This window comes from Xiphophorus couchianus, chromosome 21 (assembly GCF_001444195.1).
Source record: "Xiphophorus couchianus chromosome 21, X_couchianus-1.0, whole genome shotgun sequence".
Classification (NCBI taxonomy): domain Eukaryota; kingdom Metazoa; phylum Chordata; class Actinopteri; order Cyprinodontiformes; family Poeciliidae; genus Xiphophorus; species Xiphophorus couchianus.
Genome location: NC_040248.1, coordinates 10,423,111 through 10,495,199, shown reverse-complemented (window position 1 = coordinate 10,495,199; position 72,089 = coordinate 10,423,111). Strand labels below are relative to the sequence as shown.

At 39.2% G+C, this 72,089-nt stretch overlaps 3 protein-coding genes across 6 annotated transcripts; 2 read left to right on the top strand and 1 right to left on the bottom strand.

The window, feature by feature from the left end:
• The first annotated feature begins 32,193 nt into the window (after positions 1–32,193).
• On the top strand, positions 32,194–46,534 carry csrnp1b (cysteine-serine-rich nuclear protein 1b). 2 transcript variants are annotated; one of them, XM_028005084.1, is made up of 5 exons: positions 32,194–32,455; positions 40,144–40,343; positions 42,252–42,511; positions 42,603–42,899; positions 43,019–44,002. In XM_028005084.1, exons 2-5 carry the CDS (start codon positions 40,163–40,165, stop codon positions 44,000–44,002), a joined length of 1,722 nt encoding a protein of 573 aa, XP_027860885.1. In that variant the 5' UTR covers positions 32,194–32,455; positions 40,144–40,162. The 2 variants fall into 2 exon arrangements, with proteins under 2 accessions (XP_027860885.1, XP_027860886.1); XM_028005085.1 differs by lacking the exon at positions 32,194–32,455 and having other exon boundaries at positions 40,163–40,343; positions 43,019–46,534.
• A 1,270-nt stretch (positions 46,535–47,804) lies between these two features.
• LOC114137160 (chymotrypsin-like elastase family member 2A) lies at positions 47,805–51,193 on the bottom strand (the record flags this gene model as incomplete). Its single annotated transcript, XM_028005746.1, has 8 exons — positions 47,805–47,893; positions 47,989–48,138; positions 49,314–49,459; positions 49,559–49,695; positions 50,499–50,627; positions 50,736–50,842; positions 50,931–51,024; positions 51,117–51,193. Coding segments are annotated over 8 exons (861 nt in total), but the record flags the coding sequence as incomplete, so codon positions are not given.
• A 638-nt stretch (positions 51,194–51,831) lies between these two features.
• On the top strand, positions 51,832–57,306 carry LOC114137159 (Golgi reassembly-stacking protein 1-like). 3 transcript variants are annotated; one of them, XM_028005743.1, is made up of 9 exons: positions 51,832–52,053; positions 52,483–52,563; positions 53,300–53,503; positions 53,630–53,716; positions 53,815–53,945; positions 54,896–55,034; positions 55,113–55,224; positions 56,030–56,152; positions 56,476–57,306. In XM_028005743.1, exons 1-9 carry the CDS (start codon positions 51,988–51,990, stop codon positions 56,718–56,720), a joined length of 1,188 nt encoding a protein of 395 aa, XP_027861544.1. In that variant the 5' UTR covers positions 51,832–51,987; the 3' UTR covers positions 56,721–57,306. The 3 variants fall into 3 exon arrangements, with proteins under 3 accessions (XP_027861544.1, XP_027861545.1, XP_027861546.1); XM_028005744.1 differs by having other exon boundaries at positions 51,832–52,063; XM_028005745.1 differs by lacking the exon at positions 51,832–52,053 and adding an exon at positions 52,086–52,348.
• The last annotated feature ends 14,783 nt before the right edge of the window (positions 57,307–72,089 follow it).

The following is a 72,089-nucleotide window of genomic DNA, read 5'->3' as shown; positions in this document are numbered from 1 at the left end:
AAGTTTCCATGCCATCAGCAGAATTGGGAACAAAATGAACACGGTAGTCTTTGCCGGGAAAACCCCACCTTGTCATGTTGTTGAGTTCTCACTAACGTTGAGGGCTTGGTCTGGCAGTGGATAGTGTTGTCCTTCATTTGCACGCTGACATCATACATTCCATTTAGTAAAAATCAGATCCCGAAGTATACGCTCAAGCTTGTGAGTGTGTCAAGATGATGTAAGCCATGCAATCGTAAGTCAATTACATATACTGTACAATGTCATGCAAATAAGAAACACAACACAAAATCCATATTACATTATTTTGAATTTTGAAGGATTTTTCTTGCCTGTTTTATTTGTAATTTTTGTCATGTTAGTGCCGTTGTTATGCTTCTGTTGTTTGTTTTGTCAAACTTCAACTGTTTCTTCTGGCCAGCGGGCTTAGATAAAAGCTTTATGTAACTCTAGTATCACAGTCAAAACAAAAGCAATAATTTAGAGAAGATTTAAGAGATAGTATTGGAAAAGCCACTAAATGTGTCTTCTTTCTCTCAGGACTATCAAATGCAAACAAATAAAAAGGCTACCAAAACAATTTTGCTAACTACTGCAACAACAATAATTCCTCTCCTTTCAATTAAAAATGAAAGGAGAGGCTTTTTCAAGGACAAAATCTAAAATGTAGAGAGATTATCAATCTAGAAAGGAATTGTGTGGCGTAGTTTTATTATTTACTTTAATCCAAGAGTAATTGGGAAAGAGGAAACGGAAGCCCGGCTTGTGAACCAGCTTGATTCGTTATCTTTCAACACCAGACACAAAGCAACAGCATGGAAAATAGTGACTTATTTCATCTGACGTAATCTGTGTAGTATAAATCTGCATTTTTACTCTGGCAGTTGCCCAACCTTTGTGTCTTGTCTTGAGACAAAATTCGGGGGTCTGGACAAAACCCTGGAAGGTGGGACTGGTCGTTTTGGGTTTCTGGGTTTTGGGTGTCTAGAGATTGATGGGTGTATGATGGAAAACACCTTTAATCTTCAAGAAACTTTACACAAAATAGATGAATATTCCTAAAAAATCATATTTACATGCAATATCTCAACAGGTTGATCAGTCCTCTCTGACCAGCTCAGACAAGTCTGCTTTTTTATTGATAAAAAAGTTAGTTTTTCAGGTTGGATCCTGATTTATTTTGTTGATGGTGAAGTTATACGCCCAAACACATGTTTTCTAGCAAATACATAAAATGTTTTTTTCTGGAAGCTCAGTTGTGAAGATTTGCAACACAAGTTGGATGGCAGCAAGATCTGAAATGCTGAAAGAGCTGTTTAGTTTCATTTCTGAAACACTGACTAGGACAGTAACAGCTGAACCGAAACAAAGTTGATCATTAAGACTGAGGGATTTCCCCTGAGCTTGTTTCTGAAACAAGTTCTGAAAAGAACTCAACTTTAGCATTTCAAAAAAAGTTGTTTTATGTTTCAACACTTGTGAAAATTCAGGTGAAGATGAAGCAAATTAAAACTTCTCTGTGAAGCTGCACAAAGTTTCTAGAAGATACTTTGTGCAGTGCGTACACCTGCCATGTGCTTAAAGAGATTTACTAGCAGTGTAGATTTCCACCAAACAGGTTTTTGCGAAGCTGGGGGAAAATGCTTGCTTAGGAATGTTTCCACTGATGAGACACCAAAGAGGCCGGCTCCATCTCGGCAGTGATGTTTTGCTGGACTAGAAGAAAAACAACTGCTTTTCGTCAAGGGCTGAAGTTAAAATGTTCCAAGCTTCATATTAAAATGCCTGTTCTTAACACAGGAAAATCATAAGTTGCATTGTCCTGCTGACTTTAATTTCTCCAACTGTAGAGAAGCTGCTACTTAGCAAACTCAGCTAAATGTGTAAATGTCAGTTTCAACATTTGAGGAATACCACTTTGATATTGCAAGCTGGCATGTATAGATCTTGCATTTAATGGTTTATGTAAACTATTTCATATTTTACCATAACCAAACCAGCTGTAAAAAGGATAAAACTCCGAAACACCCTCAAAACAGAGGGCAAAATTATTTTGTTATAATACAATTAAATCTGTCCCACTACTCCTAGCATTTTGAATTAGTTATCCTATTGAATAATTTGACATTTTTGGCTCAATAATGTTTTTTCCCCTGATTAAAATGGCAGAGTTTGTCTTATTAAAAGGACACACACTGATGGCATCTTATTCTAAATTCTTTAGTGAATTCCAGAATTTGAAATGAGCCCTCCCATCTGAAACCCTCTGGCTGAGAGCGGCTCCCAGGACTCATCCGTCGCAGACCACATGCAGAGCTTGTGTAAGACGGTATTGACTTTACATTCAGCCTGCTTACTCTCCCAGGACTTTCCTCAGAAAGACGAAATAGGTTCGCCAGCATTTTTTTTTTTTTTTTTTTGCTTATTGCAAAACCTCACAGTGAGTTTCGGGTTGTGAGACGGATTCAAAGATTTGTTTTGATGTGAATCAGGTCTTAGCGGCGGTGACGATATGCAAATGCACGAGAGAAATTGTCTCGCGAAAGAGAACAATAGAGCCCACGAAGCAGCACGAGGTATAAATTGACAACTTCGCTTTCATGTCGCTTGTTCCCAAACGCTCTCTGCCAGCCAGAAGACTGTCTCGGAGCCAGAGCATTAGCATAGAGGCTAGACATGTCCACTTTCAAACTCAATCACCCGAGCTGTCATCTCTCTGCCGCCGCTGCTTGTTGCTTTAAGCCCCTGCCAGGGCTCGGCCTCAAAATAACTACAAAATAATATTCAAAAGGAATGGCTTCATTCCATAAATATATATCTCTCCTGCAAAAGCTTCTCTCTCTCTGCCTCTCTGTAATTGGGGTGTGACCTAAATATCTGACTGGAGCTGCACTTGAGCGAGTCTGCAGCCTTTTTGACCTACATTTTAAGAGAAGATTGATAATCATTTGCAGGAATCAATATGCTACGCTGTCCTTGTTCTTGGCTGCGAAACTGTTCATTTGGCTGAAATAAATGGCGTCTTTATTATCGGTGGAACATAATATTTGGAAATAAGTTCGACCCATTACTTTCAAAGCGCTTTAAGTTTTCTGTGGATTTGTTTTACTCTAAAACCTTGCTGATAAGGGATTGCACAGGTCTGTTTTTGTGTGGTTGTCTCACCTCAGACTTCTTTCCACAGCAACCTAAATAAACTTCTCATGTTTTTGATCTGTTTATTTGAACTAACACGTTTCAGTCATGCCTGTGTTTGTATTTCAAATGGAGGAAAATTAATAGAATGTTTGCAGGATGTGCAGAAAGCCTTGACACAAAAAAAGATAAATAAAAACAAACTGTCAGGTTGTTTTCAGGGCATGATAAATAATTTGCCTTGAAAAAGCCTTTATCAGTACCGCTCCCTATTTATCTGTAAAAGCAAAGCTAAGCGTACATAACAGGGTTCCTACATATCAGTTATGGCAAAACCTGTTATTTTCCTTTCTCAAATATTCACAGTTTGTATAATAATGTGGATGGATGGATGAAATTTTGCAATCAAGACTGGAAATCTGATTGTTTTTCCATAAATTTCACAAATTTATTTACGACTCATGCATCTTATAGAATATCCATAGTCTTAAAATATAATGCCAAAAGTTTTGTTACTCTTATTCAAATTAGACAACATTGTTGATAATTAGATTTTTTTTTTTTTTCAAAAACGTAAACCGCCCAAATCCAGTAATCAAACTTGTTCTTAAAGATGTTTTTTATGAGTTTTTAAAACTATTTGCAGCTCTTCCCATCCTGCTCTCCCCACTACTGTACGACCCTCAGTAATTGTACAGTAATCAGAATGGGACTAATGTAGAACTTCCTTCATGCTCTGTTTTTCTTTCTTCTCAACCCTGGTAAGAACAGTAAAACTAATGCCAATGCGCTCTTATCCCTTCAGGGGTAACATGGGTCAGCTTGGTTTGCACATGCTCTGTAATTAGGAACATCCTCTGAGCCATGTGATGCCTGTGAATTAGGGAATTGTTTTTGGCAGCCATGGCCACCATACAGCGGCACAGAGGACATAAAAATGTGTATTAAAAGATGTGGACGCAGGCTTTAATTATAAGACTCTCTTCAATAAGATGTCTATTATTGTTAAGCTCTTAAGCTAATTAGAGATTTGCAATCTGTTGCCTGTCATTAATAAATGCTTGGTGCTGTGTATTACATTACATGATTTACACATTGTGTGAAACACTTGCTCTCGTCTTTATGTGTAATGAAATGTCACTAACACATTTCTCACAGAAGAATTCACATCATCTCTCCTCTGGATTAAGTGGATCACACTTTCTTTCACACTTTCAAAGAAGATTTATATGTCGTTTTCCCTTCTAAATGCAAAAAAAAATTAGCATACTACTGTAGAACATAAAAAACATTATTTAAAGAGAAAATGTTAACTTTGCTTTTGAATGCCTAAAGTATGAACGCCACCTTAAAATACTGTGAAATAGTGTGTTTTATTTTTTAATAACTGGACGTATATCTGTTGGATTTTTGTTAGTAACTCATAATTATGAACAATTATGAACATTCTGAACAATTATCAACAAATGAAATCGAAATAAACCTAAGTTAACAAAAAAGCTATTTTCAAACGATGATTTTATGGGTTAATTAAATCACCCATTAATGGGAGAATTAATGAGTTAAACCCTTTCCTAAGCAATGAAAGTATTGTTATTAATATTTTTAGACAGGTGAGTTTAACTTTCCTCACCACACCCATGCCCAAATTCTATCAAAATGTTGGAGAATGGAATGGAATGGAGAAATCAGTAAAATAGAGCCCTTCTGACAAGATGCAGTCTGAAGACGGAATCTAAAGAAAGTGAATTTTGCCAACAGGAAAATCCTAAAGGAGAATGTTCCGGTTTTAGTTTGTGACATTAAGCTCAAGCATACTTGGGTTATGCAGCAGCACAATTGTCAATAGCACACCAATAAGTCCACAAAAAAAAGAAAAGTCTAGACCTAATTCTGATTGGTGTGGCATGACCTTGAACAGAGCATTATTGCTCAAAAACTCTCCAATATGGCTGACTTACAACAATTCTCCAAAGAGTGGAACATAATTCCTCCAGAGATATAAAAATAATACAAAAATTTTGTATGCATGACAATTCTCTGCTATACTGACACACTGGATACCAAAAGACCTTGAAGATGGAAGAATAGACATGTCACCGTTAATTATCTGACCGGAAGCTTTTCAAGAACTTGCATGCTCCTCTTAATCTGTGTTTTTACAATGAGGTGCTGTAAAACACTCTGAGCAGTCTGGGAAGCTGCGGCTGCTGCTCCTCAAAACGTTGATCATCAACAGAACTACAAACCGACAAACTCAACAAACAGAAAGCTTGCGACTGTCACTGAAAAAATTGCCATTTTTATTTGTGAATATTCAGTTGTCTGTTTTAAAATAAACACAGATGGGAACATTTTAATTTTCATCAAATTAATTCTGCTTGCTTGCAGATATTCTCCTAAGAATGTCATATCTTGTCACATTTACCTTGTACATTTTGGACTATTCAGGTCTGACTCTTATTAACATTTTGGATTCACTGAGAGCTCTTTAGCTGTTCCACAATAAAATTAATTCTCAAAAACACAACTTTACTAATGATCATGTACACAGTGTTCTCACACCATGGTGCAGCGAAGGCTGTTGCCAGTCAAATATGGAGTACATACAAGCGTATAAGGACAGTACAAAAACTTTATATTTCTCCAAAAATTCTGAAAAGACCAGACAGAGATGCAAAGTGCTACTTATGTTCATGTGACATCAATCTCATGTAGTCTCAGGAGGTTGCAAGACATTTTAACAAAGTACACTCCCAGGCCTGGGTCTCTCTCATTTTATTTTTAGAGAAAAAAAACCAAACATTTTGGAACATGTGCTATGAACTGAAACAAAATTTGTACAGAAAAGGACTCACACATCTCCAAAAGAACACCAAGCCCACAGTGGTGGCAGCATCATGCTGAGTAGGTTTTTGTCAAGATCTTTGACGATCAACCTCACTGGTCTTCAAAGTTTGAATAAGTGTCCAAAACCTTCACTTTTCCGCAAGAAAGCTGAAGATGAAGAGGCTTTTATTTTATTTTTAATCAAAAGAAAAACAAAGTTCTGGAATGGCTAAACTAGAATACAGAACTGATTCTGATCAGATTCTGATTTATTATGACATAAAATGGGCTGTGTACAAGATAGATTTGGAAAACCTTTGAAAGGTAAACTGGACAAATGTTAAAAAAGGCAAGATGTGGAATGCTGATGGACACTTACTAAAAATAATAATAAAAAAAAAAATTATTAGACACAATAAAGGGAAATGTCATAAAGTGCGGTGTAGATGGTGAGGCAGACACAGCAGACCCAGGATGAGATGATTATGGTTATTTAATAATGAAAAACGAGGTGCAAACAAATCCAACAAACAGTCCAAAATTCTGGCAGCACAGCAGAGCGGAAGGCAGAGTCTCAGCACTGGTAGCAACAGGAAATACAAAGGACAAATGATAACACACAACTACTTAGAACACACGACAAGGACCCTACAAAGACACAGACACACAGGTGACTCTAAATACACAGGGAACGAGAAACACCTGGGGACTAATCAAAGGGAGACAGGACAGCATGGAGACACAGATACACAGGAACTCAAAATAAAAACACAGATCATGACAGGAAAGAGTTTTTAAGAATCTGGAATTTTGTACAGTTATTATGTCCACTTGGATTCACTCTATGCTGCAATGCGAGCCTGTGAGCTACTCAGAGAAGACTTAGAGAAGAAAAAGAATTGTGAAACTTGCAAATTCTCAAACAGAAATGGAAAAATCAATTTCATTTCAGAACCATGGGAAATTTTCCCATGTGATCTATGGAGCACAACATTGTTTGGTTATCTCTGCTCTTAGGAAGTTGCTTTTCTCTGACCAGCAGCCAGAATTACAGGCAGGAAATTGAGATCAGAATTCGAGCCAGAGGGTGTGTGTTTTGTAGCAAAAGGGTGTTCTGTGGAGACAGCGAGTTGGACTGTGGATCCTGTCCCCCGCTCGGCGCCATGAGGCCCACGCACAGGAAGCTTCTCATGCTAAATAGAGCTGCTCCTCTCCCTCCCTCACCTCCCTCTCTCTTCTCTACCATCTACAGATCTGCACACAGAGAACAGACAGGGAAAGTTACCTCCCTTTTGTGATAATTTACAGTCCCCCTCCCCCTTATCTCCCCACAGCTGTGAGATTTAATGAGCTCTCAGCTTTGGACTTTTGTGCAAGTCATTGTTTTGACTTGATGTTCTTCTATCTGAAAACGTCCATGACCGTGATGTAACCCCACTCGCAAAGACACAGCTCCACCTCTGTATTAGAGACTCAGTAAAAAGGGAGACACAGTCTGTGGTGTCGGAAACAGGGTTCTTTATGACCTGCTGCTTTTTGTTTTTCTTCAGAGCAACAACCTCTAACTCTCTCTGCTTCTTCTGGATTCTGAGTTGGGCCTCCTTATCAGCTCTAAACATGCTGATAGAGACTTAGGAGGTGTTGAAATTAAGTCCTGAGCACATCTCTGGTTGTTAATGTCCTTTTCTTCCCTAAGAGTTGGCTGTTTTTTCCTAATCTCAAATGGCAAAACATCCTGGGAGAGTTACAGTTATCTCGACAGAGTGCTGCCTAACTGGCTGCATGTCAGCCTCCTGGCTAAATCGAGTAAAATACTGCACATCAGCATTCTGCAACCAAAAGGTAATTTCATGGTATGAAATTTTGGATTAGGCGTCATACAAATGGATTTAGTAAAGACTGATGTCAGGCAGTTGAAGGACCTGGACAAGTTACTAATATTTAACATCCATTAAACTAAAGACAATAACAACAAATAATTCAGTCAATATCCAAATTACATACATTTCTTTATTTAGATTTGTTTGTTCACAAAATAAATGCTGCTTCAAGCTGACATGCATGAAGCTGCAGGTTCAAACAAGCTCTAAATAAAAGAGGTTATTTAGAGCTGCCAGTACAGACTAGGTGTGATTGACTGACATCTTTTTGTTTTGACCATTTCTACAGCAATATATTTGAAAGCAGTTGGAGATGCTGGTGATGCTGCGAGCTAACATAGTGTTGTTGTAAAACTTATATGGTGTGGCAAATAACTGAGTTAACCAATTTTCCAGTGAAGCTGTTAGTTATAGAGACCGCTAGAAAAACATGCAGCACTAATTGTTTTCCTGCTGCGTTGACTTTAAACTTTCTGCTATCATAAACAGCATGAAATATTGACAAGTTTTGTGGCTAAAAAAGGTGAGTTTTATTTATTTTTTGAGCTGCCTGTCCTCTTGCCTTGCCCACAAACTGATAAGAAGCAGAAATCCATGCATCCATGTACTTTGTAGAGACTCTACATAAGTCACACAATGCAGTTGTTCCAACAGAGTCAACAGTTATAGTTTTATTGCCGAAAATGAAAGTTTTGTGACCTCAGTAAATATTGCTGATGTAAGCTACCACTCATTGTGTAAGGATGTAATGGCTCAGTTTTTAACTTTTTTGGGTTGTTTAGTTTAAGAGCCGGTAGTCACCCAATTAGGCTAACTTTGTTGCAAAGTAGGCTGATGTAGTAAAATAAAAACAAAACAGACACATAAAGGGATGAATATGTAAAATTCATAAAAAGTGACATCCAATATTCAAACCCTCTGCCTTCTCCATGTCAGGTGAGTGTACCCAGAGAAAACCCACGCAGACACAGGGAAAACATCCAATATCCATTCAGAAAGAGTTCAGCCCTGGCTGCAAAGCTGTGCTAACCACTGATTCACTGTGCTTTTCAGGCTGAGTTTTTACAACCAATTAACCTACAATTTATGCTTGGGCTAATGGGATCATTAGGGGGATTTTTTTTTTATTCTCACTGCAGATACGTCCAGCCAAATAAGGGTCAGAAGTTCAACACTTTTTCAACTTGACGTAAACTCGATTTGACCAGGGTTGAACTGGAACGTGTCAACACATCATCACTTTGTGTCAAGAGGTCCAGCCTTTTTACCAAAGAGAACCACGTGCTATGCCTGAATCTTTGCATAAACCTTTTTTTTTTACTATTATCACCCATAGAAATGACACTTTCACAGCTTTAAAAGCTAAAATTGGAATGGTATGGTGTTTGTTGTGTGTAAGTACCGTTAAACCTGTGAACAAGCAATGGTATGTTTTGTTATGTAACTTCCAGTCCAATGTTGTATTCCAATCAGCTGCTGATTAAGATGAGGCTGTGAGATTGCGGGGAGATCTATAAGCTCGGCAGGAGGAAGCAAATAAAGGAGATACGCAATAAACACATAAAAATAAGATTAGAAAGATGAGGCTAATGCTTAGAGGAGCAGGACAAGATGAACCACAGCTTAATGACAGTCTCTTATGAAAAGCATTTTTTTTCTTAGAGTACTGGTGAAGTGAATAATAGCTGACTCCTTTGAGGATTACCAGAACAGTTGAGTGGAAGGGTATACATCAAAGTGAAACAACATGACAATTACATTGTGTCTTGCCTGAATGAAAGGTCTGATCTGAGATCAGTTTGCAGTCAGACTGAACTCAGCAATAAGTGGCTTGCCTTAATGAGATTAGCGCTCTTTGAACCCTCAAAGGCCACAGAAGACCCCACACTTATGTAACCTGCTCCAGGAAGTGTTCCTGTGAAAAGGGCTTATTTAGACAGCTCACCGATAATGTAGGTTTCTTTTGAAAAATAAGTTGTTGTTGGATGTGGAAGCTGTGCGCTTGAGATGCATAATAACTACAGTGACTGACAGGCATGCAGGTGTTGGAGTCAGGTTCATGCATGAGTGCCAGACTCAGTGATAAAATAACAGGTCATACTGTATGTTGTGTCTGAGGAAGCTGCAGAAGCTACATGTTGATTAAATGAACCAAACATTATAGTCATTTAGTTCCATAATCACATGCTAGCCATGACAAATGATTTTCTGTTAAATAGGAATACACAGAGTTGTGATTTGCCCTCTTTCAGACATCTTCTGTTTTTGATTTCTTTTGGCATCTACCAAACATGAATGTTTCAAAGTAAGACAACTTCTAATGCACAGTTAATATTATTATTTCATACTTTGTCTTTCATTGGAAAATACCTTCATTAAGTTTTTTGGTCAGTGTGAGATAGACCTCTGTGTCTCTTTCTTGCATTTGAGTCATGCTCATTGTATTTATTCTGATTATCTTAGATATTAATATTTGTTTAACAAACTTAATCAGTTCAGTGGAATAAAAAAAAGCTAAGAAAAAAAGATGTTTTGAATTGGGGTGGGGAGGTCAATACTTTTTCAGAGTAGTGTATGAACCAGAAAGCTTTTCATCTTCAAATCACTGAGATGTGTGTGATGAAAACTGGCCATGATGTGATGCAAAGGCACCTCTGATAATGCATTCTGTATAATTTCCATCCTGGATTTCTGCGTCCGGATAAATTTGACCAATGGTGTACCATCAGATCATTACCAGCTGAAGATGGAGAGACTGGGCTCAGCTGTTTAAGGTACTCGTCTATGTGGTTTGTGCGGCTGTATTAATGGGGCTTTGGAGTGCTCCTGAGCTCTGCAGACTCCTTATCCTCATCACTGTTGTGTCAAGAGAAGGAGCCTAATCCTATCTGGTCTGCAAATCCTCCTCTGGGGCCCAGACTGTGTGGAAACAGGCAAACCCATGCACAGGCGCCTGACTGGCCCGCTCTCTGCCTCTCATTCGCAGTCACAAATGCAGAAAGACCCACATGCACACACAGCACACACAAGCCTCCACACAGCTCTGGACAGCAGCCAATGCCACTGCAGTCACAGGTGAGTGCTGTAGTTTACTGCAAACAAAGAAAAGCATTGTCAGGATTCTTTCCTCATCACACACACTCTGGCGGAAAGTGTCGCCTCTCATCATAAATGGAAATCTACGTCAACACAGTTAAGACCATAAATACTTGTCATAAATGCAAATCTCCGATTCCAATCCAAATGTTCCATCCTGGAATAAACACTCTAAACATGTGATTTCAACCTTCTGGTGCTTGTTGCTTTACAGTTCGGTGGTTGATTATTACACTGCGGCTGAGCAGCGCTTGCCAAATGAAAACAGCAACCTCCCCTCGTGTTCTGTTCACGAGCCGGAGAGAACAGCTCTCTAATTGTTGCTTCGCTGTCCTGTTCTTCATTGCCAGTCAGCTATATTATCCCGAAATGACAAACACACTGTGTTATTTTGGGTGATCCGCAAAACTCCAGGACTCTCCATTAAAAAGCACACAATGATAGTCTGCCAGGATTGGTACACAAATCATCCACTTCAAAAAAAATAAATAAATAAGCAGTGCGTGCTCTAAGCGTCCTTGTGTTTAGAGAAAAATTGCTTTCATTTTAGAAATAAACCCCCTAAAAAAATCAATGTTTTGACTTCAAATTGCAGGTTATCATGTATGATGAGCTTTGTTCTGTATATTTTAGTTCTTTCCGTGCTGTTTTCTTCTTCTGAAGACTGCGTGTTTATTTTTAACAAAAGCATAATCCTATTTGTCTAGACGTTTGTCACATAATATTTGCTTCCTTTATTAACATAGTGAAAGAAGGTAATTTTTAATGTAAATCTGAGAGTGTGTTTGATGGTGCAAGAGGGAAAAAGGACAGAGTTCCTGCAATAACAATTTCCTCTGTGCTAGATGCAAGATCAGTGTTTCCCCTTGACTTCATTTGACTGACAAATGATCACAGCCAAAATATCAGGTTGTTTGTATGACATTTGTGTAGGCTTACTGTTATTGAATTGCACCCAAAACTCAGCTGCTGAACTGAGAATATGAGTGCCAAAAAGGTAGATTTTTGAGTTTGCATGCAGACAATATCTATAAAATTAGTTGTATGTTTCGGATTTGATCTTATTTTCAAAGTATTTTTTCATTTGGGGGGAGGGCACCAAAAAAAGTTTTATGCTGTCTGGCATTTTAACAGCAATACAGCAGCACTTAAATTTTTAAGTTTGTTAAAAAAACAAGAATAAAAAAAGTAATCTATGACACATAAGATACTGAAGGACAAAGTTTAATTTTTTCCATTTTTTGTGAGAAGTTGACAACTCCAACTTTCTCGAAGTAGGAATTAAAAGAAAACTTTGATCTTTCTCAGTACATGAGTTCAAAATCTAATATGTCTGACTTGCATATACAAGCATAACGAGTACAAGTAACAATCGTTTTGTAAACTAACACCTGGTACAAGTCATGCAGAAGGAATGTGAAAGACGGCTTGCTGTAAGAGTACATTTTATCCATTTAGCTAACAAGCCAAACAAACAGAAAAGACAGACTAGGATATTTTGTTTTACAGAGAAATACATGTGCTTGACTTTCAGTCTACATCTGGACAGCTTTAAGGCAAAAAACATTGTTGAGTAGTGTCAAAAGATGTCAGCAGCATCATTATAAGAACATTGGTAACAAAGCAAAAATCGTATGCTTAACTCATCTGGATTTAAGAGCTACTTAATCTGCCAATAGATGTTTCATTCAGAAAATGAAAAGCTGCCTGAGGATAAAGCTTTGATGACACTTCATCATTGGTTTAGTAAAGAATTAGGTAAACACAAATTATTATTTTCACAAAACTGTGTACAAATAGGTTTCCTGAAAATACTTGATAAATGTAGTTTTCCTTTGTTTTAAAACATAAATATTGAAATAAAGATATGGGGTTTTTTTTGTTCATTTGTCAATGGTAAATACCTGTTGTTGGTTTTGGTTCCAACCTTATCCAAGTTTATTGGACCAAGTAATCACACTCATACAATTTTTTTCCCAAGCAGAATCAACTAAACCTATCTGTAATCTTATAACGGAACAGACGGATCTTAAAAGCCACAAGGGTCAGATCCAGGAAATGACTCTTGACGCTCTGCACTCGCTTTTGAACTTCTCTGTTGATCCCACTGTTTTCCGTTTCAATTCTCTTGGCAATTGTTACGAAATTCCCTCTGCTGGTATCAGTATCCAGTGGTATCAATCTTGTCATCTAGCCAGTGAAGTCTACAAAGAGTTATCTAGCCATGTTACAGTTCTTGAAGCCACAATTACGTATCATATGTACATTCCTCAGCCAAAGGGGCCCAGTGTTTCTGTTGCTACAGCGACTAATGTGGGGAACAGATAGATTATATAAAAGCTCTTTTTTCATTTAGTTTTCTAGCTTTCTTCAGAAAACCCAAAAAACAACCACTGATCATATTTTCTAAAGCTACTGAACCATATTGTGGTGTCTGCTAAGCCAAATAAAATTGCATTTGCAAAATATTAAAAGTCATTTTAACTTATAAAACCTATTAAAATAGTTTTCTAACAAATGGAAACTGTATATAATTGTGGTTTTTTTAACCATATTGGCTGGTTATGTACTGGTTACATGAACTGTATCTCACTCTTCCAAACCCATTAACAGTGTTTGCAAATGATTCAATTCAATATATTTTTGTGTCGTTCTACAATAGCTATCTTTAAGACCAAATCATGACGAGGTTAATGATTAAAACATGCACTGTAGGTGCTGCAAAATGTGCAATCCTTGTTTCAGGAAAACAGATTGACAGATTATGAACTTAAATATATAAAAAAAAAAGATCATTCCATCACATTTTAGCAAATTTGCATTTCCATTAATCCCAAATCACTGCCTCATATTTGAATTATTCTTCACAGATTAGCGCTCTTCTTTATTCCTCAAAGGCTTATACTCCAGCAGTCAATCTATCTCAGCTCTGCAGAGCCCATAAATTGAGGCTAAAGAGGGTAGACAAACACGCTGGGCAGGCGGTGTGAGAATCAGCCGATTAAATCCTTTGTCATTATCTGGCAGGCCCTGCCAGAGACATCTGCTTGTAATGCAATTTCAGGCAGAACTGGGAAAAGTGATGTTACTTAGGTTAGAGGGGAAGAGACACACCCTGGTTCCTTTAAATGGCTAACATTCACTTCATTAGGTCTTGAGTATTGGTCTCAACAATGAAGGAAAGAACTTGAATGAAGGAAAGAACTTGTCACTGACAGCTTGATCAGATTTGGCAAAAACAGGCATGACCATTAGCCCAAAAGCAGTTTATGCCGTTACCACTTTCAGCATTAAAAATACAACTTCATGGCTCCTGCTGTGATCTGCTGTGAAAGACTAATGATGCTGGTTGTTTAAGGTGAAATGATGACTCAGCCTCTAAAGCAAGAATCCAGGAACATCCAAACCAGAAGGGAAACAAGTCTTTTGTTTTACTTCAAAGCTTGTCTGGGCAAATTTGTTGTTTCAATTTGTAGTCAACAAGTGTGGACCAGTGGTCAATTTATGACAGTGAAAAAAATCTTTTGAACTACTGAGCTAAAAAGCAACAATAATCGTGCGAGAGGAAAAACAAGCCGATTCTGTTTGTTTCTTAAAAAGGACCATTGGAAAGGCAACGTGGCGGAGGAAAACAGGCTCTGTCGAAAGGATACTAATCTAGAGGTAATCCCCTCAGCATCTGTCACTGATGCATTAATCAGACAGAAAGGAAACATGTTATTCTGCAATACCCCCTCTTGTCTAAAGCCACTGTTGTTGAATTTAGCAGATTGGACGGGGGTTAGGGGCTTCTTTCTTCTAGAAAACAAATTTTGTATCCACTTGATGAAATGTATGCGAATTCTGATTCTTATGTCATATATGAACACATAACATTTGTAGACTTCCCTAATTGTCTGTCATAAAACCAGATCTACAGCTTGAATTGACGTAGGTTTGTAATAGGGCAATTGGAAGTAGCACACTTCTCTAATTTTGCCTTTTTATGAGTGGTAAAAATATAGTCATTGTTGAGAGAAAGCCATGTAGGTCATATAAGGTTTTCCCCAAGCCAAATTGGGGACAGATAAAACATGAAGTATAATCACATGAGGCCATATCTATAGTTTATGGAAAATACATCACCTTAAATACATATTTCTCACAGTGTAACATGGGGATGGCAGTATTATGCTCTGGGGATTTTCTTTAGGAAAGACAAAGAAGCAGGGCCAGCGTTTATCAGAAGATGAACTAAGGTAAATAGAGGGCAATCCCAAAAGAAAATCTGTTAGTGAATGCTAAAGCCTAAGACTGGGGTTAAGGTTCACCATCCAGTAGGACAATGACCCTACACATACCGCCAGAGCTACGGTTCGATATAGACATGAAAGTCCCTGAAAACTGAAAGGCTTGGTGGGTAGTGAAGTTGTCTTTCAAGTGGAAGGTTGTAGGTTCAATTCCAGCTTCCTCATGCTGATGTGCTGCATATAAATGTATAAATGTGTGTGTTTGAGAGTGTGAATGGGTGATTGTCGCTTGAGTGTAAAATGCATTGAATTCATCCCATTTACTATATATATATTCTTCTTCTTTTTTTCATCCACTTTGCTAACATACCCTATATTGTCCTTTAACATAAATCCACAATTCAATAGATCTAATTTTGTTTTCGCATAGTAACAAAAATGTGAAAAAGAGGTGTATATAATTTTGCAAGACATTTTAAAGAGACATATTGTTGGGTCAACTGGATTATCAAGTTGCCATTAGCACATTATTATATCTCAGTCTACTCTCAACTTGCTCGCAATTACACCCAGTCCTGCTGCATAATCCCCCCTCATCAGTGGAGCTACTGTCATTAACATGAAAAGACCCCACAATGCTGATACCGTTACTGATGGATTCATGACTATGTGTGCAGACCAGCTGTTGACGACAGATAGAAACTGTGTGTTGCTTAGATGATTAACAGTACCTGCAGGTGTGATACATCACACAATGATGAGCTCGTCTCGCAGCACTTAATCATAATGAAACACAGTCCGTCATTCAGCATCGCTGAGCCCCATCACTTTTGTTGGGCCAATCCCAGCTGGGGATCTTGTCACCAGGGGATGAATATAGAGAGTTCGAAGGCTGGAAGAATCCACATATTACATATGTAGGGTCTGCTGGAACAGTGTGATGTCACAGAAGGGCTGAGATGATTAAAGTGGCCACAATCCACATCAAATCTCAAACACATCATCGGTATCCGCAGTCCTAATCTCCACAGAAAGCCTCAGCTTTTCCATGAACTAAAAACACACTCTGACTCCTTCTAAAGACAAAAAATTTGTTTACAGACGCTGAGCACTGACAGGATTCATTTTGTTGCGTGTGTGTGTGTGTGTGTGTTTGCATTCTTTTAATCTAAGTAACCTCACACACCAGGCAGAAGTACTTATAAGCGCTGCGGGCAGTCAGCTCAGTGCGTCAACCTTCATTTGCATTTTTCTTCTTGTTGTGCACATGATTTGAGATAAGAATAATCTGCTTCATCACCTAATATGCATTGATTATGTTGCAACATAATTAGGATAATGATTCTCTCTACTGCTCATGACAGCTAACGGCTGCTTTCAAGAAGAAACAAACAGTCCTCCTAGACTTCTGTTTCCAGTTTCATCTTTGCTTATCTAGATTAGTCTCATTAAGATCCCAGATTTGCTGCAGTACAAATCAGACAAACAATTAAAACATTCTGTCAATAAATTAAGCATAATTAACATGTCAATAAATTGTTTCACTGCATTTGAGCTCCTGGTGAACGGATTCCCTCCCATGCTTCCATGTGCTGTACAACTCCCTTGCTATTTCACCCAGATGACCTTCCTCCTGGTACACAAATATTGCTCATTACATGGGGGGTTTATGTGCTCGATACAGCCATTGACCCTCAGACTGCCTCTAGCTCTTGCCTTCTCCTTCTTGCTCTTCCCCGTCTGATTCCCCGTCCATGGCTGGTTACCGATGGGGCAGTAAATTACAGTGGCTGGGGTTGGGATTAGGTCTGACAAACGAACACACACACACGCATACCCACACATTTCCACACCGATGATTGTCTCTTCGTATGCCAGACAACTCTGCATTTTACTGCTCCTCCTTTCCCACCCCACAAACTGTGCTATCAATCAATCCAGTTTCTTGTTCTTGTGTTTTTTTGTTGTTTGTTTTTTTATGCTTGCAGATGCACAGTTGAGAATAAGGATCTATGCAGTTTTAATGCAGCAAATCTTTGCAGCCATCAAAGCTTGAAGCATACTAGATGATTGAGATGTGGGAGTTCATTTTTTCTACTGCACAGCAACATATTTTGTGGATATGTTTGTTGCATGTTTCCGCTAAGAGGAGCCTGGAGCCTTAGTATTGGAGGTGACCTCAGATGTGTCCTTTCCTCGGCTCCTGCTGGAGATGGACTCTGCACATATGAAGCTCTGGGGCAGCCGATGAAAATAGACATGCTGCAGGAATTTCTCTACCAAATGACCTGGAAAACATCGTCTTTTTGACTTGTGGGAAAATATGTGTATTTTCTTCAGATCTTTGCACTATGCATTGGCTGGTATGACAGTATCATTCTCCTGGTATGAGGAGCTTTTGTAAAGAGTCATGATATTACTCCAAAGATTTAAAACAAAATTGTTCAACATGATCTAACTTTTTTTTTTTAACAATGAAAAGCAACAATTATAAAAAGCAAATTGACACACCTAGAGTTCCAGTTTGAATCATATAGAAAGTCTGAGCTCGGAAGGTCTACTTTCCATCAATCTAATCTTTGGCTCACTACAAATACATGGAACTCATCATCAAAGATGAACTGACAAACCGGGATTGGAATCAATCATTGAAATCATGATCCGGAGACTTTCTGGGTACTCCTTCTTTCTCCCACAGTCCAAAAACTCACTTTATTACTCTCAAATAGCCATATGTGTCTGTCTGTTTTGCCCTGTGATGAACTGGCGATCTGTCAACAATACACTCTGCCTCTTGTGCAATGACATCTGGAGATGGGCACCATTCCTTCTGCAACCCTGTAATGACAATCAGGTATAGGCTATGGATGGATAACATGCCTTGGTACCTGGCCACTGCCTTTTTTGTATACATCAATATGATTCTTATTTAAATCTGATCCATGCCTTTAAAATTCATATGTCTTCCTAGCACAGTGATATTAGTGCATTTTAATGCCTTAATATGAGGCATCAACTGTTTTTGAAGAAACTAGTTTCCTCCATGACTAAATGCTAAGCAATTCAAGTCTGCCGTCTTGGTCTGACTCCAAACTGTTTGGCATTCCTTTCTCAGTTCTCTCTACTGAGTGCTGCCAAAGCATTTTAGAGATAATTATGTGTACTTCTGTGACTACATTTCGGAGTCTCCTTCGATTTCTTTTACCCTTGTTGTTCTTTCTCTCATGTTACCAAAGCAGATATGCAAGTAGTCATCGTGCCCGCATGTTTGCATGCGCGAGTGTGCGCAGAGGAGTCGGCGTGTGGGGTCTTTGTGTCCAGGAGTGAGAGACCTGCTCCAGTGATTAATGGGGTTCCTGTGTGAGGCACCGCGAGGCTCCATACACAATCACTGGGCTAGACCTCAGCCCCGCAAGGCTTGTCCTTCACATGAGAAAGGCGGGAAGGAGGGAGGGTGCGGAGGGTGGGGGGAAATTTCCATTGCTGTCCTATACTTTCTTTCCTTTCCTCTGCCCATCCATGCTTCTTTTATTTTTTTTCCCTCCAAAATCTATTCAGTCTTACTTATACTCCCACCTATTTTTCAACCCTGGTTTTTTTTGGCCCCTGTCCTCTGCTCAGAACACTCTGTTACCTTCACATGTGGTTCACCCAGACACCATGAGCAAGGCATGTTTTTATGAAGACACGGAGGAAACACAGAGAGAAAAAAAGAGAGAGAAAAAGAAAAGCACTGGAGAAAATGAGGGAGTGGACGATGAGGAGCCTCAATCCCCCACCCTCCCGGCCTCTTCTTCCCTGCGGTTTGGGTATGTGGCCCCCTCTTCTCGGTGTTAAACAAGCCTTTTAAATAGGCTTTAACCTGGGCCCACCCTCAATGGGGCCATTGTGGGAACGGATGTGTGGACAGTAGTGCTCAGCAAACACTGCTACTTGTCCCTTTCTCACATTCTGAGGCCATTCAGTACCGGCTAGTCCGGTAGTTGTTCTCAGAGGGGGGAAGTGTGTCTCTAGGTTATGTGTCACGATGAAGGGAAGAGAAAAAGAAAAATTAAGTTACACAATAAACAATTTCAGCTTTACTGTCTTCACTTTTTTTCTGTAATTGGTCATCATAAAACTCTTAATGCTTTTTGTTTCACTACTGAAAGTAATGTCTTCCTATAATTCATTAAAAAACCCACCAGCAAACAAACAAGGCACTAAATGTCTCAGAGCTTAGTTTACCCGTGTCATTATGCTGCTAATTTTCATTTTCTCCCTTTTCCCAGAGGCTCAAATGGGCCTCCCCCATTGTTGTTTGGGCACCTGCAGTTGGCCTGCATGTCCCTGTAGCTGTGGTAACAACAACTTGCTGTGATGCTGATTCCCTGAGCCTCAGACCCTCTATGTACCCGCCTCCCCCAACCTACGCGTCCCCTGCAGTTCCCACATTACCACTAACCCATTGTCCTGCTTCCATGAAAAATACATTTAAGTCCCTCCTCAAAAGCTATGTTATTATATTTTAATGACAGCAACTACTGCTGCACAAAAAAAGATGAAATTTTAACAAGTTAGAGCCAATTTGATTGCCCATGTGAACACATGGCATGGTCACACTTTAAGGTACAACACAGTCAAAAACAGGTTTCAAAAAAGAGTTTATTACGTGTGTGTGGGGAAAGTCTGAAATGTATTAAGTTGAGTTGTGTTGAGTTGTTATTAGCAGCTGACTTTGGATTCAAGACTGCACATTTAAACCAGTGGCTCAGGTGTGGCCAGTATTGAATCCGATTTCTGTAACTCTTCAGTTACAGAAAGAGTTACAGAGTAAGGCTAGTCAGAATTTGGAGATTTAGATTCAGGTCCGAGTGGATTAGTAGGACAGCTATATGTTTAAATGCAGTTTTTAGATTAAATCTAGATGCATTGTTAGAGTTTGCAAATTAATCTTATTAATTAATATCACATATAAAAGTTGTTGTACCATTGATGTGGCATGTCAAAATATGTACATAAATATCAGGCTGATGGGTGAATTATATACCATTCTATAGAAAGTCTGTTACAACCACAAAATGCACAGAAAATTCTGTATATTCTCTAAGATGAATATTTATTTTGAATCAATACTAAAATGACTGTATTTCACTGGGAATAATAAGATTAGAAGAAAAAAAAACTTTAGGAACTACCAATTAATCCAATCTGGGTTATTTGCCAGAAAAATAAACAAAATCAAACAAATCTTCAAAACAAAGTTGCTAAAGTCAATCCTACTTTACACACTATTTACTGGTGAAATAGGGAGTTTCCCAACTGACTGACTACTTACATGTTCAAAAATATTAAGTAAATTGGTGAAAAATGTAATTTTGTTCAATAGGTACAGGTCTCTTACTACCAACATCTTTACAGCCAATAATTAAACTATGGAAGAGAGTCCCCAATGTGATCCAAAACCAAATAGATAGAACACAAACATTTTCTTATAGAGTACATTCGGGAAAAGTGCAGGACATATCATTTTACCATAATAAAAGTATTTTCTTTTTCAAAGGACATTCTTTAGGCTAGAGAGGGGCTACATGTCAACAATAATCACTGTGGACAATGTTATCTTATGACAGGGGTTGTTTTCACATCCTAGGTTTCAAACCTATGATGAAACCTGGGTCTGAAACCTTGGATTCAAACATACAAGTAGAGATTTTAGAATTGAATTTAATACTTCAGTCTAAATTTACATCAACCAGGGAGTTATTTCAAATATCTGAAAGCTTTTTGAATTTCTAAACGACTAAAATAAGGTCATCTGTATAAGAATTTATTGACAGGCATTCAGAGAAAACTCCTCTGCACAACATTCTGAAGTTATAAAATCTTTAATATTGTGGAGATTTCACCAGCAGTTCAGGGCACTTCTAATCAATTCTTAAAGAAACATCTTATTGCATGGCTCAAGGATTAAATACAGTGTTGACCATAGTGAAACTTTAAATGCTTTTGAGTTCGGTCATCAACATCATGTTCCCACCACTCTATGAATTTTTTGAATCTCAATGACTAAAATCTATATCAAGTGTGGGCGATCAGCATCCATGCAACTGGCCAATTAAGTTATTGGCACGCAGAGTGTGAATGCATGGCACTTGAAATATGACAACACACCAAATGCCACAAAAAATCTGTCCTTTGCAACTGATATATTGCATGCGTTCACATTTTGATTTAATATATTGTGCAAGGTAAATCCAAAAGAGTTTCCAGATACTTTTCTGCAAGCAAAACTATTAACAATTTGGTTTATTACATTTTATCTACTGAGGGAGTTCCTGTTGGAAGCTTTATCAAGGGATTAACTGTGAGCGTAAGGCCAAAGTTTCCTCCAAATACGCACAGGATATCAACTTCTGTAAATCCAGTAAGATAGCTTTCTTTTTCTCAGCATTGCCGCTTTGCAGCAGGCTGTGCGCTTTTAAAATTTCAACACACACAATGAAAAACTGAAAGACGGAAGTCGGAAGTGCTAAGTTTGTAACGGGAAACACGGCAGCGTGTGATTTCCCTCTCCTTGTGACATCAAGAATGTGACGAAAAGGGGTTTCCACTACAGTAGGGTAGAATCTCATCTCCAGTTGTTCAGAAATTGGTTTTGTTTTTCCGGCACATAGAGATAAACTGCAATAATGACAAAGCAGAAGAAGCTTAATACCTCTAAAATTCTAAAATATGATCATTTGAGACTCAATGACAACTGCAACTGAATTAGGATTTTATCAAAATTCCAAAACCTATTCATCTCTGTTCATGATTTCAATCATTCTTAATATTTTGGTATCTGTTTCAGAAGAATTTTTTTTCCCTCCGTCTTTCTTTGAAAACACGTGAGCTGCATGTAAACACAGCAATGAGGAAGTGCTGCAGTCAAAAGGAAAATAGGCCGAGGTAGGGTTTCGCTTTTGTTGTTTGACTCTCATCTCACCTAATATCTCAGTGCTCTTTCCTGCACTATGTCTTGTAGAACTGTTGTGCAGTCATAAAGCACAAAGCTGCCATGTATTGATTTCCTGGGCAATGCAGAGCGCCATCAAGAGTAGTAAATTCTGGAAGGCATGTGTTTCAACAACGCTGCTGCTCAAAGCACAGACTGACAGTGGTTTCACAACCATTTAGGAGCGTGCGATGACAGCTTAGAGGTCTACAACAATCACAGCTTCTCAGTGATGAAGTGGGTTGTTTGAAGGGCTCATGTGAAAAGGAGGTTTAACTCAGTCCTGTGACTCATCACCCAAGATACTGCTGAGGCATGTGATTGAAAGGGGCTGTCAGTTATGATTAGACCTTTCAGTAGCAACAGAAACATTATATATCAGACTAAAGTGAGTGTGGAAAGTATTGCAAAGGAAAAGGAACAAGTAATCCTTTGTTGGGAAAATTCCTCTGATCTTCTAAACCGGAGTTTCTACTGATTATTTTGAGGTTTTCCATTTACTCACATATACCTGAACTATTTGCACCTTTCTCTCTGTCTCATACCTCCTTTCCAGAAAAAGTGGGTATCACCGGGGCAACCAGAAACACTGCATGTAATCAATGCAGTAATAACATGACAAGTTTAAAATGCTGAAGCTCCCAGATTCTCTTCAAAATAAAAGACTCACTCTTTTATGGGACGAAAGATGTAGTCTGTGACCAGCAATGCTAAAGACATTTATTTTTGCTTTTAGAATAAAGCAAACAAAATCTCTTGAATAGTCAGTCTCAATAATGGGTTTTAAACTGCTATTTGTTGGACACATGCAATCAACAAGTGCATTAATTTGGACTTTCAAAATAAAGCTTACTGATACATAAAACACTCAGTCTGTTTATAAATTAAATTATAAGCAGAGCAATAGAATAGAAATAGACTATTTTGGATGCTTTACTATTTAACATGTTTAACATGTTATGAACATAATTGATGACATTTTCTGGTTTTGAACCAATGATCAAAATAGTAACTAATCTGTAATTTGAAATGAATGTTACAGATACTGTTCAAAAAAAGTCTAAATCTATCATAGGATGGATTAAATTAAGTTCTACATCACATTCATAACAAAACCACTCATAAAGAAGGTAAATGGAAAAACAATTAAAATAGCCTTTCAAAATTAAGCTTTAGTATTGGCTTCAAAAAGGGCATTATAGTAGTACTCAAGTCAATGGTAATGAAGTGCTAAAGAAAAAATAGATTAGATTTTCATAATAAAGATATCCAATAAGTTAAAACTTTCACCTTTTCATAGTTTTGTCATTCCAAAGATTCTTTTCAGATTTTGTATGGGGAGCTAAGAAGATACATTGCATCTAAACCACACATGAAACAGAAAGATTGAAAAGGTAACATGTACCATGTAGCAAACACTATCAAAATCTCTTGAGGGATTTTTCCAGTTTTATATTTTGCCTTGGGGCCACCTGATCATCTCTGACTGGTCATGCTCACAACTTTCTGAATGCCTCCTAGAGTTTTCCTCTGAGTTTTAATGTGTTTTCAATCTATCCTTTGTTCCCTTTTTTTCAAAGAAATTGATTTTCCGATTTGTGAAGCCACTCAACAATGATGTATGAATTATTCAAGTGAGGAAAAGGGACTTAAACCCAAGGGAGGAATAAGTCTTGTGTTGGCACATAAGGGATATCTTAGTAAAGAACCCATTTCGTAGTGTCTTTAGGTGCTTTGTTACGGCTATACAGACACATAGCATGTTCCCGTTTTGCTTAATCGATCAAACAATAATGTCAAAGATAACATCGTTTTGCATACATTAAATACCATTCTGGATTCCTAAGAATAATCAGCTGAAAACTTGGCATAAAGTGGATAAATTAAGTAAGGAAAAAATTCTGTTCAACCACATCTGTTTTGTTGAATCCGTGAAAACTATCAAATATTGAATTTTGGGAAAGATCAACAAACTTCAGTAGCAATTAGATGAAAATTTGTCACAGATAGGTTAGAAAGTGAATCATCTATTTCTTGTATTAGGTTTTTAAAAGGGTTTTGTCCTTCGTTCTTACGTGTATTCTATAGGGTTTGGTCCTCGTCCTTCATTTTGTTTCCTATTTTAGGCTAATTGTTCATAATTACTTCCTAAAAATGGGATGAGTGGCTTAAAGTGGATAAAACTACTATATTTCTTGTATGGAAGGGGCTTCAGGCTTTCTGTAAATGACCTTCAGCTGCAAGTTCGCTCCACTCTCCTTCAGCTGAAATTATAATGATCTCAACAAATACAGAGACACATTCTTCCAAAATGATCTGCTCAAACACCATAAAGACTCATAGTAATTTATGCGTTTGTTCGGCTCGAGTAGAATAACAATTCATTTATGCTACATTTTGTAACAACAGAGATTTTTTTTCTGCATAAATCAACATTTTACAACATCTTTTCTATATCAGCCTACACAGCTTTGACATTTAGGCTACATGCAGATATGTATATGCATTTTATGAGAAGAATTCATTCAATTCAGATTACAATTCTAAAACAGCACAGAAACTCAACGTCATCGTTCACAACTCCTTCTGTCAATTCTATTCTGGCAGGATTGATAAAATAAAAATAAAATATAGCACCTTCTACATTCGTTGGGATTCCTGGTGATGACAAAATATTATTTCATATTCATGTGTAAAAAGTCCTAAAAATAAATGTGTTCTTAAATAGGAGATTTTTGAAAACATGTAATCAGTAGGGTATGGAAGATTTCAATGTTAAATTATTATTATTTTTAAGTTGTCTAGAAAGTGTCTTGTATTAATAATTTCACTTCCTAAATATTTGGGCTATTCGAATGATGTGACATAGAAGCCCATGTTTCTAAGACACCTATCAAACTGAGCGCCAAGATAACATGTCATTCACTTTAGAGATATTCATGAGTTAGGAAGCAGAAATCAGCAGGTTCTCTAAACTTGTCCACATATACTGAAGGAGAAAAGCTTAAAAAGGCATTTAACTTGACACCACATACAGTAGCAAGGATAGCAATCAAAATAAAGACCTTGAAAAATACTCAGTCATAATAAAAGCAAGTTAATATTAGAACAGCCGCCATAAATGTCGTGCTATGTAGGTGAAAACGATACAGGGACAAGAAGCAGATTAGTAACTACCGAGACCCGCTATTTATTGCTTCCCTATTGTTTAATTTAAACAGTTATGAACCAGATATAAAGGCATTCCAAACTGCCAATGTCCTGAGTATGGCCCTTCTTTTAATTGTCTATCAGAAAATCAATAGGATTTTGTCAGGGGTAGTCTATAGCACACCACGCCAATGAATAAAACATAGAACAAGTATCCTCAGAGACAATCCATAGTGCATTAGTCAGACACTCATGTGATGTTGCCAAGTTGAAAAATAAAAAGAAACTGGCAGCATTTTTTAGACCCTGAAGCTAAACACACGTAGCCCAGTAGAGAGAAGCCATATAGTATGTGGTGAGGGGAACCCAAACATAGTGCTTGTTTGTCAGTGGATGAATGGAAGCATTCAAGACAGAACATTTTTTGTCACGGCGACAAGACAAAGAGAAGACAGTGGAGGGAAGATGCTTAATATGCGAATCGTGCCTGTCTCAGTGCTGAACAACAGAGACCCAATGAATGAGGTTTTAACTAAAAGACAATTATTGACAGTAACATTGGAATGTACTCCTACAATAATCCTATATTTGTATTAATACAAATAAAAAGTAAAAAAAAATGTATGTAACATGTTTTGGGATTTCTGCTCATTGTCACAGGTGGGGGAAAGACGAAGGGAAGGAAAAGTGACCTGTCCTTTTATTGGGCAGCTGATGATGTCATATCACCACACAGATTCTTTGGTCTCTAAGTAAACCAGCTCCTCCACATGCTGATTGGCTGCTGGTCTCAGAGAGGGGGGAGGGTGCTTTTTTTTTCCGTTTTTTCTTTCCTCTGGATTAATCCCTGTTCCTAAGCGAGCTCATCTTTGTGTTTTATTTCATGCCTTTCTTGTAACTTCTGCAATTACTCCTAAATTCCACCTCACAATTTCAGACAAAATTGGAGGACTTAGAGGCACAAGTGGGTGATTAGATGTGTGTCTTCTCCTTTGGATGCAAGCAATCTTGTTAACAAAAGACTAAAGTGTTGCTAAAGGGATGCTTTTCCAGTTTGAAATCCAATAAATGAGCCTCTAGCTTGTTTTCCTCTGGCTTGTTTTCATGACTGTGACAAACAGCGGCCTGAACTCTGCATTGCACTAGTTGGCCTCTGCAGTGAAACACAATGCCATGGGCCTCCATCGTGCTCATGTCTGGGGCTACAGGTGACCAGCTGTCTGCCTGCGCTCCTCTCCTCAGGGACAGCTGGAGCCATCAATCAGCAAGCTGACTCCCCCCCCCCGGGCCCTGTTGTGAGCGTCTGCTCCGCCTGACCACCACCACAACACCACTGAAAACATCGTAGGACTGCCTCGTCTGGGCTGGCCATCCTCTGGGGAACAAATGTATTTATACCAATTGCACTTTCTCTCATTTTCTCACATTACAATCACAGGCTTTTATGTATCTTAAAAGGATTTTCTAATAGCTTCAGCAATCTATCTTTTTTTTTATTTTTTGGATTAATAAATGGCATGTACAAACTGTTTAACTCTCTAAATTTTTATTATTACACTTAATGTCTGTGCAAAGTGAATACTTGCAAACGTATGTCAAATTCAGCTTGTGCACACAATGTTGGCCAATAATTCTGATTCTGATGCTGATGTGACCCACATCCCTGTAATCTATTGTTACCAGGTATATAAAAGGTATTAAAAGTATCAGGTTTAAACAATTTATTATCCCTTCTGATTACTTGTATCACAATAAGCCACTGGCACATGTGGTACTAGTGAACATGTCGCTTCCTGTTCCAAATTTAATTTTTTGACATGCAACTAGAACACACTTAATTGGGTTGTGATGTTCATTCCCACACTCAGCTCTAACTTTGTTTGACGCAAAATGTGAAAACGTTCAAGAATACATTCTCAAGGCAGAGCACCCTGTTTGTTTAGTGGCTTTCTCTGATTTGTTTACATCAAGTTAGGAATTTTAGCTTCTTCATCTAATGTCCACATCTTATCCCAACAATCAGTTTTATGATGCCTCCGATGGCCATAAACCGCTTGGCTGTTGAGGCCACTATGCGCAGCACGTGCAGTCACAGTTCTTTCTCCCTCTGCAGATGGAAAGCATTGAAGCCCATTATTGCGCTCTTTGAGGGGCGTCTTATGAACTCTTTGGCACACTTTTAAAGAGAGTGGCCATAATGTATTCAGGCCTGATTCACAGCTCCTTTGGCACCACCATCCCCCCATCAGGCATGCACACTTGCTTGGCTCCCTTTTTTTTTTTTTTTTTCTCTCAGGAGAGAGAGGTAAACACGTGTGAGACTCAACATTCCCAGCAACTTTTCCTTGTTTGTCAAAAAGAGCAATTGATAGGCCTGACAAAGGGACTTCAAAGGGGCAGCATGAAAGGCAGGAGTCCTATGGTCAAGACATTTCCTGTTTATCTCAAGAGAAGTTTATGAAAGATGCTTCATCACGGTCCCAGAAACTCATGAGTTCTTTAATGCTGCCCAGATCTGACGGTTACATAACGTGAGCCTGTTGAAACAACATTGTCGAACTTGTGCCGGTGATCCGGTGTTTGCCAACTCTGCTGCTATAATTAGGCGTTGCACTGAAGTGAACCGCAGAAGAGGCCAAGTGAGTAAGAATGTCTCCAAGGTCTCCGGGACAGAGAACTAATTGTTAACATTGCTGATTATTAGGGTACTTTTTTTTTCTTTTTTTGGTAAGGAGAGCAAAATTCCTCAGCAGCGACTGTGACTGCCGCTGTTCATGTGACTGTCGGCTTCTTCCTTCGGGCTGTGGATGGTTCATTGTTGTGTCTTAAAGGGTTGCCGGGCGACAGGAAAGCGAGGCTGGGGTGGAGTCTGTCTGGACACACAGACTCCGTCACACACCCTTATCTACTCTCTGTGGCACACCTCGGACACGTGAAAACACAAAACAGCCTCTCAGACAAGTATCATTATCAGCACGTGGAGTCTGAGCCAAGTAAACAGAAATCACATGGAGCATCATTAGATACAATATACATGTTTTTAAATGCCCTAAGGATTTGAGGTAGTTAAAGCACTAAAAGTCTCCTTCTGTTGGTCTTTCACATAAAATCATAGTAAAATTGTTGAGTTGAGAAAAAACTACAGAAGTTCTGAGGGTTTATTTATTTTTCTCATGGTATTATAACTATCACCAGCTGATAAAATTTGAAAGATAATTTCCATCATTCTGACTTTTTTCAGACTTTTAAAAAACACAGCTTATCTATTTTTATTTAATATGCAACATATATTTATAATAAAGTTAATATTACGCCTTTTTTTAGCATTGTACATAGGTCACTTTTACACACATTTATTTTACAAATAAATTTCCAGACGAGCCGGGATCTCTGTTATCTGACCCATCAATTACCACAGAAATCTGTATAAAGGCTTATTTATGTTTCCAGTGAAACTACCAAAGAAACCAGCTGGCATCCAGTAAAACATGTTTGCATCCTCTTATGTGATAATACTGTGCCACTTATTAATTTGAAAAGGCACTTCAAACACTGTCGGTCCCTGTCGGGGGCTGTTTCTGCTCCTACTCAGCTTTGGTGCTTATTTTGCCTTCGAGGGCGACGCCCTAAACAAGGAGACCCTCAGGCTCAACAAGTTGTTGAGAAAAAGGCTCCCTTATTAGTAGGGAGAAATTAGCAGGAGGCTAAGAACACAGCTTTGGGAGACATCTCCCCACATATCTGAGCAAAAGCCCCTCTTTTGATTTTGGCACGTAGATTGCTAGGTGTTTTTAGGTCCAGCTGAGAAAGTAACGCAGGTCCATGGGCAAAGTGTTGCAAATGGATCACGTCGGTAAGTTACAACACTGTGGAATGCCAAATATGCGAGCTGATGTGGAACTACTGATGTACTTTACAGTCTAGTACGCTGCTGTCTGTATGTATTCATTTGTTACGGAGAGTGTTTAACAAATAAATCACTATTGTGCATTAATAGTGTTATGTGTGCAATAATGAACGTTTTTGAACAACACAACTGTAAATTACAGTTGTCCAGTTGTCCAAAACAATGGCTTTAGAACTGTGAGTGGAAATAGTAGATTCAGACATACTCAGGATTTGAAGAAAAATTTTGTTAAATCACACTCAGGAAAGATTTTGATTTTTTTAGCTAACGTGTCAAGTTCAATGACCTACAGCAGCTCTTCCAAGAAAACTTCTCTGAAAATCAGCTAATGCTGAGAAACCCAACTAACTAGACTGTGTGGAAATTTTCTCTCTCTCTCTCTCTCTCTCTCTCTCTCTTTCGCTCACTTTATCTATTTATCTAGTTGCAAAATCGGGCTAGTAGCACTGTTATCTTGCAACAAAAACATCCCTGTGTTTGAATCCTGGCCTGCCTCTTTAAAACAAGGAGTTTTTGCTTGTGTGGGTTCTCTCCGGGTACTCCAGCTTCCCCCCACAATCCAAAAACATGACTGTGAGGTGAACTGGTCTATCTAAATTGTCCTTAATTGTGAGCGTGTACACTCATTGGTGTTTGTCCTGGCATGTTCCTGTGTTGCCCTGTGATAAACTTCTGACCTGTCCTGGGTGTACTCCGCCTCTCACCCAATAATAGGCACCAGCCCTGCCCACAACTACCCTGCAAGCATAGGTAAGTACAGTAAGTAAAATAAAAGCAATGTAACATTAAACCTTCTAAATAAAGATGATACAGCCTGCAAATTTGTTCTGAGACTTTAGTTAGTCTATCCATAGGCAGACCTACCAATAATTTGCAGAAACTTCTTTTTAAAATAACACTACATATAAAATAGCATATAACATCATGTTGGGATCCCAAAAGCTCCAATAAATGTAAAGCATTTCACAAAGAAATTCTGCAGTTATTGTTTGACCTACTTGTTTGTTCAATTTTTTTTCTCAATCTGCAAAGTTGCACAGCATAAAATATGAGGAAAGAATAAATGTCTTGCTGCTGCACCTGTGCACGTGTACATGTCTGGATTACTTGTTAACACGTTTGATGCCCTTCTGAAAAATGAGGAAGGACGAGCAAGAACGAAAGCACAAATGCTGGCTTACTGTATCATCATCACTTTATGACGTTACAGAAGACTGGCTGCTTGTTTGTCAGTCCCTTATATGGTATGTGCATGTTTGTTTCCTGTCTTTGAAACAATTCCTAGATTTTTTTTTAAAGTCTATGTTTTTAGTATTTTAAATTGCTTTTATGTTTGCAATGCTGTAAACAAGTTGCAGATTTTTTTTTCCCAGATGTTGCTTTTTTTGTCACCCTTACATGTTTCAGATAATTATACAAACAATTAAAATATAGTTCTTGTGTGACAGTTTCCTTTTGTCAAGCCATGAATTAACTATGATTAACCACCTATTTTGGAAAGCTGAGTTCAATTTCAACTTCTCACACTCAGATCTGATTATAGCATAACCTGTGGAACAAAAAAAATCACTTAACCAATCTGACAACAGGAAATATGCTCAAAGATAAAAAAAAAAAAAAAAAAAAAGCAAAGGATGATGCAGATTTAACCATATTGGTTATTTATTAGAGTGTGTTTACAGTTTTAATGGTTTTCCTGTTGGTCACTCATGGGAGATATGTACAGAAAAGCATGGAAATATTATGGAGAATGACATCTTCTTTTCTTGTCTTACTTGATTTAAAGAGTGGCTTTGAGAAATACACTTCATTGTCACATTACATTTATACTCCAGAGAGCAAAGAAAGTCAAGGGTAGCTAATTAAAAGTCACCAGACAGTGATCAATTGAAAGTAAAGTTAAAGGACTGATTTACTCACATTTTTTTGTTATGTTTTGGGACCTAGGGAGGATAAATGGAACAAAACTATGTTGTCAGCATGTCGTTTTTATGCTCCTCAGCTCTAGAATCATAGTGGAACTGTTAGATGAAGACCTCATATGTCCAAATATATGACTTTCTAGGAAATAAAACAAAAACCTTCTTGCTTCTAATTTTAAGTTTTACTTTTGGTCACATGCACATGCTTTTTCTAATACTTTTCATAAGATATTTAGCAAAGAAATAATGGAAAGTATTGTAAAACTGATCCAAATTTTGACCATCAGTTGGAAAAACTTTTTAGTTCAAGACCTAAAACATTACCTGTCAAGTAATTTAAAAAAAATTAATTTGTTTCAAATATGCATTTTAACACTTATTGCCTAAATCCAAATTTTATTTTTGCAAAGTACGTCTTGCTTTCAGTGTAAATTTCTTCACTTTTTTTCCATGTCAATTCTTGTTAACGCACTTTGTTTCCCCTATAATGTTCACAATAATGTAATTCCTGTTTGTTATGGTAAACGATTGCGTTTCCTCTGAAAAAAAAAAAAAAAGTCTTCAGTTGTGCGCTCCGTCTAAAAAGAACGTGAGTCATACTCTCAGACAGCTTAGTCAGCGTTTTCCCTGAAATGCAACCATTGGCCACACCAATAATACTTCAGCAACTCACGTATCAAATGAAGTTGATAGTATTCTGCTGAGTAATCCCATCACTCTTTAAAGATAATTTAGATGTAAATCTGTAAATGATTGTACAAACTCACCACTAGAGTCACGGCTTCATACTCAATGTTTAACTGCAAATCAGCCACACACTGCTGCCTGCCTGTTAAGATATTCTACCCCCTCACCCCCCCCAAAAAAAGAAAAACAAGCCTCTGGTGTGGTTTGTGTAAATGAAGCAACATACATGGCTCTTTTATTTTCTCAAGTAGGTAATCGGGGTACAGTAACACGGGAGGACATGCAGCCAGGCAGGAAGCAGCGTGGGCAGTCTCCCTGTGTCACCGCCTGCGTCAGACCAGACGCCAGGAGGGAGTTTTCCACTGACGAAAAAGGCTGCGCTTCTCGGCAGTCTGCTTCAGACAAGGGAAGCGCTTCGGCTGGTGCGGAGCCCAGGAGACAATAGCAGCGAGAGCTGTCTATACATACACACAAATCTATACATACATATATGCGGGGATTCGCGCACTGTTATTTTTTTTCCTCCTCCTTTTTTTTTTTTTTTTAAATTCACATATTTTATTTCTTGTGCTCATTCGGATTACTCTCCCATCGATTGATTATCCAGTCCTTTGATTCCCAATGGTGATCGGATACTTAAATTGGTGAGTATCGCTACTGAGCGGCGTAATTTATCTATTTGTTCTGTTTGAATGTTTTTAGTTGTTTGGTCGGTTTCAAGTATTTCCACATGGTTTGCGCAAGGGAACCATTGTGACTGGTTAATTTTAAGGGTTTTTTTTGTCTTTGCTGCATTTCTTAAAAGAACGACTGTCGCTCAAGTTGGCAATTTATTGTTGTGACGCGCTTGGACACTTAATCTGTTAAAGTGAGTTTTAATCTAGCAACATATATATTTTTTTATCGACGCAAAAATTAACAAACAAAGGTAGCGGCAAAGATTTTAAAAATAATAAGTTGACCGAGTCGCGATTCCAGCCAATCGGATTCATTCATTTGCTTCCTTTATGCTCTTATTCTGCTTCGTATAAATTCCACAGCTCTCATTTAGTGGTTGAACGCAACTATATAGCGTATTTTGTGCTCGTGGCTTCATTTATATGAACTGTTGATGAGGTTGGCTTTGTGTATTGAGTCTCTGTGTAGTGTGTGTGTGTGGAGTTGTTCACCTCGGTGGTGCTGGTGCGCTTCTTGTAACGAGAGCGACTCCTGAAGGCACTACATGTGAGCGCCCAGCTGACAGGGCTGCTGTCATTAGAATTAGCATTAATCACGAGGAATGATCGGGTCAGGGAGGGGTGGTGGTTGGGGGTGAAAGGGGGTGACTCTGTTTGCGCATGTGCAGAGTGGATTTGATAATTGATTTTTGATGAATTTGATTAGGATATTATTTCTTTTAAAGTGAATGATCTGTGGCAGGTGGACGTTCAATGAGCACTTTCTTGTTTGAACTAATAGTTGTGCATGAGAACAAGCAGTTATTTCTGAATGTATGAGTTAATTTGCAGATGATCAGCTTACATGTGCTGGATGTATTTTGTTGTTTTTTTTGTTTTTTTTTAAAATATCTTTTATTGTTCTCCCGAAAGCTATCTGAGCCACATGTATATCAGAGATAGTTTAAATCGTCTCTAGTGCGACCTCACCCGGATCATTTTTGGAATCATGTTTTTTTGACTTGGTCTGAATGATCCTTTGTTTACAGAAAAGGCTTCTAGTCCTTGCTGTTCAGCACTGATTGGTACATGCTTTTCATATTAATGCACATTAGTGTTAAATAACTCCTTGTCTCATCTTGTAGAACAATAAAATATACATATTTTTTTAAATTAACCAAACAGTATTGCAGTGGTGAAACAAAAGCTCTGTGTCTTTGAGGGAAAGTATTCTGCCAGTATATGTAAACTACATGGATTTTAACTCAAACTGGACGGGCACTCAGTGGTCCCAGGTTCACAGCGGGATTCTCCTATGTAACCCACTCGGGTTGATTTAACACAACTCTTGCAGGCAACACCAGTTGGCCACCTCATATGTCTCAGTTCATGCAGCACAACACATCAGATCCATATGGGCCCACTTTTTCAAACAATTTCTATTCCATATGGGTCTCATTTGCAGCCAGAGAATTTTACACAGAGTGGCCAGAAGGGGGGCACTATTAATCTAAATTGGAAAGGTGACCAAAACTAAGCCATAACAGAACTTCCGGCATTTGTTTTATTTAATATGTTATAGTGGAAGCTAGAATTAATACTCTAAGCTAATTTCTTGTTGTTTTACAACATGCTTCACAAAGTTTAGTGTCGATGAGCTTTTAATTGCTGTGGTTTTCCTAATTGTTATTTTTTTAAGGTTAAGATCCACTGAAACCTGAAACCTATTCTAGCAATAGTCTAACATATATAACACTAGATCTATGATTTTGAAGAGTATCAGTTGGCATTATTGTGAAAGTCATAATTGGGTCTCATTGGATCATCAATTTAGCCCCATTAGGAGTTCACACCCATTCTTGTAATAGTGTAACATATCAAGACTGACTTTGAAATTCTCAATAAAAAAAAAATCCTTATCAATGGTCTTTCTTTTTTTCCGTCTTGCATAAAAATTATGTAAATTGGAAGAGGTGAAAAGAGGTCAACAAATTTATAGAGGTGACTGTTGGTTCCCCTGGATACCCTTGATGGCATCCCTGAATCTACCAAGGCAAATATCATCCACCATCTAACTGCCTCATGTCCATCTTGTTATCTTGTATTCAGTTAACCTTGCGGTGGCTGCAGCTGTCAGGCGCATCAGACAATCTGGATGGCCGCTTCCTGTGCACCGCTCTGTTTGTTTCACAACCTCAGGAAGCTCTTGCACACTTTTGGTATCACTCCATGCCAGCTGGGAGAGAGAAGCAGCAGAAGAAAGCTGAGTTCAGGCGAGGCTGGGCCCCCACGCTTTTGTACTGGGAGCGCAGACAGGAGAAGGAGGGAAGAGGACGGGATGGGGGTAGGAGCGAGGGGAGTCGGCTGACAGTCTTGAACACAGCAGCAGTGGGGAGAGAGAGAGAGACAGAGAGAGCTCCCATCTGGCTTTGTCCTCTCCCAGCATTCCATACGGCAAGTGTCCCAGACTGGAGCATGACCCCTGAACCCACAACCTCCTCCTCCCTTCCTCCCTGCACACATACACACCCAGAGCAATAGAAATGTTCCCAAGTCTGCATGTGCCTTAACAGCCTTCCCTAGATTTTAAAGCTACTAGTCAGAATGGTAAAATCACATTAGATGTGACGCTTTTCCTTTGAGCATTTTTTCCCCCATTCTTCGTCCTTATTTGTATGCTTTAATCAAATTTCTCCTTCAAAGAGGTTTACTTTTATTTTGTACAACTGCAGCAAAGCATATTTAGCTGATCTGTGTGAGCAAACCGTGAAACTACTCATTCAGTTTGCAAGAGGTGAATCATAAAGGAAACCAATCAAATGGAAAACTTCAGAAAACAGATTTGTATCGGTTAAAGTTCTGAAACTGGTCATTGGATGTCTGCTTATATCCGGCACAAAGACTACAAATTACAACTATCTGAAGTTCTAATTCGGATACCTTTACATTTAACTTGTTTATGTGCTCATTAATGGGCACTCTTTTTTTAATAGATCAGTTTTAAATTGAATGTTCACATATGTCAGCATCTATGTGATAATCTGCCAAAAGTTACTGGCCAGCCGTAATGTTTACTAACACAAGTTTATTGTGTGCGTCGTGTGTTTCAGGTCATGGTTTTATACTTTGTGTGCATCACTGGACCATTCCTTTTAAATTTGCACCAAACTTGAGGGCATGTGTGAGGTACACATGCGAGCACATAACCTGACAGGTGTGGCTTTTGAAAAGCAAAAAGCTCATGTTTCTCAGTGAGCAGGACTTTCCATCGTTTAGCAGCAGAAGGCACATCTGGGTTAGATAGAGCCTGTGTTCTTCTCCCACTGTTACAGCTGGAGCTGCGCTGCCAGAGTGGAATTCCTGCGGATTGGAGACATGACATTATTTATTTGTTTTGTACAATCCTTCCCCCTTCTTCCCACCACCTCTCCTTTTTGGAATCGCTATGTGCACGGGGCGAAGCAGAGGAACAGAATGTTTCTGTGGCACAGTCACACAGCGAGCCCTCAGTGAGAACAACAGGCTCAAAGAGGAGGAAGAGGGGAAAAAAAACAGCAGATGTGCTTTTTCTGCTTTGCTCCAGCAGGTGGAGCACTTCTGACTGACAGCTTGGGCTTTAAATAATGAGCCAGAATTTACCCAGCTGGGCAGGAACAGGAGTCGGGGCTACCTTCATTTCTGCAGCTCTGATCCGTTACCTGAGAGGTGTTGTACCCTGAAGCCCTGTGGGAGAAGGGGGCTGACCCGCCCAGACACAACTCCCGCACACGCAGGAAGGACTCCCGGGCTCATCATTATCACATTTTATGAGCACTCAGTTAGTCGTTCAGACGCTGCGAGGTTGTCAGTGTGCCATGTAAATGCTCTCAGCGGGCCAAGATTAGCACAACTTGTCGCTCCCACCCATGTTGTTATCAGCTGCAAAGGGGGCTGGACAGACAGTGCAAGGGGCAAAGTCAACTGTGACTTCTCCTGTTGGGCTGCAGGGTAACGGGGGGATTCAACAGGCTTCTAGTACTTCCTGTGACACGTAGAAATACTGGAGAGGTCTGGAATTTGATTTAGGATTTTCTGTCTGCATAAATATGGGAAAAGACATAAGGGAGTGGAAAACATTTGTATTTCCAGATTTTATTCAGTGTCTCTATCCATCCATCTCGATTGAAATGTCTCCTGAAGATACAAAGTTCAGTATACTTTGGACCGAGGTTCTGGGTAATTTGAGTCTGGAAAAGTATGGAACTTAAACATGGAGAAATGTGTTTTAACCCTAAGTTTTTCTTACGCACAAATGCCAAGATTAAGGTGGTTGTTTTTGAAGTAGCTTTTCTGAAATTTGAACTAGAATTGAAGTCATTAAATGCCATTTTCAAATTTGTATGGAATTTGCTTGAATGAAAAGCATAGATATGTGTTGTGCTCATCATTGGAACCTTTTGTTTCCATCCAGATGTCATCCACTGAAATTACTTACAAATCCTTTAGGGGGACAATAACTTATGTTTCCAGATAAGGTAAAGGGATTCTAAAGTCAAACGAACAGCACACAGCTGTGCGTGTATCGAGATAATCTCGTCTCACTGACATAGTTCTGCGTCTGACTTGAGCTGTGTAGTACTTCTGGTGACAAATCTCCTCGCCAGAGATTTATCTCCCCAACTCTGCGACAACTTGGCTGGGGGAGCACCTTGGCGTATGCGTCCTTTATCTGTCTGCCCGCGTGTGGCTTGATGGAATGACAGCAATGCATAATTTAGTGCTCACTGAAAACATGCTGCGCTTCTTCTCTCTGGCTCAGCTGTCCGATCCCATCCATTCTCCATTTAGAGCGGTAGGCATTCAAAGGCACTGCCTTTTCTCGATTCCCCTCTTTTTTTTTGTATCTTTGTTCTTTTCCTTCCTCGCCCTCCACCCTCTTGCAAAATACTCATTACAAGACAGATTTGGGTTTTTTTTTTCTTTTACTCCTGGTCTCCTGCTCCATCCGTGCTCCCTTGGCCTCGCTCTGTGGCTGCAGGGGCTGAGAAGCTCCAGATTGACTACAAGCCGTCCCTTGCTGGGATTAACCTCTCGCAATTGTTTCTGCCCGTTGAACAGGATTAACAAATCAATGTGTCAGGTAGACTGCAGTCAAGAGACAATGACCCAGTTCTGACACCACTGCCCCCCTTTTCCTCATCCAACCACCTTGTTCCCTCTCCTCCCCCCCTTCTGTCTCACTGCAGCTTTTAATTAAAAAGACTTTGCTTAGCTGGCGCTATGTGCTCCCTGGAGGATGCCTCATAGCTTTGTTTTCCTTTTTTTTTTTTTTTTTTGCAGAAAATTGGGGGGTGGAACTGATGGTAAAATGTGAGGTGAGCTGATACCGTGCAACATTTGGAACACACATGTTGTATGATAAAGTGAACACATAAGCAACAGATGCTGCATCCAGGTGTTTGGAAATTGTTTCAAGGCAGATCCACTCCCTCTCCCCAGCCCCCTGTGTTTTGGATACGAGGCATTTGGAGATTATTTTGTGCACCAACACGTTCGCAGAGGTGGAAATTAGTGGCTTGTGTTCTCACTAGCTACTGTTTGGTGGAAGCCTTTTTTTTTTTTTTTGTAGTTGTTTCAAGCCGGCTTGACCTATTGCAAGGTGAATCATTCATCATGTGTGTACTTTGGACAACCACAGCAAAGACAATAATAGCATCTCCCCCTTACTACTACAAAAGTGTATACCTTTTGCCCTTGACTCTAGCATCTTTATCTTTGTCACCACTGACCACTGATTTAGCCTATTCTTCTCTGCAGTATGCTGATAAAATACTCTTTTCTCCTCTACCTGCTTAGTTTTTTTTCTGTCCCTTCTTGGAGCATTGACTCTCGTACAGTGTTCATACAAGATAGGACAGGCACGTGGAGTGGAAGTTCCTGTAAACCGACTGTCTCGCCTTTTTTTGGCACCTTCAAAGAGCGACAACTTGCAGTAGTTTGTTGACATGACGGGTCTGCCGTTTGTGTTGCTGAGCCTACAATAATTGGCCTAGTAAGACTTAAATTTAGCTCACTTGCAAATGCAAAGGATCCCTTCTCTATAATTATCACAACCTTACCTTTTAATTGAGTTTTTGTTGCTAAATTATAGGTATTACTGTGAAAACATTTGAGCAAACAGAGCTGAAAATAACCCAAAAATTGAGGCACATCCACAAAGTTAGCTTAAATTGGAGCAGCTGGAAGAAGATCTGCAGTGAGTGGAGAGGCAGAAAATTTGATACAATTGATAATCATAAAGAAATATTGTTTCTGATCATTTCAAAGATTAGTGTGACAATAGTCAAACCAACATGAAATGACAGCAGTCATATGAAGTATGGTATAATATTAACAGGTATTCAGCATTGCAACATCTTGTTGCAGAAAGCTGTTTTAGCAGTCTTGTACTGTTGAGGTTTTGCTACTTCATGCCTTCTGACAAAAAAAAAGTGACAGGGTGTGAGGAGTCTGATGATGTTCCTGTATCAGTTTGAGTTAGATACAGAAGTAGGGACCCTTCAATTACTCTTTCACTCCCTTCACTGTCCTCCACATGGCACTCTTGTAGCTGAAACCCAGTGCTTTAACACACTCTCAATCAGAGTGCTATAATTTATTTTTTGGGTGATGGTAGGGAAAACAGTTTGATGAAATTATCTCCTTCTCCATCCCACATAGTTGTTGGGAGTGTCCGCACTGGAACAGAGCCCAGTGGTGTCTTCCCACTCCCCTCTCTTCCTTCCTCTCTCCTCCCCTCCTAGTTTAGGCTCAGTCCCAGATTGTGAAAATGATGACCTGTACTATACAGTGTCCACCACTGCCTTTTCAGAATTGGCAGAGAACCGCGGGGACATCTTTTTGTCGCATGAATATAAAATGTCCAAGTTGTACCCTGCCATCTCGGCAAATAATGCAAGTTTTTAATGTGCTTCGATATTTTCCTACAACTGCTCGAGTTCTGAGACACTTATTAGCCGGTTCAAGTTCAGAATTAAACACATCAACCAGGTTTGACCAGTGTGAGGCAATATTATGGAAGATTAGTGGATAAATGGTGTTCTTTCTTCTCCTTTTTTTCTCCTCCCTTTTTATTTTTAAAGGATTTATTGTTCTTATCGCTGAGCCGGCAGACTCTCTCATGGGAGCCGTGAAGAAACGCATGAGTTGCATACCAACAATCCGAAAAAAACCCCAAAATTCCTCCATGCATCATTGTGCATGTAAAAATTCCACATGAAGACGAGTGGCGAATTGCTCTTAGCCTTGACCTGCTTGAAGAGAATATCTGTGGTTGGATGATTGGGTCACCTTTGTGTGGCCTGTCTGTATAATCAATGCTGAGCTGATGGGATTTGTAAGAGGGTGAAGGGTCCAGTAATTGTTGACTTAGGCAAATAAGGACTGATTGATTGCTTCCTGCACCATGGCTAACTCCCATTATTTGCAGCATGAGGCTTGAATCCCTGGACACTGTCAGATGGCAGTGCCCCAGAACTCAGTTTTGCTGCTCTAGCTGTGCAAAAGTCTTGTGTGCACACAAAAGCATAACAGATACTTGCAGTACATCCTGTTCTTAAGATGAAACCCGTGTTGCTTTTTATTAAGTGGTGTGGATAATGTGCTAATAACCCTTGTCTTTCTGCCTATTCACACAGATTCTTCACACTAGGCGCCATGACTGGGCTTCTGAAGAGGAAGTTTGAGGAGGTGGACGAGGACCCATGCTACTCGTCTCCCTCGCCCTCTTCCCTCTCTTCCGCCTGCTCGGGCTGGGACTCGGAGGGGGAGAGCTGTTACTCGGACACCCTGGATTCCAATCCCAGCAACCCGTGCTCCCCAGTAACAAATTTCAACAGTGAGTGTTCTCTCTCAAGCATTCTCTCAGCTTGTCTTCAGCATCCGCTTAAACTCTGATTGCAACCCAAACATTATACAAGACGGCTTTAGCAATTTATGCCACTGGCATCCGATGAAACACTTTGCAGAAATGGGTCCAGACTTTTACAATGAACACCTCTGATGATTTTTATGCCCTAAAGCTGCAAAACGGTTAATCACATTAAGCACGGGGGCGGCTCACCTCGGTTTTATTTCCACCTTCCTCCCAGAACCTTGCAGATAGACCTATTGCTTCACTTTTCCTTTCAGAGATTTAGGTCGAGCAGCTTCAGGGTGTTTACGTCTGTCTGGACCCGGCTGAGTCTTTAAGGGGACTGGTGGTGAGTTTGGAGAGAGGGGATTGTGTTGTGTATTGGGGAGAAGGTTGCAAGGTTTCCAGGATGGTGGGGCAGGAAGCCAGGAAGAGAAGCATGGCAGGTTGCCAAGGCTGGGAACACACAGCGCCTTGTCTGAAGCCTGGGCGTGCACCCAACACAGGTGCTGGAAGAAACTGGGTGAAGGGATAGAAAAAAGGTGTGGGGGCGGTGGAGGAAGCAGACATGCAAGCCTACTTGGAAGATCTGATTGAGTGGACTATTATGATTTGGTGTTTGTATTGGACAGAAAGTTGTTTGCTAGATATCACTGTGCAAAGATAGTTAATCTGGAAGCTACAGAGTGGGTGCTGTTTGTCTCATGTGGGATGGATGGATATGAAGCTGTACCTGGCACTTGAGTTGATCTGTATTACCCCTGGCAGCACATCAGACGAATCAGTAAGGCTGTTGTGTTTATTGGTTGCCCATACTGAGGCAAAAGAACACTTTTCGCATAACCTTTTCACATTATTGGGATAATTTAATGTGCTTTGAAGTCGTCAGTAATATGTCCTTTACCTAATGTAGACAGAATTACGGTGGGAACAAAATTCCGTGGTAGTAAAAGGTTAACATGTAGTCATAAAGTGCAAAACTTTCCATAGGTAATCCAAAACTGTGCAACCTAACCAACTAGCTGTTAGCGTTACCTTCCACTTTTCTACAAAAACTCACTTTGATACAGCAACTCTCTACTAGATACAAGGGAACTATAATGGATTAATATCTTTTAAGAACATCACTTAAAAAACATCCAAACTTTCCACTTTAACTGTAATAAAAAAGTCACAGAAAAGCTACTGGTTTTTGTACATTTCTTTGATTTTGTACAGGGACTCTGTGTGGAGTTCCCTTCCATAAAACAAAGGTAATGGGGACCAGATGGGCAGGGGATTACCAGACTTTTCTTTAAACACATAGGCTACTCTTATTAAAAATGGCTGCTGGAGTTTAAGCAGTGGGAAAGGTTGCTTAACTTTAAAGGAAACTTAAAAGTTGAAAATTCCTTGATGGAGTAAGTAGAATTTACACTAAAGTTCAGCTCTGCACTCATCCCCCCACTTTGGTTTATTTCTAGGTATAGCTTATTAATGACCTTTAAATGTGTGGATCATGATTCAGGTGAGAAGGTTTCCATCCCACCTGGAAGCCCCAGGGATTTTACTGATCATGTAGTGATCCTTGGTGCTTCCTCCACCGCGTTCACCACTAACAAAAGGGAAATTCCTGAGCTGGGCGTCCTTTGGTCGCACGCTAGTGTACAGCTAGATTAATTCTCAGCAGTTTGGGTTTCACTTTACAGGATGTACGCATGTCAGACTGCTCTTGGCAGTATCATTTAATTGGGTACATGATAAGGCCAGGTCAATGAATCACAGAGGTGTCCTTTTACAATTTGTCCAGCAGCATCAGCACAAAGATGTGGAGCAGTATGCCATCTAGTGGTAGAAAATGATGTAGGATCACCCTTTATGTGTTCTAATCTTCTTCTTTTTGTCCTTCCATAGCAACATCCATTCTGAAGAAATCCAAAAGGGCACGTCGGGGCAACGTCACATTCGACCAGGTGACTGTGTTCTTCTTCCCACGGTGCCAGGGCTTCACCAGTGTTCCCAGTCGAGGAGGCTGCAGCCTTGGCATGATGCAGCGCCACAGCGTGCGGCGTTCATACACTCTTGCAGAATTTGCTGCGGAACAACGGGTCCTGCGCAGGGAAAAATTCCTCAATAGGCTTCGGGAAGAGAAGCTGGAAGCTATGAAAATGAAGGTGAGAAATGCCTCTGGCTAAAATCTACTAACTGGGGCTCAGCCTCCTGTCTGTGGTAGCAAATACACATGATTCCTTTTGTCTGCTACAGCTGACAAAAAACGGAACCCAGGAATGCGAGGAGGCAGATCGGCTTACATTAGACGACATCCCCGAGCAAGACATAGACATCAGCAGTGCCAACCTGGACGAGGGCTCTTTCCTCCAGCCATTCCCATCTAAGAAACGTTATGCACTGCTCAAAGCAGCTGGTGTGAAGAAGATCGACAAGGAGGAGAAGAGACAGCTGCACGAGCTCAGGCTCTCCAGGGAGAACTGCGGTTGTGACTGCCAGGGTTTCTGCGAGCCTGAAACGTGCAGCTGCAGCCTTGCGGGCATCAAATGTCAGGTAAAAACAACAAAAAAATAAAAGATTACCTAAAATTTCCTGCTGGTAACTGCCACCAAAGAGAATTCAAATGAAAGTTTTTGTTGCAAATATTTCACAGCTTCTTTCTGCTCTTGTAGATGGATCACTCTTCTTTCCCATGTGGCTGCACCAAAGACGGCTGTGGCAACACAGAGGGCCGAATTGAGTTCAACTCTAACCGTGTACAGACGCATTACATCCACACTATAATGAAGCTGGAGCTGGAGAAGAGGCTGGAGGAGCAGTCCAGCACAGAGGAAGAGGAGGAGGAAAACACTACAGACGCAAACACCCAGCTACCAGCGGTGCCCTCCTTCCCTTTCAGCTCAGAGCTGATGGCAGGCGGAGAGAACAGCTGCAGCAGTGACATGACGGACTCATCGGACTCATCTGGTCAGAGTGAGGACTCTGAGGCAGGCGAGAGCCAGTGCAAGCATCACAGCCAGCTGGAGGTCGACGAGAAAGGTCTGAGCCGGATATTGAGTTTCAACGATACGAATAGCGGGGATAGCGAGGATAAGGACAGTAAAAACACTCGTTGCCCAAATCAACAGAAGCAACAGCCAACAACAGAGGCATTCAGTAGCTTCAGCATTGTGGACTTTGCTGATGAAAATGACAACATAGATGCTGCGCTGTTGGAATCCACAGACAGTCACACAGACAATCGAGCAATGGCCATTTCAGAACTCTTGGATGAAAACGCCAACCAGGGAAACGGCATTTTCCACAGCTGCAGCGTCCCGCACACGCCTTCTCCCAGCATTGATCGCTCGGCGAGCTACGATATGGACCTGAGCCTCTCCTCGGAGTCAGACCTGGAGTTCTTTGATGGCTTCCCGTGCTTGGGGCCCAGCTCGCTTTATAATTCCCTGAAGGAGTACGAGCACATGGACAACTATTTCCAGTTTCAGCTGCCTAGCTACCCCAGTTTTCCCGCAGCGAGCGACACGGGGACCTGCCTGCTGGAATCTCTGATTGGCCTCTCAGAATCCGTCCCAGAGCCCCCTGCTACATTTACGGACAATCAGCTGATGGAGGAAGCCATGAAACTGTCTGTGATGGAGTCTGTGAAAGTTTGACAAAATATGTGAACTACGTAAGAAAGGAAAAACCCACAAGAGAGAGAGGTGGGGATAGGGGGGGCTTTAGAAGAGGACTTAAAAATGCACATAAGATGTCAATGTGTTATGAGGAAGCTGTGATTTCCCTCTTTTTTGCCTATTAAATATTCAGATTCCAGACTTGCCTTCAAAATGTTAGCAAAGCAGTTTGGGATGATTGCTGTGTGAGATGGCAGCTAGGGGTTAAAAGTGGACAGAGATTAATTTGACCAGGCCAACAGAAACCAGAGAATCCTAAGAAAGCTCTTTTAACCAAATTAAGACCACCAACCGCTCGCTGAGCAGGAATCACCCTTAAAACTGTTTCCAGGTTGGGTGTAAATCTCAACACAGCTGAATGTTCACCTCAGGGAATTAAAGTTTTTTCTAGCTTTCTAGCTTTTGGAGGCAATGTGTGGTGACCATTGCTGTGATTGCCTTCATATGAAACCCGAGTCAGATTGAGATGTACAGTAGTTCTGTTTGCATCCCCCCCCCCTCCTTTCTGGAGATGACTTGAGCGAAGAAAAGCTGAAGTCTTCATCCCAAAAGGTCTTTTTAAGGTACAAGAAAAAAAAAAATCCTCTCAGAGCTCCTCGATCAGCACTTTATCTGTGAAAATAACTATGTATGCATAGGCATTGTTTTGGTTATTTGGGATGGATTCAACAGTTTGATGCTAAATTATGGAGTTTCTTATTTATGGGCTGGTATTGTTGCTCATATTCTTAAACAAAAAAGAAGCTGTGTCTATTTTATTTTGTTTTAAATTATTTCCTTTATGGTTTTATTTATTTCAGATGAAGCCTCCATTCACAAAGCACTGTGGTTTGTTTACCTTAAAGTGCAATCTCCCTTCTTTTTTTTTTTTTTGTCATTATCACATTAAGGTATTGCTATGGGAAACGGAACCCAGTGGCGGTTTTTGATGTTTCATATAGGCAATTGCCCAGGGCGACATTCCAAAGGGGAGCACTTAAGAAACTGTTAGAAAATATTACATTTCTGCCCTGAACAAGTTTTACATTGTTTTTATGCATGTGCAGTCATGGGAGAGTGCCCCCTTCTTCCTGCTGTCTTTAGGGTGACTAGTTTACGTGCTTTATGAAGAACTGCATTGCATTTGATCCAACCCCAGCTTGATTTGTGGATTTTTGATTGGTTGGCAGAAAGAAGAGCTTGCACAGAATGTCATTCATTCAAGAACCGCCACTGATGGGACCACACGTCCATCCGAAAGTATTTAATATCTATTCTCTTAACACTTTGTTTTAAGTTATTCTGTCTTTTATTTTATGAGTTATTTAATTTAAAGACATTTTGGCAATAACGTGGGCTGTCGTGAAGTTTACTGGATGTGCCTGTTTATCAGGGGAGCCATGCCGACCAGAGGTGTGCGCACAGTGCTTCTGTTTAAGCTTTTGGGACTGAAAACTGTGGAATCTCCCTAATCACTGAAACAAATAAAGAAAATTATGGTTCTATTTGTATTGCTGCCTATAACATAACCATAGAAAAATTACACTAATATTTTCTAATATATGTAGGATGAAAGAATTCTAATCACTGACAAATTGAATATTTTATTAAGAAAGCAAAATTAATAATTTTCGATCTCAGATGACCTTTGTAATATATGAATTATAGAGAAAATGTATGCTTATGAAGGTTAGTGCATTCTGAAGTATTTTTAATAGGCAGCCAAATGGTTGAATATCTTAGAGAAAAGCCACTAAAACGTAAATTGCAAAAAATCTATTTGATTGTACTCTGAGTATTTCTGGAAGTCTGTGACTTGGGTTAAAATATGTTAGAAATTACACAAATGCGAAGGTTTTTTCTTTTTGGTTTTTTTGTATTTTAGTGGATTAAAAACTGCATATATTATACGGTTTTTAATCCCGAGCCCTGAAATTTGAAGAGTTGCCTCATTGAGTATCAAACAAGACTTTTTTTGAGCTGAGGGACACTAGAGAGCTGATGTACATATCCTCACCCTTTCCACGGTTGTTTCAACAGCCTTTTCTGGACCCTTTAGAAATTATGCATGCAGGTCCTATTTGTTAAAACTTCTTCTGAATAATTGTATTTTTTTTTTAAAGTGCAGAATGCACATCGGAAATGTATTATTCGCTTTTTGCCTTTTTTTTGTAATAATTTCATCCTGTATATGTTCGTATGCCACAAAGATTGGCACCGTTCTTTGCCAGCAAACATAATTTCTCTTGTAAAAAAACATTCAATCTCATGAAGAAATGACATCAGTGAGTGTTTATCAGTGTAATATATTACAGTACAGTTTATTATTTCAAAAGAATGTGTCTTACTTTTTCTTTGCCTTTTTGTGTTGTGCATATTTCTGCTTGAAAAGGTCCTGCAGAGCAAACAAAGCTGCTTTATTTTTTACATATTCACACATTAATCTGCTGTTCAAAATCATTTTCTTTCATCTAAGCCATTTTGACAGCTTGTCCCTCCAAATGATAATAAAAAAAAGCATTCTTTTGTAAATGCCTAGCTGTTTGTGTGATTTGTCATGTGTTTGATATTTTAGCTTCTTTAACTTTTATATTTTCACTTTGCAGCTACAACCTTTCGTGTCTTTTCTGATTATTTAATGAGACACACCAACAAAAAGTAGTGCATTGTGGAAGTGAAAAGAAGATACATGTTAGCAAAAAAACGTGTGCATATATAAAAAGTCCCCATTACTTTAATACCCCTAAATAAATTAATCTCAGTATAAATAAGAATGAACAAAAACCTCTTGAGGAGGCAAAAGACTTGTGGCTGGAGAGGAAGTTTACTTTTAAACAGGACAACAATCCCAAACATACAACCAGAGCTTCTTCTGCATGGTCCAGGTTTACAAGAAGAGAAAAGTTGTGGTAAAAAATTAAAACCTGATATTATCAAACACCTAATGCGACTGAGGCTGAGCAATTTTGCAAAAAAGGATGGGCAAAACTTTCCGTCTCTTGATGTCCAAAGCTGAAAAAGACATACCCGAGGGGGCCACAACCAAAAAAATATATACTAAGTTAATATGTAACAGATGTAAAATGTCAAGTTTCACTGCGAACGTCAACCTGACCTATAAAAGTTAATAATGCAGATCGTTTATGAGGTCAAGAAGCCATTTTGTGCACAAGCCATTTTAAACATTTTCAGAATTTATTTCACCTTCCTTAAAAAAAAAATATTTTTCACACAATACCCTAAAATCTGGTGTGAAAGATCTCCATGTCTGAAGAAAATGGAAAAACACCCAATATGATGTCATGCTGTAGTCTCCCAGAGTACCGCAAACATATGGCCAGAAATTCCAGGCGGGGGGAGTATGTGACTGCTTTTAGCTCACATTTGGTCACAATTAGTGTCGCTTGGATCCTAGGCGAAAATTGCACAAATCTTTTAGCTTTCCTTGATCCTGACAACTCAAGAAAAAACATTTCACCTACATGCCATTTAAGTGAAAATTGTCGGTTTCCTGCGATCTTTGGTTTAAAAACATCCTTTGGAATTTTCCATCATCTCAGGCTGCAGCTTGGGAGGTCAGGAGATCAGGATCATAATAATGAACATTTATTATGAACCAATGAACATTTATACAGCATTCTGGGTGTGTGCCAAAAACAGCAACAGGACATGCAATAAGTTCAATAAGGAATGCATTTCTGAGACCGTAAAAGGAGTGTCAGGCTCTTGCAGCAAGAGGAATGTTGTGCTGTGTGGTGAAAACATGACACACTTTGGAGTTTTTCAAGAATTTGAAGTGAAGGACTGAGACATAAGAGGATTTTTATTTTACTAATGCCACATGCATGTTAGAAGTCCACACATTTCTATCTAAAAAGCTTGATCTATCACCTGAAAAAACAAAAACAAAGAAAAAAGTAAAATAGACCCAGCATTCATCAATTTGGGTAAATATCATTTCATTCTGGTGGCTTCATGTTGTTTACCGAATAAATCCAGTGAAGGAAGGAGGAAACTCTGGTGAAGACAGTTGGTTTGAACTTTTGGTTGCACATGCCCGCTGGACCGTAACTCACCACACCATGGACTCTCCAAACTCCATCGGTTAAGCAGTTCAGGGGACCTCCAGAGTCGCCCTGGGAAATTATCATCATTCATATGCACTACATACAGTAACTCTATACACTTTTAGTTCACAAAGTGCACAACTCTGCACAGATCGGTGATTCCAAAACGTTATAGCTTCTAACCCCACAAAAATATTTCCAGAAACCTTTTGCCCCAAACACGAAGAGTGGACATATATGAGCATTGCTGTTTAGAAAAGGAAATAAAGGCATAATGTTCAGCTAGACATGAGACCTACAACCAATATTATATTTAATCACATCATGCAAATTAGCTTTGAATATTATTTTGATCTGGTTGTTGACCTAAAATCCATGTCAAAGTAGTGGGAACAGTTCCACAACAGGATAACAATAATCTCTATTCAATTCAATTTTATAGCAAAATTTTTAAGATTAAAAATGAACTAGGTGCACTTACATGTCATACTGACATCAGTTTGGACTTTTGATTTGCTGTTTGACACCTACGGTGACACAAAATTTGCTTTTGCCTTGGGTTGCCTCATATGCCTCACTATGGAACAGATTTACACTTCCAGGCTCCACAAGAAATTTTTGGACATTTTAAATGACTCTTCACACCCTGGCCATGGTCTCTTCCAGCTGCTGCCATCAGGCAAGAGATACAGAGCAATAAAAACCAGGACAAATCGCCTAAAAACAGTTTTTACCCGATGGCAATCATGGCACTAAATTCAAAGGCATAAGAACTTCTGCTCTTGACACCACTTTGTTAAAAATGTAAATTCTGTTGCGACACCTCCAGGCGCTGCAACCATCTTCTGATGTCTATTTATTTCTCATTTTGTACTATTTATTTCCTTATCTTTGTATATTATGTATATACACATAACCTGCATCTTAACTCGAGTCGAGCAAATCTCAATCTCGTAATCTGTTGATGACAATGACAAATAAATCTTATCTTATCTTATCTTATCTCTTATCTTATATCATGTTTCACGACCATCACTGTGGGGTTCCACCTCCAATTTGGAAAACCACAGTGCCAGATGTTAGACATTAGCCCTTACAAAATTTTTAGTTTTATTGATGATCTTGCTGTTCCCCCCTATAGTAAAACTATTAGTTCATGAAGAAAATCATTTACAAAACATTTTCATTTTCAGGTTTATATATATACTATATATATCTTACAAACCATGTCTTTGTCTACAAACCTGGCAACCAGATATGACACCATCGCCTCCAGCACACACCATCGTTTTAAGAGCAATGCTGCCCCACCACTCTGGCTGGGAGCAGACTGCCTGCTCCACTACATCCAAAGGAGCCACCTGCAGTTTGTCAGGGACGCTTCCATTATCTGAGTTAGTAAGCATAAAATACATTTTATTTTTACATATTTTTTTCTATTTTTATGGGCTGTTTGTGCATTTGTAATTTGTACATGATTATTACTCACAGTCCATTAATCCCCAGCCTGTGATGTAACAGGTGAAGCCATGAGGCAGCGTCTGGTCCGGATAGGGAAGGTTTGTGATTTCCACATAACCGTTGTCATAGATATGATTAACCAGCTTCAACAGAGCAATGTCATTGCTGAGGGAAATAGAAAAAATAACTAGCCTTACTAATGCAATAATATATATACAGTATATATATATATATATATATAGAAAAAAAGAGACATCAGCAGCAACTATAGCAAATATAAAATATACTAATTCCTGTTTTATCTTGTTGGATTGTTTGTTTTTTATTTAATTTTAATTTGATCAATTTAATTTCAATTCAATTCAAATATACGTTCTTAACCCCAGAGTGAAATTAAATGTCGCAAATGAAGGTTTTTCAACAGTTGTAGTTTCTGTTGGCTGTTCAAATGGAAAATTACCTAAAAGTGCTTTGTATTCAATACATTTAATATTATTTCAATTATATTTTATGTTGCACATGTCTAGTGTTTTATTAAGTTACAAAAATGAATAAGTGTGGAAAAAATGCCATTATGCCAAAATCCATTTGGGATGACAGGAGGTAGGAGTTTGTCCTGTAACCGGTGGGTTGCTGGTTTGAATCCCCACTCACTCTTTGTCATTGTGTCATTGAACAAACACTTCACCTGCCTTGCCTGCTGGTGGTGGCCAGAGCAACAGGTGGTAATGAGTGTATGGCAGCCTTGTTTCTGTCAGTCTGCTCCAAGGCAGCTGTGACTACAATGTAGGTTACCACCATAAGCTTGTATAAGCCATTTACCATTTTAGAAAAAAATATATAGCATACCATTTAGAAGTCACTCATTTCATGTACTACATTTTTTCATTATTGCAGCACAGCTCACATTTATGTGTGCAGGTTTGAGGTTAAACTAAGAGATTAAATATTGCTAGCTGCTCCTTTACCCGTTGGCCAGATCGCCATTCCAGTCAGGATGGATGATGATTTTTTCCACAGAGGTGAACTGCTCACTGCCTTCATATTCAAACAGAGTGTACTCACCAGCCACCACGCGGTACTGACTGACCTCCGAGCTGACGGAGACAGAGAGAAAAAAACACACTATGATCAGATGCGCTTATTTATCAAGCACCAAACAAGAAATGGTAGACCTACAGATGCCCAGTGTAAGAAACTCCCACCTTATGATGCAGTGAGCTGCTGTCATGATGTAGAAACTATCAACAATGGAGCCTCCGCAGATGTGGCTGAAGTATCCTTCATTGTATAAATCAAGCTGCAGAGAAATCTAAGAGAATCCAAAGAGTGAACATCACATAAAATCAAATGTGGTATTTGATTTTAATTTTACAGAAGAAGCGTAATTAATACTTTACCTGCCATTTCCAGGTGTTTGGTTTAGCATCACTGCCTCCTATCACCCTTCCATTGTTTACTTTATAGTTTAAAGGTTCATTCGCACAAACAGCCCTTTTGGAAAACACAAGATCATAAATGCAGGACATAGTGACAACGTTAATGTTCACAGTTTAAAAACAAAAGTGAATGTTGTCTATGCATACCAAAGCAGGACAGGAGAACCACCAGCCAAATCATTTTGGAGTATTGAATACTCAATGCAGTTTGCCTTTAAGTATTTATATCAGTTTCACAAGGGAAGACCTTCAAAAGATTTGTCTGAGTTACACAAATGTTGAGATACCTGGCCAATCAGCAGCCAGGGTGGTGAGTTCCTCACACAAACTGGGGGATCAACATACAGTAACTGTAATGGTTAACAAAATAAGACATTTTATGTTTGTGTTGTTCAGTACCAAAATTTAGCTCCAAATTAAAACATATGTTCATGCATGTTAACGCATTTTTATACTTAGAAGTAACATTACTTACACAAGAACTTATTTCTTTTGATCATGTTCTGATATGCTGGGAAAAGACCAGATGAAGTCACATGATGTCATCCAGTCACATTACAAGAAATTCTGCTAAACCCTCTGTGAGACAGGTGAGTCAAACAAAAACAAGGTCCAACAAGATAAGAGTTTACTTTAGCACCAGCTAAAGTAAAGAAAATGTTCCCCAGATTGTAAGGTCAACAATATTTAACACCACTACATTTCTAATTTCACAGTAACCATTTTAATGAATGAAATCACTGTTGTCCGTTCTTTAGCAACCTTTCAAGACACGGCTAATCAAATACAGATGTTCCCCTCTCTTTGTACACACTGTAGACGAGCACAGATTAGTTCGATTTATCTGCTATCCTTTCTTTTTTAGCTTTGCCTGACTCTGTGTTGCACCTGCTGTTAAACTGCCTCTCATGCTAGTGTCAGCTAGCTGCATCCTGGTGTACTGTACGCCTTCCTATAATGGTCTCTACCACAACTCTACCTCATTGACACTTAACACGAACTGTACCCGCTGAAGACAATGGGGCTACCGCAGAGCTCCCTCCTGTCGGACGGTGGAAGTAACAGTGGCTATCATGTTCACGGAGTACGTTTTTGTAAGGTGTAGCGCAAGGTTATTAATGTCATTACGGCAAATTTAGCTGCTAATGGGTTTACAGTTCAGTTTAGCGTTAAGAACGTTCTGAATATTCTTAATTGTAATGACATTTTTTATTTATCTTAAAAAAACTGAAGATGTTTGTTGTTGGCACCCGCCGCCCAACACTGTCATTATGATGAGGTGGCATTTGGCACCAACCCAAAGCTGTTATTTTACCCTGATATAATTTCAGTGTTTTCTGTGCCAAACTTCCGAAAAATGACCTGGCATAAATAATAAAGTAAGTCAAGGGGCAAACAGCCGAGAAGCGCCAGCTATGTGTTTGTTGCTTCCAGCAAAGACTTTCTTTTTCTGACACATGCAATATCTGAAACAGACACAGGAGGACGACAAATGAGTTGTTTTACCTTTCAGGTTCAAGAAGACTCGCCTGCTCTGAAGGCTGGTCTGGAGCCTTTCTTTGACTTCATTCTCTCGATAGGGAACACCAGACTTGTGAGTAAATGTCATATTATATTAACAGAAACATTCTACAAAGCCTGGATAATGATAGAATTAGATTGGTACTGGATAGAAATGGGGGAAAAAAATTATTAATGAGACTTTATTTACTATCCAACTGTCTTAAAGTATCCATCCAACTTCCCATACAGTTCATCCACAAACTCCAGTGTATTTTAAGATGAGTGACAGAGAAAGTATTGCATAATGTGTGATGTGGAAATGATCACACATTATTATTGGTTTAGAAATAAAGGTGGGTGATTGTATACAGCCCCCCCCCCCCCGGGAGTAAATTCATTGTGAAACTACAATGATACATACTTTTTGAGTAGCTTCATCTACCAGACTTGCACATCAATAGACTAAAATCTTTGTCCTGTTCTTTGTAGATAGCTGAAAGTCATTGAAATTGGATAGAGAGCGTCAGTGAACATCATCTTTAGAGCTAACTTTAAAGCTAAGCTAAACAAATTACACTGTAGTTCTGAATGTTTTAGTATTATTGAATTCCTGGAACCTCCAACTCAGTCTTAAATATTTTAGTTTCCAACAGGTTTTCTTTGAGAATTGGCCTGTTTTAGGTCCAGCCCTTAACTCATCAGTAACTCCATAACTTATTGAGAAATGTATCATTTGTGTTGCATATAAATTGGGTCCAGTTTTTCTTTGTACAGCTGTAACGTTTTACCTTTAGCACTAACTTAGGTGGTGCCTTTGTTTCCCCCAGAATAAGGAGAACGACTTGCTGAGAGATCTGCTGAAGGCCAATATGGAGAAGACAGTCAGGCTTGAAGTGTACAACTCCAAAACCCAGCGGGTGAGGGAGCTGGAGGTGACACCCAGTAACATGTGGGGTGGTCAGGGGTTACTGGGCGCCAGCGTTCGCTTCTGCAGCTTTGAAGGAGTCAACGAGAATGTGTGGCACGTGTTGGTAAGTCGGGGCTACTCCTCGTTTTGTAGATTCGTGTCTTCAATTCTGGCCGTCCTGTGAACGATACAAAGACAAAAACATTTTGTTTAAAATGATTTGATGCATTGAATCTCTTTTTGCTTTCAGGATGTGGAGGAGAATTCCCCTGCAGCGCTCGCTGGCCTTATTCCACATGACGACTTTATTGTCGGGGCTGACCAAGTGTTACAAGATGTAGGTCTTTATGTGTTCTACTTTTAAGAAAAGAAGAAAAAACATCAGAAAAGCTAAAAAATTCAAGTTGCACAATTGTTTTTCATGTACCTTTACAGTCTGAAGATTTCTTCTCCTTAATTGAAGCCAATGAGGGGAAGCCTTTGAAGCTCTTAGTTTATAACACGCAGACCGAACAGTGCAGGGAGATTGTAGTGACCCCTAACGGAGCCTGGGGAGGAGAGGGAAGGTGGGTGATCAGCTTTAATAAATTAATAAATTAACCAGATTTGTATCAATTAAGAATGTTTGCTGACTAATAGAACTCTTCTGTATTGAAACAACCTAAAGAAATAGGTTATTTATATTTATAATGTAGATAGACCTATTCAATAAATTAGTGTTACTGAATTATTTTAGTAACTATTCACTGACTAAAACACATTAATTAATTACAAATATACTGCCATTTTGAAGTCTTTGTTTCTGTTAATTAACGATTATTTTCCACTTACAGTTAATGAAAATGCAGCATTTAAGATTAGCCAGATTCATATTTCATTATTCCATTGAAACAAAAACAAGCCTCATTGACATGCATATTTATTGAACGTGAATGTATAAGTATATAAAGGTAGAAGCATAATCTCGATAATTTTAGCCTAAGTAAACCTTAGCGAGGACATAAATTCAAGATATTTCATGTTTTGCGTCATAAACTGATATATTTATTCATTATAGGTCTGTTACCCTCTTCACATTAGAAAAAAGTGATAAAATATGGACGCCATGCATGTAGAAATTCATAGCTCTCAGCAGCTCCAAACCTTGTAGCTAAACATCCATCTGTGATCCAAAGCCTGAGTTGTGTACGTGATCAAGCAGCAACATTGATGGTAAACGTTTTTGAGCATCTTTGGTGGAGTCCAGATCTAAATTTGATCAGTTAAAAATGAATTACATTACAGACCAGAGAGGCACCAAGAAATCTTTCTCAGCCCAAGAAGAAAAAAAAAAGCTTCTCATTGCTGTTTGCTTCTAGTTTTTATCTCTTACAGTAAGAATAAATAGTTTTGTTAATGTAAATTGCAGTCTAAGTAGTTTTTTTTAATAGATGTGAATATATTTTGGCTGGACTTTCTTATGTATGTATAGAAGCACATGCATGACTTGTCTTTCCATTTTTTTAATTTATTTCAGCTTGGGCTGTGGGATTGGCTACGGCTACCTGCACAGAATCCCGTCTCATCCAGTTCACCCAAATGTCCAGAACAGAAATGTTCCTCAACCAGCAGATACAAGCACCAGAGAAGTGGAGATTTCATCTGGTCAGAGTGAGGTACAGGTTGTTCTTACCTGTTATAGCTTTGTTTTCCATTTGATGTGACTTTTAATGTTTGCGCTTCTGTCTCCTCAGGTGCCTCTACTGAGTGAAAATAGCCCAACTAATGAAGCAGGTTTAACTGAAACGGAGGGAGTTGTGCTCGATTGGAGCAAAATCTCACTTCCACAGGAGTCTGCAGACATTGGTAGCTACCTTCCCTAGAAAAACTATTCAAATCTGTTAAATTTTTTCCAGAGATAAACTGATAAGACAATCTGGGTCAATATTGACATCCGTTATGGCCGATAACTGATATGTATCAATATTACATATCTACATATCCACCTTCAACACTGCAAAAGTGACCATATTGCATTTCAGCTTTGAGTTAAACACCCACAATCCTGTGCTGCGTCACTATCACTGTCACATTACCAAACAAATACCACATGGGCAACTCCCCACCTTCCCGCTCTTAAAATAGATACTGCAAATATGAAGAGAAATATATATATATATATATATATATATACATACAATAGCCATTAATATCGGCTAACATATTTAATTAAAAAATGAAATTATTCTTAATTACAGCTGGGATTTGTCTCTACCAGCTTTTCATGTACGGTATTTAAATGAAAAATGTACATATTGTAGCTCAACAGTTGGGAGAGAGAATGCTGCATGGTGGACTTCTTTGTGAGGGAAGTTTGTTGTAATGGATCTTACTTATTTTTATCTTAGAGAGTTCAAGTTGAATACTAACCACATTTTTTTTATTGAAAATCTTTTTTTTTTTTTCCACTTTACAATTACACACTATTTTGTGTTGGTCTATCACATGAAACCCCTATAAAATATATTACAGTAGGTCGTTTTAAGATGACAAAATGTGGCAAAGAATTTTTCTTCAAACCATTTACGTTTACCACTAGAAATGCTGATCAAGTCAATATTTTCTGTACTTTCACACCAAATAATTTGCTTTTGCATTGCGCTGTTTTCAGATGCCTCCATCTCTCCTGGAGCCATAATCTCAGATTTATCTGAAGCTGTTTCCACCAATGACGAAGGCCACAGCTCTATGGTTGCTCATTATGGAGATGACACGCGTGACCAATGCAGCTTGGGTAAGCACTTCACTCTCAATCACATTGTGCCACTAGATGGAACAATTACGTGTTTAATATGCAGTCTTGGTTGAAAAAAAACAAACTATGAACTCAGTTTAAGCAGCTTCCAGCTCTCAAGTCATTAAATCCTTCGGTCTAGGTGCATTCTTTTCTATTCTAGCACAGAAAATAAACATAACATTTACATTTAATGTAAGGACTCCCGATTATTAATACATATGCTTAGTGTTTCTCAACAACAGACGGACGAAAATTGATGTTTTAGTTGATGTACTAAACTTTTTTGACAGTTTGACTACTTATATGATAATCCTTTGTAGATGATTCCAGGTTTGACCAAAAGCGTTTATCTCAAGAGAGGGAGGAAGAAGAAAACACTCATCAAGCACTGCAAGAGAGTGTTGCAAATCTTAGCGGCAGTCCCAGAGAGGATGCAGAGGATGCTGCTGCCCTCAACGACGCCACAGAGAGCGTGGGGATCATCCCAGAGATGCAGAATCCTAACCCGGAAGTTTTCAGCTCAGGCCATCGCTTAGAGCAGGAGATGACTGAGCCTGATACATGAGGCAGTTAAATAGCTGCAGCAGCAAAGAGAATGGTGCAGAAAGAGGATTAAGAGCACACGGTGATGGAAAAGTGCTACTTTTTTAAAAATTATTATTTTAAACTCTTATCACTGGACCTGTTTTTAAGTTGAAACGCCTTTTATTTCTACCAGTGCCACTGTTGCATGCTGCATTGCACATTTACAAAAAGAAAAAGATTGTATCGACTGTTAAGAATTACAGAGACGGTAAAGCATCGTGAATGTACTTAACTTTGTTTTAAGATTTCACTAAATGAAGCCTTAGTTGAGTTGGTGCAAAAAAGCTGACAAGTATGCATAAGAAGAAGGCCGGGATTTTTATTTTTGGCATTGTGGAATGTGGGTTTTATTTTTTCATTAGGGAGGATCAAGTGTGAAAATTAGTTTTTTTTTTATTCTCAGGCATTTACTGTTTGATACTTTCTGCCTTCAAGTGCTTACATCAAAGTTTTGATTGGTGTAAATGAGTGAAACGTGGGATGCTGCTCCTGTTTTTCTGGAGGTTTTTATGTCAAATTATGTTTCAAGCTTTATTTATATTAAAAAAATAATTATTTAAAAAATGGAAGTGGTTGCATTATTGTACAGAAGGTTATTTTTTTTCCAGCTAGGAAACATCAGAACTAATGATCCATGCAATGATCTGATTTTTAAAAAAATTTCCCTTCAAATTTTAGTTATAATTTTCACAATTCAGGTTTCGAACAGCGGCTTAAGAGTGAGATTATGCTTCTCGACAGCAGGGGTCAGCAAACGCCTCCTGGTTAATGCCATTTTCCTTCACTGCAGCTTGAAAAATGATGACATATCAAGACTTGCGTTTTTATGTCATGAATGGAGTAGCACTTTGAATATGATGTTCAGATATAAATTAGTTCTGCGGAATAAAAGAATCTGTTAAATCAAGTGTTTGGATACAAACTTTGTACATTTGAAAGCTGAAGATTATAATTAAGGCATGTAGAGCTGATTATATTATTTGGTCGGTTCTCGGTTGCAGAAATGAGAGATCTCAAAAACAACAAACAACCACAAATTTGTGCAGAAGTCTGCAACCACACAGCACTGTCTTTACATAAAACCCAATCAGTGTGTAACCTTAAAATTAATAATGTCCCTTTAAATTTAGTCAAAGTCTCAACAAAATAGAACCAAATTTTGGCTGCACGAGCAGAAAAATCATCAAGTTGAGAAGCTCCACTAAAGCAGAGGGGGGATGTACCTCAATTATTTACCAAGGAGATCCTCAATTGAGAGGGAGCTAGAGGGGGATGGGCATCATGGTAAGGAAAGCCTGAAGATGGATTCATCTCTCTCCTCCAGTGATGGAGCAGCATTCTCAGGGAGACGAACCTGTGAGTCTTCTGGATCTTTAAAAAAGATTATAGTTCTTGTGTGAGGAACTGCCTTTCAGTTTGTCTGAAGACTCATCTTCAGTGTTGAGGTGTTCGAAGATTAACTCCTTAAACTTACCAAATCAACCTGTTTTCAGTCCAGAGTTCACTGTGTTTTCATACACCTGCATTGGATACGACAACGGCAATAACAGCTTTGTTTGAAGCAGCTGTTCAAAGCAAAAAGGCAGCATCTGTGTGCAGGGAGGAGGGAGCTACAAAAAGGAGGCCACAACTGGAGGAGCATGTCTTCCCTTCATTTGCTCTCCTTTTTTTTTGAGACTGTTTCAGTCAGAGGACAGTGTGACGCAGCTGAACCCACACGTCAGCTTGGTTTTATCTCAGCCCTCTGAGAGGCTCAGCTCACAGGCACCAACGTTCAGCCTCGCGCTGCAGCATGACAAATTGTGAAACGGAATATCTACAGTATGGGGGGTCAAGCAGAGTTGGGGGCTGAAACACGGGTAAAATGCAGCTGAAATCCTTCATCCAGCAGCTCGATTAACATTCGGCGTTAATTAAATCTCTATTGGCACGTTTGAACGTTTGTCTAGCAATTTGTGTATATGCAGTTTATAAACCTGACGAAACTGTTAAAAATTGTGTTTTTGTCCATATGCGAAGGAACAAATTCCCCCACAGTCCCAGACTTCTTTTGTCTGTTTCTATCACCTCCCCACCCTCATCACAGACACTCTGACAAGATGGAAGCTTTATTTGGAAGTGCTGAGAGTTACATTTACATGCAAGATTCACACATCATGCACAACAAAGGGAGTGATCTGAGTAAATGCTTGTCCGTGTCAAACCACCAATGTATGGGCCACAATTAGATTCATTCATGCACAAGGTCTGTCGCTGTGACGGGTCCTGGATTCATCTGGAGGTTGTTTGCATATCTTGCAGTTGATTCCAAAGGACAGCGTTTTCGCTCGTATTGTAGAGAAGCTTTGGATTCACTCCCATTAAACACCAGCTCACCTCAGATTTACCCTTTGGTGACAACTTCACATACTCCTAACGCATTTGGAATATGAATGCATGTTTGAGAAAGGGACTGGCTGTTGAGACTTCATTTTCTGAGCTACAAGGTCGCTGAAAACAGGTTATCAAAAGTACAACACAGACTCACACGTGGGTCATTTGTAAAGTCTCACAACAGTGACTGAGAGTATTAGGAGTTTTTAAGAACAATAACAGACTTCGCATAATGTTCAACATAGCTTCCATGTCCTGTGTTGTTGCTTTGTGTCTGTATGAACAGCTCAAGATGCTGACTGTAGGATCATCCAATTATATGACAACCCCACCCACTACAGTTGTTACTGTAATGGAAAGCCAACCAAACTGTGTAGAGTGGAGTTAAGCTGTGGTATAGAGATGCTTGTGAGAAAGGGACAATGCAAAGCTTTCTGTGTAACAGTGTATTTCTATTATATTTCTCTCTTTACAGCCATGTAAATTGTACAACAGAGCAGTAATCTTGTCTAATTTACAGTATTTCCCTCTACATAAGACAGCAAGAGATAAATCAGATAGTCGCTGTCAGTGGGAATGTTCAGGAGAGCGCCCTGCTTTACTGATTGCCATTCAGCTGGGGTGAGGAGAGGAGAGAGAGCCCCAGAAGACAGTAGACAGTGTTCTGCTGTCAGGATGTCCCTGCTGATGTCAAGTCCAAGCCCATCTGCTGCTGTGGCTGCCTGTCAACCTGCAGAAAAAACAACCTTCATCGTATGTGTCATATCTCGCTGTTGTTCTCTGGGCTTGCTTCAGTTCAGATCAGTCCAAATCATGGCAGTCGGAAATTGATACATTTTTAAATCATCTGGAGGTTTTGTTTCTTTACTTTGCACCAAAGACGGCTAAGTAAGACAACGCGTCAACGTCACTGCAAAATTTAGATGATTATAAAAACAAAATCAGGAACACTAACTTGAATACAATTAAATCTCAAGCTGTTCCAGTCTAGTAAAGTCCAAACTTGTTTTTTTTTTTCCACTGAAGTAGTCTGACTGTTGAGGAAAAAAAAATTATGTTTTGGCTAGAAGAAGCAGCAAATGAGGCAGACACATAAAGGTCTGGCTCATCCACCCACGGTGAACGCGAGTAGATGGAGAAGGACGACTCGGCACCGTTCCTGCTGTTTGTGACATAGTTGGTGTGACATGCCCACCACTACACAGTCTGGGTTTGGACCCTGTAGGGGCGCTGTCTCTGAGAGTTATCTATGTTTGACGGTTAACCACAACCCTTAAAGGAAAGGCATGCTCAGTCATGGCTTTCTTCAGACAAAATATACAAAAAGGTACATGCATGAGTGAGATACAGCACGGCTTTTCTTTTTTTTTTTTACAATGAACACATTTTTTCTTGCTTTTATGCGGATGCCGTTCAGAGGCAGTTGGTGCCCCATCACCTCCCAAAGCCACTTGAACAAATACAGTCACCACTGAAGCTGTGTGCTTAGTGAACAGCCAGGACAGGAGATGAGGCTTGTTCTATCTGGAAGGATGAGGTTTGTTCTGTTACGTCAAAGATTTGACTGCGTGATTTATTTATGAACTCTGCGTCACAGCATAGAGTATGTGGGGGCATACTCTATGCTGGCAGTCGCTCTGACGGATGAAGTTAAAAACAAAGAGAATGGGTTGGTAATGTGATTATCCTCAGCACATAGAAAATACCATGAAAAATGTCTCAAAATAAATATTTTATCTTTTATTGACTTCAAAGGCCAAATTTAAAGTTGGACTGAGACGTTTTGTGTAAGTAAAATATGCTGATTTAATGGGGTTTAAAAGCTTTAGCAAGCTGATCAAATATAAATAGAAAAGCTGGATTTTACAAGCTTCATATTCCAGGGAGGGCTGCAGGACGTTGACAAAGTTCTGCCTTCAAGTCAAATAAATCGACTTCAATTTTGTGTAAAAATCTATGGATGATGTTGTTGCACAGCCTACATCTGAAACATTTACTCCCATATCAACCTCTGCTCTGGAAACAACCTGCCATTTGTTTTGTGCTGACATAAAAATCCCTCTGCATCTGTGTGATTGATCGCCTGCTTACAGAAACAGCTCCAGCATTTTGCTTCCAGTTGCAGCTCTGGTTCTGCCATGTGTTCAAAAACAGACGACAGCTTGATTCTGACAACGTGGGCACCACACAGCTTCTTACCATGTCGGTAAATTACTGATCAACGTCATAAGAGTAGAGTTAACGTGTGTGTGTGTGTGTGTGTGTGTGTGTGTGTGTGTGTGTGTGTGTGTGTGTGTGTGTGTGTGTGTGTGTGTGTGTGTAGGGGTGTTCTGTCCCTGCAGGTTATAGCCGTCGCAGTATGGTGAGGGGTGAAGAACATCGGCTTTGTGGAAGCATGTTTAATGCCAGCATGAGGGCAATTAAGAGCACGCGGGGGTGCATTTGGATACATAAAATGCAGAATTATGCTATGGTGTTATCAGAGGTGTGCAGATGGGAGAAAAAAATACCCATCTACCTCCTCTGTCGAAAATTGTTTTGATTTAAAGATTAGATTTACAGCGTTGATGTGGCTCGGTGTGCACACTGAGCCCGTGTAACATGGAGAGTGTAATCAGGTTGATGCAGGGTGGGAATTTAGGTGCAAACAACCAGATTGCACATAAGAGAGACTCTAAAAATCATGGCCAAAATAAGTGCAGCTCTGTGGAAAACTGTTAGACCAAAGCAACACTGACATCCTCCTTAGCGTATACTTTTTCTGCGATTATTAATCATATCGTTTTGGAGAGTGGTGTGCATTGTTTTTTTTGTTTGTTTGTTTTATTTTGTTCCTCCTATACTTAAAAGAAACAAACATTTGCAATGTTGATCAAACCAATGTTGGAGGACGTTTCAGACCAGTCATTTAAAATAGCAACTCACGATTAAAAGCATCTGCTGCTTCCCTACATCATGATGCTGCCTCTACCACTTGTCCCTGCTCTAGTGTTGCTTGTTCGGTGTTCATTTTCCTCCACATTTAGGATTTTACATCATCATCCTTGCTGTGTCCCCTGCATGGTTTCTGTCTTTTCCTTTACCGGTCTGTTAGTTTAGGTGGACAGCAAAGTCGTTGTGCTGTTTTGGCATACTCTTTCCATTTTCATGATTTCTTGTATTGAGCAGCGCCTTGTAAAATGTGTCCATGGCCTTCATGTGGCCTTTTGTTTGCTAATGTTCTCTAACAAACCTTTGAAGCCTTCACAGATCATTAAATTAAACACACATGTGGACACTGTTTACTGAGCAAAGCTTTGAAAGGCATTTGGCAGCTGGATTCTATTTAAGGGTATCAAAGCAAAGTGGGGTAGATATCTATGCATGGCACAGTTTTCAAATATCTGCTAAACATTTCAAAAACCAAGTATCAGATTGCTTCCATGTCAAGACTGCATGCTTCTCTGTGTTGACCTAACACTTAAAATCCCCCCCTGAATCCATTGGAGTGTGTGACTGTAATGCAAAAAGGTCCCAGGCACTGCAGTAAACCTCTCTGTTGATCTAGCAGGCGTGAGTCATCCTGCTGGTCGTGCAATGTGACAAAATGGTGGAACTGGGTAAGTGCTACTTTTGCTATTTGCACTTTGACTCAAGTTCATGCTTGAAAGTCCGAGAGTGAGATAAGTACTTTTCATTTCCTATGAACACTGAAGACTCTCAAATTATTTCCCAGTCTATTCTTTTAACTGAACGTCAAAAGGACTTATAATCAACTCTGAAACATAAATGTTTGAATACATTTGGTGTGTAATGTGATAAGAAAAATTCAATATTTGAGTGCTATTTAACATATAAGGAGGACTATTACATGCTTAAAATTAAATTAAAACTGATGTAATCAATTAAAATCCATGCTAGTCTGATTCTGAAGAGCTGTCACACAGTTCGCTACTGCTAAGTTGCTTTATGAATAGTTGTGAGTAGTTTATATTTTTCCTAACAAAGCCAGCCAAGCTCACATATTGGTGTCAGGACAAAACAAACACACAAAGTGACAACTGTGTTTGCCTAGCGACCTGTAAAAAGGGTCTGACAGGTGGGTTTGTCTTCCTGCCTAGACCCGTGTGTCCACTTACAGTGATAGACGGGGATCAGGTGAGTCAGAGAGAGCCGGACTATCTCTTGTCTGGTACTGAGTCATCAGCAGATGATCCACTGTCAATAACAAAAAACATAATTTGAAGAGGAACATTGAGCATCTGCCTGCATCTCAATGTGTGTGTGTGTTTGAAGGCGTGTGTGTGGGTAGGTGTGCGTTTTTTTCTCTCTTTTTTTTTTTAAGGCGCTGATGGCAACTTTCCACTGTGATCATCCAGTGTCGTCTGACTGCACAGCTGCGAGTTTTTGCAGCTCTTCATCTCTGTTTGCAGTTACACGAGTCACACAGACGTGAGGGAGACACTGAAAGGAGCGCCTCACTGATTTAAGCTGCATCCCTCTTGGAGACCTAATGTTCCCTTCATGTTCCATATGGAGAGCTTTGGTAGCAGCAGCAGTAAAGAGGTTAACTAATTCCTCTGTTAATCTTTCCCTGTCATCTAAATTAGCTTTCAAGTATTCAGGCGGGAGATGAGGACATGTGTTGAGAGCAGCTTTCCCAGTATTCCACCTTTACCTTCTTGAAAAAAATGGTTAGACACTAAGGCTATAATTAATTTCATTGTCTGTGTCACTATGGCAACTGAAAATTGCCACACAGGACGTAATTACAGGGTTCTGCTTTGTGTCTAAAAATTCACGAAAAGTTAACCGAATGTTTTTCTGCACATCATCCCCCTTATTTTCCTTTCATGAGCCACAGGTTTAAGGAACACAACACTTCCAAACACTGTCAGAGGAGCAGAGCAGCACCTGTAAGGTGTTCACTTTTAAAACATATGATTTGATTTGATCTTGTGCTGCACCTGCAGTATAATTTAGCTTGTTGGGTGGGTGGGAATTTAACATTGTGCTCAGAAATTACCCAGCTGCTAGCTGCTGATTGTTGCATTAAGTCACGTCGTGACATTTAAAGCAACATGCAATTACAGTTAATGATGTGAGAGCAAATATCATGTTTCCAGCTCAGAAATTATATCCATATGGCATGTGAAGTTTGGTAGTGTTCAAGATGAAGTGGCTAGAGTATAAAGGTAGGATCATTCACAATGTGTAATAATAGTAATAATTATTATTTTTAAAAGACAGACAACAATATTTTTAGTAGTACATGGCACTTGGTGCAAAGCACTTGGTTGCTTTGCAACACTTGGTACAAAGCAAGTGCCATGTGCGAAAGCCTATTTAATGTCTGGTTTAGTCCCAACATTCATTAGTTTTAGTCTTTAAAGCATTTTAGGAATCACTAACTGAACTGCATGAACAAGTTACACTATTGTTTCAGATCTCTGGATACAATAATCTGATATATGTGATATTTCTCATCACATCTATGTAGACGACATCTGTTTGTATCTGTCTTGTAAGCTGCACCAGCTGGAGAAGATGTCCACCTTTTGTTTGTCTCGGGTCAGTGAGTGGCTCTTTTGGTTTTAAACACAAGTAATTTGCCATAGCTGAGAATCATCTGAATTCTAAACTCAATCAAACTGCTGCCTCTTTTTGCCCAGCTACCAATTCCAATGTAAAAGAAAGTAGGAGTTACATTTGACTCCTCATTCGGTTTTAATGCACACACTTTCTTTCTTTCCTTCTTTCTCCATTTATTCTATCAAAAAGCAATAAGAAAAAAGATTTTTTTTTTTTTTTATCATTGTATCACAACAGCTGTCTTGGACCTGTAATATTCGTACAAGTTCAAGCCATCTACTGTGCAGAAGAGGAAAATATAAGGTTCTAAATATAAGATGTTTCATGTTTCCTCATTGGTCTCAAATAGAGGTTCTACACATCCTATTGTTTTTAGGTCGCAATTTACAAAAAAAAGAGCTACACCTTGTTAATTGCTCCCCGACGGTTTTGTCTTCTGTGATAACGTCGCTCTGAGGCTGCTGCCAGGAGCTGTTATCATCATCTGCTCCTCAGCACAAACAGAGGAGGCTTTTATCTTGCCTATTGATTTAATAACACGATGACTGTGATGTCGATAGACCACGTATGCAAACATGAGCAGCAGAGGGAGGGAATCCATAGCTAATAAAAAATCTAAACGCAAACAGTTATCTACATTTTATAACCCTTCTCTTTCTTGTACAATGATAACCTTTCCTGTACAATGGTAAAATTTAGCAGAAAGCTGAAAACATACTGAAATGGCAAATCTTGTGACTTTGCAGTCATGAAACCACATAAAAGTGTTGTTGCACAAATAGAACAAAATAAAAAAAAAACTGATTTTGAAAAGAGAATCCAGAATGCAACCTGAGGAACCTGCAGATAAGCTGCTTACGCATTAAGCTTCGATTCTCTGCAGGACAGCGTATGAGTCAACAGCATTATTTTTTTATGGTTTTATGCATTTATTTTTCTGTGCTAAATCCCTCAAAGATCTGAGTCAGGGATTCAAAAGGAGATGTACTGAAGCCAGTGTACTCTTAGATTCACATGCAGCACCTCGTAAAAGACCATCTTGATCGTCTCACACTTTTATGTATTTAATTAGATTTTTATTTGAATGTAACACAAAATACGTTCAAATAATGCCACATGATATATGGTTTTTGAATGAAGCTATAAAAATTGTCTCGTACATACATAGTCAGCCCTTCTCATACACATTAAACAACATTTCAGATTATTCATAAATACATATGTAGATATCAATTCATTCAGCAGAAATACAGCTGCTTTTACCACTGCGGGTACCTTGAACACACCATCACCTTAGTGATTTTTGGTAGTGGCAGCATCATGGTCTGAATATGCTTTTCTTCAGTAGGTGCAGGGAGCCCAGTAAGATCATGATGTGAAGATAGATAGTTAATTCAGCTTCTAGAAGAAGAAACAAAAACACAGCTAAATATGTGGTTGAGAGGTTAAGATGGAAGCATTTTTATGAGCTGGTGTGTCTCATGAAAATGCTTCAAAGTGAGAATCTGTTGGTTGGCTTGAAAATTGATGATTAGAAATGCGCTCAATCAAATCTGACTAACTGCGCTATTTTCACAGAACAAGAGACAAGAACAATTTCTACAAGTGCAAAGTTGATGGAGATATACCCAGGGGAGGTTGGAGTTGTGATTGTAGCAGAAAGTGGTTTTAAAAAATGCCTAACTGGTCGACTGATTTTTATTCATAAAGTAATTTAAAAACAAATTCACATTTTTCTCCCACCTACTAATTTTTTGTCTAAAAGCCTAATTAAGTACATCTAAGCTTAAAGCTGTAATGTGAAAACGCTAAAAGTTTTAAATGTCATAAATCATATTAAAAGAGTGCTTGATGGATCAGCATCTAATTTTAACACTTGGTGTTAAGTCCTAACATGTAAAGCATGTACAGCATTTTACTGTGCTGTAAATAGTCCTAAATATTACATATAGCAACCAGCAAACCTGCTCACCTTTACTTTAGTCTATATCAGATACTAAAAATGACTAAATGTTGTTTTTATTTGTCCCTGAAGTTGTTAAATCTGTGTTTCTGACATCTGGTTTTATGATGTTTACTGCCAGTCTCGCAGAAAACACTTCATAAACCTGCAATGACGGCCGATGCGAGCAGAGTGGCTGCAGAAAAACAGTAAAGCTTCAGGCTGTAAAACTAAATCAGTGACATTTGAGCCGGAAAACACTGGACCATAAAGCAGAAGGCAGCAGTTTGTCATCACAAGCACCAATACTCTGCCACACTGAAGCCTTAATAAGTGCTTTCAAACACTAAGCATTCAAATATTTTCCATTATTCCCTTGGATTTGCAGCAATTTCTGCAGTTTTAGCCGACATTCAATAGACGATAAAATTACACATTCAATTTGGTGCTGAATTCCCGCGACACGTCTGCTGCTTGCCTGCAGCCTCTGGAGTCAGTGATAACTCTACACATGGCTGCTACCTGACCCATCTACGTCACCATATGACTCATACCTTATTTTGTCGTGACTATCTGTTCTCCTCTCAAGCCCCTCCTCTCAGTCTCTCCCACATTTGTCCCAAATGCTCTCTTGAACGTACCAGCACACTTTGGCACAAATACAACTCTACCTCATCCTGTTCTCTGTCATTGTTTGTCTTTGAGCACAAAAAAAGTGCAAATATTTACATTACAATAAGAAAGCTGACATTCTTAGAGGGATATGTTGAGTTCTGGGTGAAAGAGTGATCAAGCAGCATGACCTTGATCGCTGCTACAAGCCCTACTTGTAGCAGGGCTTGTTCTGTCCTGGGCTTTAATTTTGTATTTTGCACACAAAAAAAATCCTAGAAATAGCATATTCCACACTTCAGAATGTTGTGCTCTCTGCAGAGAGCACTTGTGATGTTCTTCTGACAGCTGCTCCGCTCACATAAAACGGCATCCTCCGGGCCAGGCCCTCGTGGAGAAGAGCGAATGTGCGAACAAGAGGAAGAGAGTTGCAGAGCAGAGCAGTTGGCGGGGTGTGGAACTGTTTCGTTTTAACATGTGCTAAGGACGCTGCTTGAAACCAAGAGGAGGAGCTGCAGAAATTAGGGCAGGGAGTTTATCCAGCAGCTCCTGAAAATGCCTTTGTGAGAGAAAAAGAAATATCTCCTGCTGTGCTTCATAATGATTTTGAAGGGAAGTGGCAAATAAATTCATCTAATCTCCCCATGGATGGCAAATACTGCTACAATCATTCAGTCAGTGACTCTTCTGACCATCTAAGGCTTATGCTGGTTCATTGTAGAAAATTTTGTTAGTTGTCACTTGTTTTTCTTAGATTTCTTTATATAAGTCCAGCAGATTCTGTCAATTACAGTTGTTTTTTTTTTATCTTCAGAATATTTTTAGGTTCAAATGCTGTAGGCAGAAATAATTGCCAAGCATTTCATTTCAGTCTCTGAGGCTTTCATTGGAACAATATCAATTCAATCCAATTCAAAAATATTTTATCCCAAAGAGAAATGAAACATCGTTGTAACTCATAATTCTTCATAGTAATTTTTGATATTGATGCTGTGAGCAGAAACTACCTACGGTAGCAGTCAGTCTCGCAACAAATCCAAAGATGCTTCTGACTGATGACTATTGCTAGAAGACAGACATTATGTCTGCAATAACATACTAACAGCTACATTTCTGTCCAACACAGATGATATTCCACAACAACATATCCAAATGACACCACAAATTGTTAGCAAGCACTGCTTATCCACCTCGTTTGCTTTTGCTGCTCCTTTTTAAATCTTTATCTGGCCATATGGCTAAAGTCGGGCAGAGAGATGTTGGAGTCAGCAAAATGAATCAAACTAAACAGTTATGAACATGAGTTTTTTTTTTGTTTTTTTTAAAGAACAAATCAGAGCTAATGTAACAGAGCTACTTCTACATTCTGCCAGCATAAGCGGCATAGTTCTGGAACTAGAATGTACCATCCCAATGGTCCCAATAACCCCAGGAAGACACATAAAGAAGGAACTGCAGGTGCCATGCTACATTAAATATAGCAGCTTCATATGCTTCATTTAATGCAAGTAAAGTTGCAACTCTTGGGGAGTCTGTATCTCAGGTTCTTCCAGATTGAAGGGAGAGGATTTGCTCAAATCAATTTTTAAAGTTTTGACATGTATTACCAGTTGAATCTGGATTTGAACTCTGAGGAAGTTTTTATACCACAAGAAGATCCTTTGACTGATATCACTCTATTGTAACTTTGTTTTTCGCCTCTGAAAAACCAGTTTGTCTTTTTTCTTCTTTTTTTTCAATTTTGTCGCTGAGTTTCCTAGTTACACAGAGTCAGTAAGCCTCCCTCTGTAATTTTTGCTTCCTTGCTCCATATGAGATCACCCATCTCCTCCTGCTCCATCTGTTCACTCAATGACAGCGCACGGGGTTACTTTGTACACCACTGCTGACTCGCTCCATCTGGTAACGAGCCCGCAAAAGGCTAATGCCCCCCGGGAGAGGCAAGGCGGTCAATAAGAGGAGCCGTAGCTGTATTCGACGAGGTCGATGAGGAATTTTGTCTGGCTCCCGATGCAGAGGCGTCAAAATGATGATAAACTACACCCTGGTGCCCGATGGTTATACAACAGAAGTAACATGGCATAAAATGAACAAGTCTTGTCTGTTACACATCTATTTGAAAATTAAGCTTTAAAATGTTTTGAGAAATGTTCAGTCAGGAAGGAATTTAAACGCATGGAGAAGGTGGTGTTGAGACACTTATATTTTTAGCCTCATTAAAAGTTGCTGTCAGAAATGCCTGAGAATAGCAAACTGAAACATTCTTGTGGCAGATTTATAAAAAGTCTTGCTATTGTGGAGTTTTTTTGTGTTTTTTTTTTTTTTTTTTACAGTTTTTAAAAATAAATTATATTTACATTCTTGAATTCATGACTAAACCTGCTGATTGAATTGCATCTATGCTCAGAGCCTCAGATATCTGACTCAGCAGTAGCATCTGCAGAAGTTGTGGTTTAGCCTGCTGCTAACCACAGCTTCGCAGAGTTGATTTTACGAGTTTATCCCCTGCGGGAGTGACATTTGCTTTCTAAAGTGACTGTATTTAGCTCGCATTGTCTGGATCCTTCACCTTTTCAGCGCATACACATCAGCTCAGCGTGGCTTTTATGTCATGGCAACTGTGTTTGTGAAGGTAAAGCTAACAGGCTCGGCCAGGGCTTTTAAATCAATAACCTGTGGTACCAGGCAACAAGTGCTGTTTGAAAAAAAAAAGCTCCTTTCAACTAAACTCAGATCCAAACGACCCTGAACTAAGACGATGAGGGATCATCTGGAGATGGTAAAATTGGAGCAGCTGGACAGAAAACATCTTTAGCTAATAGTGAGGAAGAAACAGAATATTACAGCTATGACTTGTTTTCTCTCCCCGACAGAAAAGACTGAAACAGCAGTGGCTCTTGATTAATTAACTAAACCTATTAATTTGTCTGCATTGATCTCCTGTCACCCAGGAAGGTTTGTTCTGTGACTAACACATATGAACACACTGATGATCATAAATTAGAAGCTAAGATTTATTGTATAATTGAAAATACTCAGGAAGCTGGGGTTTTAACAGGAGACCAGGAGGTGATCTGTGTATTCTTTTGTCTTCATGTTGCTATTCGTTCACTAATATTCTCGTAACAAACTTTTGGCCCAGCTACTGGATTTATACCGAGATTAAATTGCAGTATATGTGTTCTAAGTAGGTGACATCTAAGGGTAATTGGTTGCCTTGGAAGTTTACTTCAGAACAGCAGCAGAGGAACTGCCCCTGTTACAAATTACACACCTTTACTCTGATTTTGTTTTGCTTATGTTCTATGTAAAATGTTTTAAAATCAATCAGAAAGAATTAAGAATATCCTGAAACAGTAATTAAGTCTTGCCACACTTGAATATGGAGGGCCAACATATTTTTTTTGTGGCTCTCACTTTATGTTTTAGTGTTATTGTGTTGCTAGAAGATGAATCTCCACCCAACTCTCAACTGTTTTGCAGTCTTCATCAGGTTTTGTTTCAGGATTCCCCTGCATTTACCTCCATCCACCTTCCCATGAACTCTGACAAACTTATTTGTCCCCCTGTTAAAAAATAGCCTGTCCTGTTACCAGCGTTCCTTGGCAAACCTCAGAGTCTCTCTTTACATGTTTTCACTACTATTTACTGTCTATCTATTACATAAATCCACAATGAAGTGCATTAAAGTTTGTGTATTTATTGTAACAAAGTTTAGGTGGGTGAATACTTTTGTTTGATGGTTCACTTTGATCATGCTATGAATTCTTGATCACAAGTAAATGCATTGAACTTATATAGCGCTTTTCCAATGATTTTGGCATTCAAAGCACTTTACACTAGAGTCACATTCACCTATTTGCACACACATTTATACACCAATATGCAGATCGGTTGGCAGTTTGGGTTTAAGTGCCTTGCCCAGGGGCACATTAACATGTAGCAGGAGGAATCAAACCTACAACCTTCTGATCACAAGACGACTACTCTACCTACAGAGCCACAGTCGCTCTGCGTATTGGAAGCTTTACCTCCAATCCAAAAATGTTCTTTTCTTCCTTTGTTTTAATAAAGCTAATATGTAATAACAGCAGGAGTGCATACAATGATAAATGAGACAATTTTTTTATTCAGTACATTTAACATGAAGTTTCCAGTCAAGCCATTATCCACCATAATAAATCACCTTCACATCCGACCTTCTTTGCTCCCCCTGTTCCAGACAGCACCGTATTGCAACAGACGGTGATTAATTCCCTATCAAATAATGTATCATGCTGCTTTAACATCCTAACTTTGGTTTACACTGTTATTACTGTCTCATGTCTCGGCACCAATACAACAGTTTGGGGAAAGAAGTCATCACAAGGCATCTATTATGCCCTCATGTTGCTGTCAGGCCAGAATGAATGTGGCGTAAATGATGAAGATGATCAATAACTCAATTCTGAACTGCTTCTATTTTTAAGCACAACTGACTTTGAAGGACACATTTATTCTGAGGAGCTGAAGTCAATTTGATTTCAATCTGTCTTTGTTTGAGTCTGATTGCATTCAAGGCCTTGACTGTTGCACCCCAGTGGACTTTCAATTAGACAGAAGATCCATGTATGGGGATACCAAAATAATAATTTAGCATTTTCATTCTCGGTACCAACAGCCTGTTTTAATGCAAATATCAGAGTGAAACAACCTCAGACAGAACGGACATCCCAAAATTTGTGTAAAAACATAAGACTGGGATTAATAATTAGCATAGTCAATATTTCCTATTTCGTTCTCCAGGAATAATTTTCTTAAGAATTATCATTTTAATTTATGTAATTGTTGGCAAATTTCTTTGAACATTTT

Bases quoted from the DNA above. Each gene is read 5' to 3' on its own strand.
- csrnp1b (XM_028005085.1), top strand. From the start codon at position 40,163: ATGACTGGGCTTCTGAAGAGGAAGTTTGAGGAGGTGGACGAGGACCCA. The intron at 40,344-42,251 runs GTGAGTGTTCTC...GTCCTTCCATAG, and splicing joins CCCAGTAACAAATTTCAACA to CAACATCCATTCTGAAGAAA. The intron at 42,512-42,602 runs GTGAGAAATGCC...TGTCTGCTACAG, and splicing joins TGGAAGCTATGAAAATGAAG to CTGACAAAAAACGGAACCCA.
- LOC114137159 (XM_028005743.1), top strand. From the start codon at position 51,988: ATGGGGCTACCGCAGAGCTCCCTCCTGTCGGACGGTGGAAGTAACAGT. The intron at 53,946-54,895 runs GTGGGTGATCAG...AATTTATTTCAG, and splicing joins GCCTGGGGAGGAGAGGGAAG to CTTGGGCTGTGGGATTGGCT. The intron at 55,035-55,112 runs GTACAGGTTGTT...CTGTCTCCTCAG, and splicing joins TTTCATCTGGTCAGAGTGAG to GTGCCTCTACTGAGTGAAAA.